The following is a 71,488-nucleotide window of genomic DNA, read 5'->3' as shown; positions in this document are numbered from 1 at the left end:
GGCGGATCCCCGGGGGGGGGGGGGGGGGGCTAGGGTGGCTGCAGCCCCCGAGAGCCTGATTTTACCTGTAAAACACTGTAGATAAAGCCTCAAATCACCATTAATTTCTAGCTCTAGCCCTTAATCTCTACTATTTAGCCACCCCCCACCCCCCCGAGGTGTTCATCCTGGTTCCGCCCCTGCCTAGAATGCCTTCTTTCGTTGTTACTGTAACAAGGCAAGCAACTTATGATTAATGGATCATTTTTCAACTATAAATCTTGCCTCTGCAACATAACTAAAATAAAACTCCTTACATGTTATTAAATAGATACTATCCTGTTTTCCAATCACTACTTCTTGCCGGTTGTGCTAGATTCAACTCTAGATTTATGAAAGGATGGCCATTTGTACTCAAACTGTCAGCAGCATTTTTGTAGGCTTCAAGGTAAATATGCAATTCCTGCACTATGTTTAATGTGTCTTCATTGTTGGCATTGTATAGCCCTATATTAATCTTTTAAATTCTTGCCATATTTAATTGTTGAAAATAAATATACTTTTAAACTGTTTCCATATTTAATTGTTGAAAATGAATCATTTGATTGTTGTGTAATTGTTGTAGCTATATTTTTATGAAGGCTCGTCTACCTTGCATATAAAGCTGAATTAATACAAGTTAAAAAGATAAAAAATATTGGATAATTCACAATTTTTATTATTCTCCTAAAGCAATTCGGTCTAGCATTGAACCACTTCCTTTTGCAGGAAAAAGATAAGGTCCTTTTTGTCAAGAAGAGATGACCATTGTAACGTCGACGGAGAGAGTTAGATTGGACCCAATTGAATATTTGAATCTATGATTTCCCAAGATTTCGTTTAACCTTTGAATCATTACAAATATAATTGTTATGAAATCTAGGGATAAAATCTATGGTGTAGGGCATCTAAATGGTGCAATCACTACCTAAGTACCTCTTGTACTTCTAAGTACGTATTTTCTTCCCATGGTAAGAGCTGGCGTTGTAATAACTTTGCATTAGCAGCTATTACTACTGAATTTTATGCCTATGGAAATGCCATTTCAGAAACACTGCATATGTACTTTCTTCTGAAAAAAACACTTGCCCAGTTATTGGAGTCTTCCTATAGGTAATATAGTGTTCTGTATTAAGCTTTGTGATGCAAATATAGGTAGGCCTCATATGTTTCACTCTAAAATAATTGTGCTGCCTGGTACTTAAGTGGTTTCAATAACCTTTTTATGAACCAATTCTGTGATGGTTCTTGTATGTTTCTAATCAATATTATGTTTCAATCCTTCTCTGCTGTCTTCAAAGAAAATATAAGCATATGACTTCTCAGTTGTATGATGTTGGATTAGACTTTTATGCATTCAAAAAGAACAAAGACATATTCTCATGAAGTTTGGCTATTGGTCTCTGAAGTTGGAAATCCGTCGATACTTTACCCGGACATGTGTAGGAGCGATACATGGTTCTATAACTCTAGAACTCTGCAAGCTTTCTACATGAGACATCAGTTAGGAAAAATAGCAGATCTGAAATTTGAAGAGGTTTATTACTTGAAGGACCAAACTCTAACATTTTATTTCAGCTTTTCACTCTTCCTATTTTGAATATGGTTCTCTTGGCAGGTGGCAACAAATGGATCCTCAGTGGCCAGTGGCTACTGCAGGCAAATGTGACCATTATGATATAAGTTATGGTATCTAATGCATAGACAATATGGTTCTTCATTTTTTTTAAAAAAAAGAGCATGCCCTGACATTGTTGCATGGCAACCTCTCATCTTCTCCATTAGTGGTGTCAATTGACATTGGGTGACCAATCTAAACAACCATCTTGGTAGTAATTGTTTGACTAAACTGATTATGTGCAACGCTAAGAATATAGATAGGAGATTCAAATTGAAGCAACAACGAAATGTTCTAGGCACCAAGGGTACATGTCAATGCACCTATTGTCCTATCCCTGTCAGCATACATTTCAATGCAAGCCCCAAGATTTCTTTAGTCATAGAGAAGGCAGTGTTAGCAGTACACACTTTGAACCCATCAATTAGACATACTCTCTATCAGTGCAGTTCTAGGGCTTATGATTTTTGTTTCTCTATGTTGAGTGCGTATCAGATTACTTCCATGTGCATAGAAATATAAAAACCGAATGCTATTTTAGGAAGTCTGATTTTATTATTATAGTTAACACCATCCATAAAAGTTGAAATGCTTACACGATGTTTTTTAATTTGTCTCGGTGGTTTTCTGATCAGGTGTGAAGCAAAATATGGGTAAAGAAGAATGGGTGATGCTATCAATCGCCAGTTAAAGAAGATGCAGAGATACTTTCAGATTCTTAAGAATCTGACAGCCGACGTGAGAGGGTGGTAGGCTTCAAAATTAAAAATGCCAGTTGCAGACTAAAAATTAAGCTATTCCTGTATCTTACACTAATTTACAATTTGGAAGTTAAGAATTGATATTTTTCATGTGCCTTGTTCTTTGCTGTCATAAGAATTATGCAACTCTAGTATTGTACCTTGCACAGTTTTGCAGTGATTTCAATCCTTCTTTAAACATAGAGAGCTAAGGCGAAATCCAACATGTCCAGCAGTTCATTTGTCCATGTTCAGGTTAAGGGGCCACATTTCTTCTTATTCAGTGTCAATGCAACCCCTGCGCGCGCCAATCATTACTAGAATTGTCCAAAGATCTTGAGAACAGGAAAGAGGATACGTTGCGTGTGGTATGGATCCATCCGTGCATGCATAGGTTGTTATTTTCATGGTAAAATGGTACTACCGCGTTTCATTTTTTTTTTGGGAGTAATTAGGTCTTGCTGTTGTTGAATTGGTGACTATTACCATCTCAATTGGAAAATCCAGCAGGATTGTATAAATGTTTTCTGAATGTGACTCTGCTTGCTCTGTAACATAAAGTGTTCTAGAAAAAGAAAAAAGAAGAAGAATTTCATTGGGTGAACTTGGTATTGGAGTGAGACGCATAGGTGAAAAAATAAATCTGAGTGTTATTTTAATTAGGATTATACTGTGTTTCTCAGGAAAAAATGGTTCTAGAAGTACTGTACATGGCATCTCTTCTAGAATTATATTTTTGCAGTAGATCTTCACCCTTAGGGAGTAGTTTGTGACAGTCAGATAGAGATTGGAGAGGGATAGAAGGTGCAGTAGGTCTTCATCTCTTTTACATTCAATCTTTGGGGTCCCAGGGTGGAGCAAAATTCCACTGCGTGCCCATGTCACAGTAGCCCAAAGATTGGAGAGGGACAGAAGGTGCAGCAGCTTTGATAACTTTTCAGGTCCCTGACTCTGCCTACCAACGTAAATTTCCTCGAAACAGCCTCGTGTTTTGTCAGTATGTGTCGCGTAGCCACACTTACGATCGCAAGGTTTGATTTTTTTGGCACATTAAATGGTACGGCGCGCCGCATAAACTAAAGTTGGCTTAACAGATTTTTTTTTTAACAAGGGTAGGAGCATAAGATAAAATTTACCAAGACTGAAGCAAACTTTTCCTCTCTTTTTTATTTACATATGAAAATAAGAAAGAAATGCAAAGCACTGGTTTAATCGGGCAATAAACTATTTGTGGAGATGAAAAAGATGAAACTTTATTTCCTTTGTGAGATTATAAATGTTAACTATTGTTTGTTTTTGACGGGTTAAAGGTGAAGCCTTCGACCAAATCTCCAAAAGGAGTATGAATTGATTTTGTTACGTGAAAAATTGAAATGCAACCTACACGTTAATGTCCCCCAAAATAACAGGTGCTACAACTTGTTCAGCTGAGGTGGTGCAATGCAATGAGATGGATGTATTTTTTTTTTGCGCGGGAGATGGATGTATTTCAGTGTGTGCATAATGAAGGTTCTTCTTTGTTAAGGAAATCAGAAATATTGGCTTGTTTTTTCTGGAGAAGTGTAAACGAAGTTTGTCGGTCCAGTGATTCTAATGGGCCGTATAGGCCTTACTAAGCGTTCTTTCCAGTAAAGAAGTTAAAAGGCTCGGCCCATATCTATTCGTGCAAAATCGTGTAACGGGTTTGGAGAGTGGGCCTGGAACAATTGCATGACCCCAACCCAATCTACTAAATGCGTTTAATTTCTGAACCACCCTCTCTCTTTAATTTGCTTTCAAGAAAGAATGATTATGAGATCATACAAGACCGCTGAAACAGAAAAAGAAGATACATGGTTAAAGTGCCTAATCCATGCATTATTGTTTAGTGGATAAATTTAGGTTCCTCTAAAAAATAAAGTTAGTTGCTCCAAAAAATAGCAAAACAAAGGAAACATTTATCTCATAATATAAATAAAAACATCACATTATATACATGCAGATGTAGAATTCTGATTCTGCTTGAGAAGCTTGCGCTCGCTGTCGTGATTGAATTTTTTTTTATGCTTAACTTCCTAATCATGCATGTCTCATGTTTTTTTCCTCGAATACGAAGAAGCTGCTCCACGTAGGGATTTACGGAGGGAAAGGAACCATTTTTGACAGTGTTGGTCTCAAAGGGGTTCAGCACTAATAGATGTGTGAATGGAGAGCGATAACACTTGAAAACTCAGAAAAACAACGAGTTCTCCCCCTTACAATGGGGTAGAGCTCCCCTTTTATGGTGACCTGTGAGCCACTTTACATTCCGAAAATGTTCTTTCCCAGCTACTATATTCCTAGGATATACCATACATAAAAGTCATTGAGGTAATGTGTACAAATTGAATTCCTCTACATAGTCACGCTTCTCACGCCTTCGTGTAGTCACGCTTCTCACGCCTTCATGCAGTCATGCTTCTCACACCTTCATCCTCTCAACCTCGGAACTTCTCCTCCGCGCCAAATCAAGCTTCTAGCCTCGTATCTTCACCCTCGCGCCGGGTAAAACTTTCAACCTCGTGCCTTCACCCTCGGCCCAAGAAGGACGTCCAACCTCGTGGCACTTGGTTCGTTATGTTACTTTAAGAGCTGAGCTTGTAACCTCGCGATGTCTCCCTTCAAGTTTTGTTCCTGAGTAAAGAGTAGAAGAGGTTAAAGCCTGGTATTCGAGACTAACTTCGAACCAATCGAGGATTAGTTCAATTGGAGCTTAGTCATCAGCCAATAGTTGTTGTCTTCGAAATCCCAAAGTAGCAAAGAAGATGCGAGGTTAACCAGGTTTTGTTCGTTGGTCCAGAACTTGCGAGGTTAAGGAGTTTTTACCTATGAACGACGCTCGAGGTTGTTTAGTTTTTGGGCGATCCCCAACAATAGCCCCTCGTGGGCGAGGGTCGCCTCCAAGGGGCCTAACCCGCGACAAAGGATCGCTCTATTAAAAACGTCACCCTCGAGCATCAGAGGAGAGATGAGCTAACGGTTACTTTTTGCGCCTGACGTGTTGATTTTTGATTGGTTGTTGCTTTAGCTTCGGTTCAAGGTTCAAGGCGTCCGCTCACGCCCGCTAGCACTCCTATAAAAGGCGGGGGGTGCGGGTCGCTAGGGGTTACCCTCGCGTCTTGCTGTGAGTTTGCGCGTTGTTTGCTTAGTGCTTTAAGATTCGTGCTTCCTTGGCTGTTTTCATCGATTTTCATAGCTTCGAAGGTATTGTTCTTGTCCATATTTTTCATTCTTAGCTCTTGCTTTATTGTTTTGCTTTGATTTACTTTTTATGTTTTATTCAGCTGGCTCGTATTATGCAAACCGTGAGGTTGATGACTTCTGAAGAGCTAGCAGAACAAGCCAGGTTGCGTGGTGATGCTCCTGAGGGACAAGAGGCTCACGAGGTTGTGGTTACTTCCGATACTGATAGTGGAGAAGATCTTACAAACGTCGAGGCTGACCCATTAGAGCTAATGGCTAGCAAGGATGATTTCCCTCCGACCCTTCGTTTTGAGCAGTCTCTGGTTTCACAAAATACAATCGATTTTTATGTCAGCAAAGGATATTTTCCCGAGGGGATTGCTAGGCCTCCTAGTGATGAGCTTGTGCTGAAACCAGATATTGGTGAGGCTGTGGTGTTTAGGGATTTCTTTACCGCTGGTCTGCGGTTTCCTTGCTACAAAATGTTACCTCTGATCTTGGACAGATATAGTGCTAAGCTTCACCAGCTTACTCCTAACTCCTTCGTGGCACTTTCCAAGTTTTACTGGATTAAGCGCACATTCGGAGGTGCGATCGATGTTGATGGTTTTGCAAGGCTGTTTAAGCTTCATGTTCAGAACAAAAGAGTTGAATTTGAGGGTGAGGATGGTGCTTTTGAGGCGCAGTTTGGTTGTTGCACGTTTACGACCCGGAGGAAGAATGAGAGCAAGAAAATTTTCAGAGTTGAGCTCTTTGTGGCATAAAAGAATAGATGGGACAACGAGTGGCTCAGCTATTAGTTTTACATTAAGGTGGACACATCTGGGATTTCTGGCTATGGTCAGCCGTTCTACCCATTTTTTAGCTCGATGTCCCCTTTGAATGTTACAACTGCTCCTCCATTTCTAAGGACAAAGGCTTTCCGGGTTTGTGAGGATGCCTTTGTTTTTGCTTGCTCGTCTATTGCTGGGTGAGATTTAGTTGAGGAATTTTTAGCAGCGGACATTGGCCCCTTTCTGGCGGATGGGCACCATAGGAGATTGTGATGAAGGCAGTACCGTGGTACCCTAGGCCGGTCCCTTTTCCTATATTTGGATTGATCTTGCCGGAGGAAGTTAATGTCGGCGCTTTTGTTGACTAGATTGAAAGGTGGGCTATGGATATTCTTGGGCCTTGCCACTAGAGCGAACTTTTGTCTGCTCACAAGTTTGTTACGCACGGTCTCCGAGTGAACCGTGTTTTTTTAGAGATGGGCATACAGGTTGAACCTTGAGCCAAACCTTACAAACCCTCCAAGCGGATGCGCAAGGTTGGTGTGACCGGTTCTGTTGAGATCGATGGGAATGGAGGCAAAGGGAAGAAGAAGAAACCTGAGGATTCAGCCTCTTTGCTTGCGGTCGAGGTTAGCAAGAAGTCCAAGACCTCCAGCCTCGAGGTTCTTAAGAAGAAAATCCTACTTGGTTAGGGCTCCTCTGCTAACCGGCAGTTAAGTATTTTTGGCAAAAAATCGGGGTTGCCAAGAGTTCTGTGCCTACAGTGTGCGAGCCCGAGGTTAGGCCGGTTGCCATGAAGGCAAATCTCGAGGCTGCCGAAGCTCTTGCTGGGCTAAAATTGAAGAAAGCTGGCAAGAAAACTGGAGTTAGGATTGTTAGTGTCTTGGAAGATGATGATGACGACGAAGGGTTTCTGGACGAGGACTTGTCTTTGGCCTCTTCTTTGCGCTTATGGCTAAGGAAAGTTCTCCTCAAAAAGAGGCACACCTTGAGGCTGCTGTTGCTGCGAAGATGGCCAAACCTGACCCGGTGCCTGTTGAGATAGGTATCAAATTTTTGCCTAAATTAAGCCTTGTTGATTTTAATGGTGTCTCTATTAAATTTTTGATGGAATTGCAAAATACTGTTGGTGCAGCCGGAGAGGCGTATAGCGAGCCCTCAATGCTTCTGAGAGTAGACGCTTTACCCAAGGGCTACACTTTGCCTCAGCCCGTTGTCGACTACAACAAGGCTTTTGGCACCGATCTTAGGGAGAAATTGCTATCTGTTCATGTGCCTGGGTCAGTTTAGGATGATGATCCTTATAATCCGTTGCTCGTGTGGGGTTTTAGGGACTCACTCCGTGTTATCGATGAAATAGTGAAGGCAGCTTTGGGGAAAGCTAAAGCTGATACTTTTGATGAGGTTCCTGAGGAAGGCGAGGTTGCCAAAGGAAAAAAGATAAAGTTCCTTAGGTCCCTAGAAAGGCTAAGCTTTCTGTTCAAGATGATTCTCAAGGCAGTGTGTTTGACCCCGAGGGTTAGTATTTTGATTGTTTCTTACTTTGTTTGTTCTTTGCTTGCTTGCTTGCTTATATGATGCTTTTCGTTTTGACAGAGTATGAAGTCTCTGTGGTGTTTTGATCTTGATCATTTGGCAAGGATAATAGCTACCCTCGAATATAAGGTATTGTTTCTACGAGTAACGAGGTTTTGTTGGTTTGTCAAGTAGTTCTTTTCCTCGATTTTTTACTTATTTTGTGTCGTTCCTTCTTTTCCTGATGTAATTGCTGGAAAGGTTGCTATTGAGAGGCTTCAAGAGAAGGAGAAAGACACACTTAGCCACCGTACTTAGATTATGGAACTCAAGGCTGAGGTTGCGAGGCTAAAACAGGAAAACAGTGCTTTAAATGATCTCAAGACTTCGCTTTCTAAAGCCAATGCTGATTTGAAAAAGAATAAGGAATTGCTTGTGAAAACATGCAGCGACCTCATTCAGAGGGTGCAGAGTTTAGATAAAAATTCACAAGATAATCTTGATATTTTGGAGAAGTTGCGAAGTGCCATTGAGAAGGATTCAACGACTATCTCATCTTTGAAGAAAGTTTGTGCTAAAAAAGACAATGATCAATACACTTGGCAAGAGCCTCGAGGATCAAAAGGTTTTTATTGATGAAGCGGAACAAGCGCCGAAGACAAGATTTGCACAGATCCACAATGGATACAAGGTTGCTTTATTAGAGTTTGGTGCTGAGCCCCTTCCTTTCCCCTCTGATAAGGGTGCCAAGGAAATGTTCGATTGGATGGACCAGGAGTTTGAGTATTTGCCTGGGGTTATTACCGGAGCTAGCGACTATGCTGCCTCTTTTTGTTGCTAGGGCATGCTTAAACTGCTGGAGAATGAGGGCTGCTCCAATATTTTGAAGTTTGGGGCGCGCAGCTACCGGTTTCCCTTAGCCTTGGATCTTGACGATCAAGAAATGTCCAAGAACATAAAAGTTGTGAAGAAAAATTTCTTGAGACAATTCTGGGCAGCTTCTGGGTGGGATCATGCGAGGCAAGTTTCCCAAGATTGACTAGCGAAGGTTTGAGCTCTTGGCTCTTGCTTTAGGTTTGCATCGTTTGTAGTTGTTTTCTAACTGGTACTGCTTTGAGCAGGCCAAGGGAGAGGACTCAAGGAAAGAAGGTGAGGCCAGTGGCTCTAGGTAGCACGAGGCTCAAATTTGATTGATATAACATTTATGTCATGAAGTGAGACATTTGCTGGTTGTGATATTTGGTGGTTGTAAACATTTGTTGTACAGGATGCCTGTTCATTTTTGGCTAGCTGTTTGAACGTAGTTATGTACATGTTGTGTTTGTTGTGTTTTTCGTGCTTTCTGCTCGTGCGCTATCCCTTACGAATTCTTTTGCTTGGAGGTTTGTTTTATGGTTGGTTGCTGTGCTAGGTGCGTTTGCTGAGGCTTTGAGCTCTTTAGGCCTTTGAGCCGCAAGTTTTTGAGGTTCGAGTCTTGGTTAAGCGATAGAAACTCTTTTCGGATTTGTGTCAAAACTCATAGCAAAAAGGAATAAACATTGTTTTTCTTTTCAAAAATGTCAACCCTCCCTTATTCCTTTATGCGAGGGTTTGGTTTTGGTTACTAGAGACTTATGATGTTTGTTCGATCATTTGTTAGACTTGAGTGTTATTTCGATCTGTTGCCTTAGTGTATTTTTCACGCAAAGGGATGAAAAGCCTTTTTGGTAAAAAAAACATCACCCCCCTTTCATTCATTTGTGTGAAATATATTGGTTGGTGCCTTGTGATTAGAGGTTATACCAAGGTTTGTGTTTTCGGGTATTCTAAAGATAAGTCAACAAAAATTTGTTCTCGAGTTTTGTTGACTTTAGAAATTTAACGTAAAGTTGGGTTGAAATCGCAACTCTTGGTTGCTTCGACTATAAAGCTTAGAAATCTGCGAGGTTGGGTAGAATTTTTATAAAAACTGATCACATGAAACGTGTAAACCTGCGAGGTTGGATAGAGATTCTTCGTCACGTATGAGTGCGAGGTTCGAATGATGCAACTTGTTGTTGCTTTTGCCCTATGCTTGCACAGAAACACAAGTTTTTGTCGCACAGAAATGCGATGTTACGCAACTTGTTGTTGCTTTGCTGTGGATCTTGCGCAGAAACGCAAGTTTCCGTCGCACAAAAAATGTGATGTTTCACAACTTGTTGTTGCTTTGCTGTGGATCTTGCGCAGAAACACAAGTCCTAGCGCAGAAATGCAATAGCCTCTTTGAGGCTTGACAATCACAAGATATAGGAGGAATTGTATTCTATTAGAATGTAAAAGGTTTACATGGATCCACCTTGTTAAAAACCTTGCCTCCAATGTGAAGCCCCCCTAGCAAGGAAAAGAGTACGGTCTGTTGTTGGAAAAGTAAATACAATAAAGTAAGTTTTGTGCCCTCAACGTTATTTATAGATTCACAAGTTGAAGGTTTTTTTAGTGACTATGGGTAATATTTGCGCAAGTTGTCCACATTCTAGGAGTGTGGCAACTCTGCTCCAAGCTGATATGCGAGGTAAAAGGATCCTGGCCTATTGCTTCGAGTGACAACATATGGTCCATCCCATGTTTCTTGTAACTTCCCAAGGTTCTCCCAGATTTTTCTCTTTTTGATAACCAGGTCTCCCAATTTGATTTGTTTTTTGACTACCTTCTTATCCCTCCATTTTCTTGTTTCTTGTTGATACTTGTCAAGGTTCTCTGTTGCTTGTAGTATGTCAAGCTCTACCATGTCTTTATCAATCTTTTCATTGTCTGAGTTAGCCTCGATCTTTAGCACTCTCAAGCTTTCGTTCTTTATTTCCTCAGGCGTCATTGCCTTAGATCCATATAGGATCTGAAAAGGTTTGAAACCTGTTGCTCTTGATGCTGTGGTGTTGTGGGACCATATTACTCTTGGTAGCTCATCTATCCATTTTCCTTTCTTTTGATCGAACAATCATTTTTTGATGCTTGAAAAGACTATGCCATTAGCTCTTTCTACAGCTCCATTGGATTGGATGGCATACTGAGGCAAATTTTACCTTAGTTCCTGTGCTTGCACAGAACTCCTTGAAATCATTACAGTCGAATTGTTTGCCATTATCCACTATTAGTTCTCTAGGAACCCTGAATCTGCAGATGATGTTATGCCAAAAGAACTTTTGCACAGAGCTTAAGGTTATGTTTGCTAATGGCTTAGCCTCGATCCATTTGGTGAAATAGTCGACCACCACCGCTACGAACTTGCAGTTGCCTTGAGCGGTCCCACCAAGTCCATGCCCCATCTCTGCAGCTGCCAAGTTGGTGGTATAAGCTGTACTAGTAGTGAAGGTGCCTTTTGTTGATTGGATGTCTTTTGGAAAGCCTCGCAACTTCTTACCAAGCTTTCAAGCATCGAGGAGTGCGGTAGGCCAGTAGAAATATTGCCTTATGGCTTTTCCCACCAAGGCTTTAGTTCCGATGTGAGAACCACAAAAACCATTGTGGATTTCAGCTAGTAATTTTTTTCCATTCTCCAAGGTTATGCACCTTAGCGAAGGAGACAATATTTTGAATTCGTACAACTCTCCATCAACTATTGTGTAGCTCCTGACCCTTTGCTTCATTCTGCTTAGTTCAGTCTCATTATGAGGCTCGAAATGTCCCCTGAGATAGGCCATGATGGAATCCCTCCAGTCAAATCTGGTAATTGCATTTATAACCTTCGAGGTTGGCTCTTTTGTTGATAGTGAATGGATGGTTTCGTAGAACACATCAGGAGGTATAGGTTGATTTTATGCCGCTGCTTTCGCTAGTCTGTCTGCTTCATCATTTTTTGCCCTTGGGATGTGTTGTACGGTGGATCCCTTGAAATATTTCTCCATTGATCTTACCGCGCCCAAGTACTTCACGAGCTCTGGCTCTCTAGCCTTGCTATTTTTTCTCTATGTGCTCTTGAATTACTTTTGAGTCTGTTTTTACAACAAATACCTGTTGGCCCAGGCCCTCAATTTTCTTAGCCCCAAGAGCAATGCTTCATATTTAGTAGTGTTGTTGGTGGACCTTGCTTCGTTTGTGAAATCAAACCTTGCAGCGTATCTAATTTTGACGCCCGATGGTGAGGTGATTATAGCGGACACTCGAGCCCCCTTATCACACCAAGCCCCATCATAGTGTATGATCCATGGGACCTCAATCTTAGTTTGGCTAAAACATGGAGATGTCTAGTCTACTATGAAATCAGGCAGAACTTGAGATTTGATTGCACATCTTTTTTTGAAGTTCACCACGTACTCAGATAGCTCTGATGCCCATTTTGTTATTCTTCCCGAGGCTTTCCTATTTATGAAGAGGTCGTGAAGCAGCTGATTGGTGACCACTACTATTCTGTGACCCTCTAAATAATGCCTTAGCTTGCGTGCTGCCATGATTATAGCATAGATGACTTTTTCTAATTTCGAATAGAACATCTTTGAGCCTGAGAGTGCTTCTGATGCGAAATAAACTGGTGTTTGTTCTAACTTGCCCTTGTTCTCTTTCTCTTGCACCAGGATGGCACTAACTACTGAGTTCGAGGCTAGCAAGTATAGTAGCAAGGGGGACTTTGGCTCAGGCGGACAAAGTTTTGTAATGTTTGTTAGGTAGTCTTTTAGCTCCGCGAAAGCTTTGCTCTGCCGCTCTCACCATTCAAATTTCTTTGAGCTTCGCAACACCTGGAAAAAGGGCAAGCTTCATTCAGTAGCTTTTGGGATCAACCTGTTGAAAGCTGATATTCTTCCTGTTAACTTTTCCACATCTTTCACCGAGGTTGGCTCTTTCATGTCAACGAAGGCTAGAATTTTTTCCGGATTAGCCTCGATGCCTTTTGTTGAAACCAGGCATCCCAGTACCTTGCCTCGCTGAATTCCAAATACACATTTTTCTGGATTCAGCTTTAGGTTTATTGCTCTCATGTTGCCAAAGGTTTCTGCGAGGTCATGAATGTGATCCTCTCGCTTTTCACTTTTTATAACAATGTCATCTACGTAGGCTAGGATATTTCTTCGGAGTTGCTTGCACAGGACTATTGCTATCATTCTTGAAAAGGTTTGCCCTGCATTCTTGAGCTCCTCGGGCATTCTTACAAAGCAGTATGTTCCAAATGGAGTTATGAAACTTGTTTTTTCCTCATCTTTTTTTTCATTCAAACCTGGTGGTAACCTGAGAAAATGTCTAGTAGTGACAACATTTCACTGTTTGCAGCGTCATCTACCACTTTGTCAACCCTCTCTAGTGGGAAGTCATCTTTTGGACAGGCCTTGTTTAGATCAGTGAAGTCTATACACATCCTCCATTTGTCGTTCTTCTTCCTGACTGGGACTGTGTTTGCCAACCACTCGGGGTACATTACCTAGCGTATCATATTGGCATCAATTAGCCTTTGAACCTCTGATTTGACATCTTGTATCTTGTCCTCTGACATTTTCCGAAGTTTTTATTTTTTGGGTTTCATGCCTTTTTTTATTTCTAGCTTGTGTTCTATTATATCTCTGTCGACTCCCTACAGGTCACTAGCGGACCATGCAAAGATATCCTTATTTTTGTTTAGGAACTCTATTAGCTTTTTTTCTTTGTCGGGCTCGAGGTTAGTCCCAATTATTACAGCTCTGTCTAGAATGCAATCATCTAGCAGTACTCTTTTGGTTTCGCTATTGGCGCTTACTTTCACCTTTTCTTTGTCTCTTTTAGGCTCAACGTATGGTTTTTTCATTTCTAATTGCTCAGCCTTGACGAGGCTTGTTAAGTGGTGTAATTTTTCTGTTTTGGGGTTGCACCTTTTTCAATGTTCCTGGCTGTTTGTTGGTCACCAAAAATTGTAATGACTCCTTTCATGACTGGGATCTTCATATACAGAAATAGTTGCCTTATTACGACGTCAAATATGTTGATGAATCCCCTGCCAAAGATGGCGAAGTATGGATAGTATATCTCCACAACGTCGAACGTTATGTGTTCTGTTCTGGTGTTGTCTAAGTTTCCAAATGAGACCGGTAATGATATTTTTCCCAAGGCTCGAATTGGCTTTCACCCGAAGCCAAGCAGTGGCACTTCTACCGGCTGTAATAGATGAAGATCAATTTTCATTTCTCTAAAAGTGTTTGCAAAAATGATATCCGCTGAGCTTCCATTATCGACTAGCACCTTTCCAATTTTCCAGCCAGTCATGATAGCCTCGATCACCATCGCATCATTGTGCGAGGTTGTTTTGAGTTTAAAGTCTTCTTTCGTGAAAGAGATAGGCATGTGTGCCCACTCTGGCTTGGCTGGTGGCCCATCAGGGATGATAGAATGGACTTGTCTAAAGTAGTTTTACCTTTGCCTGTTGTTCTCAAACTCGAGAGGGGATCCACCTGCTATTGGCATGATCATGCCGTATGTGGGTAGGGCATTTGGATAGGTTTCTGGATTTTTGAGCTCTTGCGAGGATCAACCTGATATTGCATTATCATGCCATAGGTGGGTAAGGCTTTGGGGTTGTTATTTTGAGTATTGTTAGGCTTGGCTTTAGGTATTTGGTTGAATAGGTTTGGTGGAGGTAGTGGTATTTCGTGTAGAGGTTGGGAAGGTGCGAAGCTTGCAGCTTGCGAGGCTTGCTGACTTTGGGGTTGAAACTATGGTGAATGTTGCCACATCATGGCAGGTTGAAAGTTTGCAAGGTTGGTATTTGGGTTTATATGTGGATAAGCTTGGAAGTATGGCTGTTGTGGCCAAAAAGAGGTGTAGTGGATGGTTTTAGGTGCTACAACAACTCTTTTTTCTTCAGCTATTCTTTCGAAGGTCTTTTTATCTGAGCAAAAGTCGGTTGCATGATCTAATTGCTTGCCGTGAAAGGTGCAATAAAACATCCGAGGTTGATTGTTTTGGTTGTAGGGCCTCGGAGGTCCTGTGCCTCGGCCTCTCCCTCTTCCGCTATTACCGCCTCTCTGCCTATTGCCATAATTTGCTTGCTATTGTTGCTGAGGGTGTCTACCATGATTTTGGTTTTGTTGTTGTGAGGCTTGAGCACCCTCGATTGGTAGCACGTGTTGAGCTGGGTATGGCTGCTGGTGTTGTGCGAAATTGTATCTCGAGGCTTGCCAATTTTGGTCGTTTTGAACTTGCCTTTGGTAGTTTCTTTCCATCACTCTTTTTCTATGATCCTCATCTGATCTGCAATACCTTTCCAATTCGGCGAACAAAGCTTCCATAATTTTTGGCTTTTCTCTTGTTAGATGTGAAGATATTAGGCCTGGTGCTAGTCCTCTAATGCAGGCTGCTATGGCTACACTTTCATCCACATCTGGAGTTTGCGATTTTAGTTACACAAATCTTCTGACATAATTGGCCAGGGGCTCTTTATCTTTTTGGATGCAATGAAACAAGTCGCTCGGGTCTGATGTTGTTTGATGGAAGCCTTGGAAATTTTGTATTAGCTTAGTTTTGAAGTCTATCCAACTGTAAATTGACTGTGGTGGAAGTAGCGAGTACCAGTTCAGCGCTGCTCCTTTGCAGGCTATGATTAGGGACTTGGCTAAAACCACATCATCTCCTCCAGCAGATGCTACTGCAGCTTCGTAGCTCATGAGGAACTGGCGAGGGTCATTTTGCCCATTGAATTTTGGCAATGTGACCGCCTTGTAGGTTGTAGGCCATAGAGCCGTTTGCAAGCCCAAAGACAATGGAGAGTTTTTATCAACTGTTACGTAAACATTTGTCATTGCTAGGGTGTTGTGTCCAACGAGGTTGGGATTTGCATGTGGGATAGGTGTGTCGTTCATGACATGCTGCTATGTCGAAAGTGGTGGTTGTGGTGGCGTGTTTTGTAAGTATTGCAGCTCATCCAACTCTTCTTGCAATTCCGCTAATTGTTTTTTTGCTTGATTTAATTTTGCTATTTTGCTGGCCACTAGCTGTTATGCTTCCAATTCTTGAGAAAATCTTTCCTTTTTTCGGGCTTTTGAGATGCTTTAACACCGAGGCCAATTCTTTTTCTGCCTCCCCAAGTAGATTGTTTCTTGTGCTTGTTTCTAGTTGTGCTTTGTTCGAGATCTCCGCCTCGGCTCTTTTATTCTCACTTCTGGCCTCGATTCTTTTTAGTTTCTCTAGGGTGTCTGTGTTGTCTTGATCAATGGGAACAAGCCCTCTCTCTTGCTCTCTTTCACCCTCGGTGGTTTCCTACGGTGTGGTCTTCTTCTTCTTTGGTTGTGGCATCATGGGCTATTTTATAGTTAAGAACATGGTGGGCGATGTTGGTCCCAAAGTGGTTCGGCACTAATAGATGTGTGAATGGAGACCGATAACACTTGAAAGCTCAGAAAAACATTGAGTTCTCCCCCTTACAACGGGGTAGGGCTCCCCTTTTATAGTGACTTGTGAACCACTTTACATTCTGAAAATGTCCTTTCTGAGCTACGATATTCCTAGGATATGCTGTACATAAAGGTCATTGGGGTAACGTGTACAAATTAAATTCCTCTACATAGTCACGCTTCTCACGCCTTTGTGTAGTCACGCTTCTCACGCCTTCATGTAGTCATACTTCTCACGTCTTCATCCTCTCAACCTTAGGTCTTCTCCTCCGCGCCAGATCAAGCTTCTAGCCTCGTATCATCACCCTCATGCCGGGTAAAACCTTCAACCTCGTGCCTTCACTCTCGGCCCAAGAAGGACGTCCAACCTCGTGGCACTTGGTCTGTTATGTTACTTTAAGAGCTTGTAACCTCGCGATGTCTCCCTTCAGATTCCGTTCCTGAGTAAAGAGTAGAAGAGGAGGGTTAGTTCAATTGGAGCTTAGTCATCAGCTAATAGTTGTTGGCTTCAAAATCCCAAAGTAGCAAAGAAGATGCGAGGTTAACCAGGTTTTTTTTGTTGGTTCAGAACTTGGGAGGTTAAGGAGTTTTTACCTACGAACGGTGCTCGCAGTTGTTTAGTTTTTAGGCGATCCCCAACAGACAGACACAACATTGATCTTCCATTGCGATGCCACTCTTAGAAATAGACTGTTAAGATGTTTCACTTCCACTGCGATCTAGAGCTCCGGTTCGAACTTGTTATTGGGAAATTCTCGCACGCGTACATACGAGCTTACGAGGGTAACGACGTTGGCCTATAGCGTTGGAGCCTTGTAGATCGACCCCCCAGCAAGAAAGAAGTATCGGAAGCAGACACCAGTTGTCCTTTCCCTTTTGCTTCACATGCACAATCTGAGTCGGTGAGTCCTGCGTGCTAAGGTCAGTTTCAGTGCACAGTTTAATTACACAGTTATCAGGACTGTAAACTAGTAATTGAACCAAATGAGTGTCATAGGGATGAAACTCCTCTCTCATCTGATGAAACTCCCTCTTTTTTAATGATCCTGTCAAGTCAGTAATTTTGCTGATGTGGTATAGAAATTAATACCTATAAAACTTTCTATGAAACTTCCATTACTAATCTGGCATCAACATAGCAGCCATGAATCCATCCAATCTGTTGCGTTTGACCTGACATAGCACACATCAACCGACAACCAATTAATTTCAGTGGTGGTGAAAGGAGGTTTTGCATTTGCTAGAAACGACATATATGTCTCCAAGGCTCGTTGATCGACACCAGCAGGTGAGGTCAACCCACGAATGCAAACACGACACCTAAAAGCAGCCAGCATCACGAGAAGTCACGCAACAAAAGTCCTGACTCCTGAGACACCAGCGGTATGATGATCTGCACGGCCGCCACCCCGTGTTTCCTAGTCATCTTTTGTTACACGTGAACGTTTTGAACTTGCCATTTTGTAAAAAAGATATTGAGGTAATCTCCAAGCATCTGTACCACCAGCATAGCTACTCAAAAACAAAAATTTAAATTCTACTAGTAGGCATGTGATGTGATGTGATGTGATGTGATGTGATGTGATTCGCTTACAACTAACAACCCCGGCCACCATCTATCACACCAGAGATAATCTGGGTTTATTTAGTTTCAGTAATGTGGCATTTAGCCGACAGGCAGATCTGGACGCCCATCATCGGCATGGACAGTGCATCATTGACATAACACAAAAGTAGCACACCAGTTAGCTACCGGATATAGGTTAAATTAATTATGAATCAAGAAATTGATCGCCAGCCACTAGGAAAACGATTTTTTGGTATATAATAAGTTCTTAGCAGCCGGACAATGATAAGTGGTTGTTGAACGAGAGGAAGATAAAGACAGCATCGATCAGAATGGGGAATCCTTTGTATTGCTCGAGAGTATGTACCTAGTAGGAGCATTCGTTCCACACCAGTAGCTTTTTCCACCTACAAGATATGGAATTTTCTTTGCGTGCCAGAACTGAAAATGTTAGAAATTAGAAAGATGGTTGCTCCGTAGAAAGAGAAAGAAATTCGCGGATATTTTTTGCTTGACACGAAATTCAATCTTTTGCGTACGTCAATGATCGAAAATATCGTGAACCGGATGTTTTGGCTGTACTCGTGTTGCACAGTTGCATTATTGTTTGTCCTCTACCCAACTATAGCCGCCTCACCTCCGTCACCATCTGATCCGTTTATAATTCACTCACCGAACGTCCCTGCCCCAGCTGTGAATTATGCCAAGTGCGCTCTTGGACGACGGCTAAACAGCAGCCAGAGGGGGGGAAAATCTGCACAGGTTGTTTGGCCTTATCCATGGTGGAGGGCTGGAGCCTGGAGGCTACCGATGCTTCCGTCCAATTGGACAGCGATTCCCTCTAACCTGGGAAGTGGGCAGTGGGGAGTGGAGTCGGTATCAAATCAGTGACCCCAATAATTTAGAGCCTTTTGCTACCTTTTCCCTTCACCGAGACCCAAAAGGATGTCTCTGTTGCAAGTGAAACCCCCAGCTAGACTCTACATAAACACAACAAACGCTTAATGTTTTGCTAAGGATTTCTTCGTATCATAGCAGACCTTTGTGCAGAAAAATAATAATTCTAGCAGCAGTCAGTCAAAGTTTCATATGTATTCTTTAGGTACCCGAAGTTTGTGTGGATGTTTCATGCTAGTTGGCCATAGGATTGCTACTTCTCTTACTTCAGATGTTGTAACTGTAATAGATAGTTAAGGTACTAATACCTCACCTCATAGGATGTAATAGATGCTAATTAATAACAGAACACTTGAAGAAAGTATGGCAGCTAGTAAGGGAAATAACTAGCGAAGAAAAACTCACTTGCCACATATTTCTCACTAAGCATGTTTAGTTTTGAACCTAATAATAAAAGATCAAAGTTTGTTGGCCAATAATAAAATTTGATAAATTAAATACGTAGACCATAAAACAAATATATAATGACTGCTTTCTCATTTTATGTTTGTAACAACGTAGTTTTTGAACTGATCTATACACCTTTCTATGTTCATATGCTCGAGTGTTGTTATCTTATTATTTAGAGGAAAAGACAACAGTAATTCTTTGTGAAGTTACCATGAAACTAGCACATCTAGCTGTACATTGTTGTGCATATAGGTTCACTTCAATGTAACGCCAAAAGTGGGAGCTATTAATAATGACCACACAATAATGTACACCTCAGTCTGCAGGTTTTTTGGCTTTTCTCAAACAGCGTGCATGTGATCAAATTATATTCAACTATATAAATTTGCAAAAATTAGGCCAGAACAAATCCCCATATGCTTAATTCATTTTGTGCAAACATTGTACCCAATTACCAAAATGAGTGCTCTGCATGGTACATTTTCAATAACATCAGCAGTGTAAACACTACTGGAGAACTGACCTTCCATCTATCACCTTTTGTCCCGGTTAATATTTAGCCCGTGACTAAAGTGGTTTTAGTCCCGGGTCAAAAAATGAGGCACCGAAAGGACACCGACAGGAGGGGCTTTAGTCCTGGTTGAAAAGATCTTATAGCGATGTTCCCTCTTTTGTCCCGGTTGAAAATTCCAATCGGAACTAAAGACCCCCCTTTTGTCCCGGTTGGTAATTCTCACTGGGAATAAATTTTTTTATTTCTGGTTGGAATTACCAACCGGGATAAAATAGAATCTTTAGTCCCAGTTGGTAGCTCCAACGGGGACAAAACGCCCTCCCACGCGCACCCCCCTCTCTCCACATTAACTTCTCTCTCTCCTTCTCCTTATCTTCCACCGGCGCCTCCCCTCGTGCACGGTCGCCCCCTTCTCCTCTCCCTCTCCTCCTTCTTCTCCTTCCCCTCCCCTCCCTCCCTTCCTCTCCCGGCCCCTCCCCCTCTGCTCCCCTCCCCTTCCCCCTCTGCTCGCCCCTCACTGGCAGTGAGGACCAGCAGCGGGGCGAGGGCGGGCAGGCCGGCGGCAGGTCGAGCGGGAGCGGCGAAGCGGGCACGTGGGCGGTCGGGCGGAGCGGGAGTGCGGGTGGCCAAGAGCAAGGCAGGTGAGCGGCCGTGGCGCAGGTGGGCGGAGTGGGCGCGGGCCAAGCAGTGGCGGTCGACGGGCGGGCAGAGTGGAGCGGCACCGAGGCGGAGGCCGGTGGCGGTGGCGGGGCGGAGGCGGAGCGAGGCCAAAGATGGGCGGCGGGTGGCAAGCGGCAGACGGGCGGCGGAGGGCGGGCGGAAGCCGCCCGGTGCTTTTTTTTAATTATTTTTTTCAAAAATTTTTACCCTACCAACCGGGACTAAAGACCTCTCTTTGTCTCGAAAAATTTATCCCGGATGATTTTTAGAGGAAGTTGGCCTCTACAAGGTTTCCGGTAGTGAAAGGAATGAAAGAAAAGAAAATAGTAACCGTTTCTTGCGGTAGAAAAGAATAGATATCGTATTATAGAAGTACTTTACGTATTAACATGGTTTTACATATGATGTTGAATTGAAAAAGAAATTTCAAATTCCTTTGTGTAGAAATCATGTTTCAAAGAACTGTGTATCCAGATCTAACAAGAGCACCTAAAAGGGGAAACCACATTAAAATGCAAGTCGAGGCTCCATAAGTCCGGTTAATTGATTCATTCAAAGCATTTCTAGATATCTGTAACCAAACCTTATGAAGAAGAATGTGCCGTCTATTAATGCAAGTACTCGTGGGGATAGCTATAAAAACTGGAAAGGAAGAAGCCATCTCTTTCGGTAGACAAGAAGTCAAAAAGAAAAATTAAAAGTGTCAGGAATAATTAACAAATCCATTTAACAATTTACTTAAAGACAGACAATTCATGGAACTTTACTAAAAAAATGATTGTTGGGCTGCTAGCTTTTATATAATCTAACTAAAATTAACATATGTTCCCAGGGAACGAACTATCATTCTCCTAGTGAATGTGTGCTTAATTTGTTTACCTGAAATACAACATTTTTATGTATTTTGTTTACCTGTAAAATACCATTTTTAAATCTCAGTTACTTCCAGATGATTTCAACATATGTACATATAAAATCTATGAAACTAATATATGTTTCTGGACAATGTATAACCATCATATGGATTATGAGGACAAAAATCCGACATTGGTCAATTGCATGTCAAATTTCAATAACACGTGTCTTGGGTCCAGAATTAAAAAGTCAGTATCATATATGCCTAATGCTAATAGGAATTAAATTGTTTTGACAAATTAACTTAAGATCCAGTCACCACACAATAGGAAAATTTCTAGGAGATCACCCAAAGAGCAGTGTGGAGATTTTCTATGTTTTTTCCAGGATTCCAAGGATGGATGCCCGTACCCATGCTATCCGTGCTGCAACAAACCAAGCTCTCACAACCCATCAAAAAAATGAGTTCACTAATGTTAATATACTCAATGTGTTGAGTAAGAAACTAAGAATAATTCAGATCCAGTTAATGGCATATTTCACGTAGGTTATCAAAAATCCAAATATATTTATGCGAAAACAGGTGGATGCCCAAACACGTGCTGCTGATATATACTAAAATAAAAAAAACAAAATCATAGCCCTATCATATGCTCCTCTCAATATGTTGATGTAAATCCCCAATCTAGAATCGGGGACGTGCCAAACTACTTCATAGTGTTCACCTCAAACCCGAAAAGAAGCCATCTCTTTCAGTTTGCATAAAAGTCAGAAGTGAAAAGGTCATGAGTAAATAGCAGAGTAAGGAATTCATCGTAGCTATATCAGATTAAATAGGTACAACTTTACTTCAATGGCAGCAAATTCACGCAACAAGTGTACTGTTGCAGCCAGTTATATCATCCACATAACAGAAATTGATTTGCCAGGCAGCTAATTCTAGTAATTATGTAATGTAAATATTTTTTGAGGAAAATGTAATTGTGAAATATAACTGGAACATCGATATCAGAATATAAAATAGAAAGATCATTTTCTCTCTCTCTTAAAGTTCCGAATTTGAGGTGGAATGATAGATAGATATATCATCGTTCATGGATTTATATATAGAAAAGAACAAACCAGAGCATTCTTTAGCAAATAAAGATTGTTTGCCATATTAAAAGGTAGCGAAAAATTATTTGTTTTATTGAGTGCTTTATAATATGAACCATTCGATCAACTCACAATATCAAGTTCACGTTTACGATCAAGCTACAGTAGAAGGTCCAGGGTACCTTCTTATATATACTCCCTCCGTTCCAAATTATAGGTCGTTTTGACTTTTCTAGATACATAGATATTATAATGTATCTAGACATAGGGTATATCTAAGTGCATAACAAAGTCTATGAATCTAATAAAGTCAAAACGACCTATAATTTGGAACAGAGGGAGTAGTTCTTAACTACCAATTCTGTAGGTACTTCGCCAGGCGAAATTAAGCTCTGCCAAATTCCATACCGGAATAATCCTTATAAAATTACTAATCACACTATACAATATATGGTTCGCCATGTTAGTCATTTTATATTTGAATTCTCGTCATGTTAGTCATAGTTTATTTGAACAACTCCTCCTGTACGTGGAGTCGTATACTCGATCGTACCCCTGTCTCCTCAAATCAAATTGATCTAGTTTGACTTGTGTTTCTAGAAGGCCTCGTGCAGCTGTGCTGGTAGTACATATCAGCACGAGCGTTATCTCCGCGACGCAATTAATATAATTACAAACAAACCCCATGCAAAAGTTGTCCACGAGTTCGTAGCCCGCAAAAGTTTCTTCCGCGAACGGAGGAGGAGGGGGCAACGCGCCGTCGTCAGGCTCTACGTCATCATCCCCTTCCTCCCACCTCTATATAACGTGGCCGTCTCTTTCCTTCCTCCCCCGGCCCCAATCCGACGCGACACGAGCGCACCAGTCCACGACGAGGCATAACGACCTGCCACCGATCCTCCTCCTGCCAGCTTTGTAGTGGGAGGAGGCAAGCTAGACCGCAAGAGGAATCCAGTGAATTGTAGTTCTTGCCGCCGGCGTTGTCGGCGGCGGCGGCGGCGCCATGGACGACGCCGGGGAGATACACGCGCTGGGAAGCCTGCGGCGGGAGGGGTCGGTGTGGTCGGCGGCGAGCGACAACGTGTTCTCGCTGTCGTCGCGCGGGGATGGCGGCGCGGCGGACGACGAGGAGGCGCTCCGGTGGGCGGCGCTGGAGAAGCTGCCCACCTACGACCGGGCCCGGACGGCCGTGCTCGCCATGCCCGAGGGCGAGCTCCGGGAGGTGAACGTGCAGAAGCTGGGCCCGCAGGAGCGCCACGCCCTGCTGCAGCGGCTCGCCTGGGTCGGCGACGACCACCAGCGCTTCCTCTCCAAGTTCAAGGACCGCGTCGACCGGTGAGACGCCAACCATTGCCTTGCCGCCGCCATCTTCTTCGTCTCCCACAGTGCCAGCCATGCGCCGCCATGGAATCTGATCGATTAGTCAAATTAAAATAGGGCCAGATAGTGTAGATAAATTCTTTCCTTCTTCGAATCTTTGAACTCTCTGTTTTTTTTTTGCTCTGTGCTGCAGAGTTGGGATTGAACTGCCCAAGATCGAAGTGCGCTACCGGAACCTGAACGTTGAGGCAGATGCGTATGTCGGCAGCAGGGGCCTGCCAACCATCTTCAACACCTATGCCAATGTGCTCGAGGTATGTTCCACTTCGAGGACTAATTTGCCTCCTCTACCTCTTTGAACTTGAGTAAAATTTTGCAGGAAAAAAAGAGAGAATATAGCTTATGCGCCAAAATACTAGTCAAATTTGTCAATTGGATTCAGATAATGAAGTAGTATAATTCAGACAAACCGATCATTGTGAACAGGCAAAGCAACATTTATAATACACCATGTTTGTGTATTTGGGCACATCTATATATGCGCTTAGAAGATAGATGGTAGGAAGCATGTCACATCAAACAGAGGAACCTCATTGGAGCGAGTCCTACCACATGCTGTCCTACTGCACGCGCTATATCCAGTCAGTGTCAGTCTTTGCGAGTAATCACAATACTGAAGAATTTGGCCAAGCAACCACAAAACTGAATGTAGGCTGACCGGTTTCAGGTCAACATACCAATTTGGCTTGTCAAATTTTCCTTTTTTTTTTCTTTTACTCAAGGAATATCCGTGAAACAATGTGCTGAAATCATAGCATGTAGTTTGAAACACGGAACATCCTGTTTAGTCAGAGCAGATTTAACATAACGAAATTCGACCTGGTTCCATTGCATCTCATTTACGCCATTGTGATGACATGATATGCCCTTGTGCTACCCTCTTTTATGTGGCCTGACATGTTGGTAACCATCGCCAAACAGGGCATCGCCAATGCTCTTCACTTAACACCAAGTAGGAAGCAGAAAATATCCATTCTTCACAATGTCAGTGGCATCATCAAGCCACACAGGTAACTTCCGTCATATTAACGATCGCCAAATCATCTGCATGGAAATTTTTGTCTTATCCCTGCTAATTTCAGAATGACCTTGCTATTGGGTCCTCCTGGTGCGGGGAAAACATCGCTGCTTTTAGCCTTGGCTGGAACACTTCCTTCAAGTCTTAAGGTACTTGCTTCGAGTTTGCATTGTACTCTGTACATCATGAATATACCTTGGGAGTACTGATATAATGATACACTGCAATCACAAAAGGTAACAGGGAATATAACTTACAATGGGCATACAATGGACGAGTTTGAGGCCCGGAGATCAGCTGCATATGTCAGCCAACATGATCTGCACATGGGGGAATTGACGGTCCGTGAGACAGTCAATTTCTCTGCAAAATGCCAAGGAATTGGTCATCGCTATGGTAAGACTTAACATCTCAAAACAGACGGACAATATAAAACTCCTCTCAGCAGCATATCATATTGAATTACTAACATTAGATTACAAAAATGTTCAGATTTGCTAGTGGAATTGTCAAGGAGAGAAAAGGAAGCAAGTATCGTCCCAGATCCAGAAACGGATATCTACATGAAGGTTTGATGCAAATCTTATATCAGCTTTTAGCTGGCTCTGGCTGTTCTTTATCACCTGCGAACATTAAAATCACAAGTTTGAGGCATCATCATTTTACTTATGTAGGCTGCTGCCACAGGAGAGCAAAAGGCTGACGTGGTCACCAATCACATACTGAAGGTGCAACCAACTAGAGTGCCGACAAATTTATCTCACAAGTTCTCAAAGATTTCAGAATATTCAAAAGCAATGCATTACTAATATTTGTTTTACATTTCAACAATTTATAGGTCTTGGGATTGGATATCTGTGCTGACACGATCGTTGGAAACAATATGCTTAGAGGCATATCTGGAGGCCAAAAGAAGCGGGTAACTACAGGTAATGTACCTTGGGAATAAGTATGGGACGCTTACATATTACTCCTTTATGATATAACTCATCTACAACTGAAATTGGTCCTGCAGCTGAGATGCTTGTCACTCCAGGACGAGCCCTTTTCATGGATGAGATATCAACGGGGCTCGACAGCTCAACAACCTTTCAGATTGTGAACTCTATCCGGCAAACCATTCATATTGTTGGCGGAACAGCAGTTATTGCTTTGCTACAACCTGCACCAGAGACATATGAACTGTTTGATGATATAATTCTCCTCTCAGATGGCCAGGTTGTCTACAATGGCCCTCGTGAACATGTGCTCGAGTTCTTTGAATCGGTTGGCTTCAAATGCCCGCAGCGGAAAGGTGTAGCTGACTTCTTGCAAGAAGTAAGTTTTGTACTTTCATTACAGTTCTGTATCAAGCATTTTCTACCAGGGAATTTTATATAAAAACGATCTTCAAGTACCTTAAGAAGTATATATTTCTGTATATGTAACCTAGGATCATATTTTCTGTAATACTGAACTTTTTTGGGGGACTGTAATGCACAAATTTGATGAGCAACAATTGAAATGTGGTAGGTTACATCAAGGAAAGATCAGAGACAATACTGGAAACATGATGATGAGACCTACCGATATGTTCCTGTGAAGGAGTTTGCAGAAGCATTTCAATCTTTCCACATTGGTGAGGCTATACGAAATGAATTGGCAGTCCCATTTGACAAGAGCACGAGCCATCCTGCTGCACTGAAAACATCAAAATATGGTGCCAGCATGAAAGAACTACTTAAAGCAAATATCGACAGAGAGATATTGTTAATGAAAAGGAACTCCTTTGTGTACATATTCAAGGCAGTTCAGGTGATTCTGAAACACTGACAATTTTCAATTCAAATTATATCAGCCGCACCTTAAACAATCTTCAAAACAAGTTGAACAATAACCTTGTTTTTACTCAGTAAAACATTAACCAAATAATGGCTCTTTTTTGTTGCTTTACCTATTCTTCAGTTAACACTCATGGCGATCATTGCAATGACCGTCTTCCTCCGAACCAATATGCATCGTGACTCAATAACAGATGGAAGGATATACATGGGTGCTCTGTTCTTTGGGATCCTGATGATCATGTTCAATGGATTGGCAGAAGTTGGCCTGACTATTGCAAAGCTCCCAGTTTTCTTCAAGCAAAGGGATCTTCTCTTCTATCCTGCATGGACGTACTCTTTGCCGTCATGGATCATTAAGACCCCCCTCTCCTTGCTCAATGTAACAATTTGGGTCTTCATAACATACTATGTCATTGGATTCGATCCCAATGTAGAAAGGTAATGAAATCAAAATTTCTATACTAGATCAGCATGTTATGTGTGTATTAAGTAGCTAACTAAATTTTAAAAAACATGATGCTGCAGACTTTTTAGACAGTTCCTGCTCCTCTTACTAATGAATGAGGCATCATCTGGATTGTTCCGTTTCATTGCTGGGATGGCAAGGCATCAGGTTGTTGCAAGCACCCTTGGTTCATTTGGCATTCTGATTTTTATGCTCTTGGGTGGATTCCTACTGGCAAGAGGTATGCAAAGGTAGCTAACTCAAAATATAGTGTTAACATGTACAAAAATTTGGCTTAAATTGCCTAATTTCAGTTGTTAGTTCTGCATCTGATGTGGCAATGGTACTTATATAAGAAATCACGAATTAAACTATTCCTTTGATAACAGAGAATGTGAAGAAATGGTGGATATGGGGATACTGGATATCACCCCTGATGTATGCACAAAATGCCATATCAGTAAATGAATTCCTGGGTGACAGCTGGAATAAGGTAAGAATATATTTTCAGAAAAGTATAACCTTCACATGTCTGGCTAATCGATAAAGCTTATTGATACTTCTATGTAACAGATACTCCCTGGTTCCACAGAACCACTTGGAAAACTAGTTCTGGAATCTCGTGGACTTTTTCCTGAGGCAAAATGGTACTGGATTGGTGTGGGCGCCTTGATTGGATATGTGCTCCTATTCAATACCCTCTATACTGTCTGCCTCACATTCCTCAAGCGTGAGTAAAAATTTATCTTGCATTTAAAAGGGCATTTGTGTATGGCAAACAAAGCTTAAATTCAAATCTTACAAATTATGTTCCCTGCAGCATTTGATAGCAATCGGCCAACAATTTCTGAGGAGACATTAAAGATAAAACAAGCGAATCTAACTGGTGAAGTTTTAGAAGCATCATCAAGAGGAAGGGTTGCCAGCAATACAGTAACAACTCAAAGTATTTACAGTTTCATCTTCACCAAATAACATGACAATAGAATATATTTTTGTGCAATTTTATGATAACCATGCATATGTGATATGTTTATCAGGTACTGTGGATGAGAACAACGATGAAGCAACTTCCAACCATGCAACAGTAAATTCTAGTCCAGTCAACAAAGGAATGGTCCTTCCTTTTGTACCTCTCTCCATCACATTTGAAGATATAAGATACAGTGTAGACATGCCAGAGGTATTTACTTTTTAAGGAAATTATTATAGAAATAAAATATTCTTGCAGATTCCGTTGTATTCTCATACCATCTAGAGCAAAACCTTCATTTATAATAATTAAATTATCCAATAAACATGTAGGAAATCAGAGCACAAGGTGTCACAGAGACCCGGTTGGAACTATTGAAGGGTATAAGTGGTTCATTTAGGCCAGGTGTGCTTACTGCTCTGATGGGGGTCAGTGGTGCTGGCAAGACAACACTGATGGATGTATTGGCCGGGAGGAAGACCAGTGGATACATTGAGGGAAATATTACCATATCAGGTTACCCAAAGAAGCAAGAAACTTTTGCTCGTGTATCAGGATATTGTGAGCAGAATGACATTCATTCACCAAATGTTACCGTCTACGAGTCCCTTGCATTCTCTGCATGGCTCAGATTACCTGCTGATGTTGATTCATCAACAAGAAAGGTTTGATAAAGAACCAAGACATCACCTCTTTTCAATAATATAAAATACACATGCATATTAAAAAAAGTATGTGAAACATGATTAGAATGTGAAGAGTAATTTTGCTGGTTGGTCTAAAATGTTATGTAGTGATATAAATGGAATCTTGACAATACTAGAATTTGAGTTCATAGAAAAGTTTGAGATAGATATATGATGCAACATGCATGTCATTTTTACAGTTTATCAAGTAATACTTGCTAGTCCCACTATGTACTATGACACATGAACCTGGTTTGCTCTGTGCAGATGTTTATTGATGAGGTTATGGAGCTTGTGGAGCTTTTACCCTTAAAAGATGCATTGGTGGGATTGCCTGGTGTGAGCGGATTATCAACAGAACAAAGGAAGAGGCTAACAATAGCAGTCGAGCTAGTTGCTAACCCTTCTATCATCTTCATGGATGAACCGACATCTGGACTTGATGCACGAGCAGCAGCCATTGTCATGAGGGCAATAAGGAATACAGTGGACACAGGAAGAACGGTCGTTTGTACCATTCACCAACCAAGCATTGATATCTTTGAATCCTTTGATGAGGTGAAGAAAACTATACTAAACATATTTTCCTTTTCTAGAATGCAGAAGAGTAAAACAGCACACTGGCTGTTTGCATTTATTCTATACCTTTAACACGTAATGGGCAATGGCTCTGTGCACTTTTGCAGCTCTTCCTTATGAAACGTGGAGGTGAAGAGATCTATGTAGGTCCATTAGGACAGCATTCATGCGAGCTAATAAAGTATTTTGAGGTGAGCAAAGAGCAAATGAACTATTTTATATTTCCACCAATTTATGGTTTTGCACTAAACCAACATGTTATCTAATTGGTTTGCATTGATTATACCAAGGCTATCGAAGGTGTCAGCAATATAAAAGATGGCTACAACCCTTCAACATGGATGCTGGAAGTGACAAGTACAATGCAAGAACAAATAACTGGTGTCAACTTCAGTGATGTGTACAAGAATTCAGAATTATATAGGTATGTGCATGTGCGTTATGGTTCATAGTTTATATCTTATTGACGGCTATAGAAGTACAGACCTATCTGTTCAGACTCTGAATCTCGAATTTGAAAAAAAGGTAGAAACTATAAATGGATTCTTCATTGTTTTTAAAGATTGTTAGAAGAGTGCAGATCCTTAAACTGCAAAGTAAAAGGCCTTTTTCAAGAGTATGGATTTTACTTCTTAGAGCCATATGCACCCCATGTTGACACCACTAAGGTTTTAGGGTACCGGGTCCACATTCCCTATTGTTGAATATTTGTGTTTTCCCTAGTTTGAAACAGAATGTGCAAAAATAATTCTAAAACTAGACATCCCCTTTCAAAAGCTTCAGAGTACTAATCTGTAACACTATCTTTTGTAATTGATAATTTCAATTCCACAAAAGGATAATACACTGTCAACCAATGTTTCAGTTCTGCAATGATATTGTAATTTTGTTGCGTTTCAGGAGGAACAAAACTTTAATAAAGGAGCTAAGCACACCTCCTGAAGGTTCAAGTGATCTATCCTTTCCAACAGAATACTCGCAGACCTTCATCACACAGTGTTTTGCTTGCCTGTGGAAGCAAAGCATGTCATATTGGAGAAATCCTCCATATACTGCTGTCAAGTACTTCTATACAACAGTGATTGCCCTGTTGTTTGGAACAATGTTCTGGGGTGTAGGGAGAAAAAGGTAATGCTAATAACCAAAAGGAAGCAGAAATATTTGAATGTCAAATTTTCTAGTTTTACAGAGGCTACCTCTAGTCCCCATTTATCACAAACTTGCAGTTCACTGGAGATATTCTACTCTTGCAGGGATAATCAACAGGACTTGTTCAATGCCATGGGTTCCATGTATGCCTCGGTCATTTTCATGGGAGTACAGAATTCAGGTTCAGTTCAGCCAGTTGTATCAGTTGAGCGGACAGTCTTTTACAGGGAAAGGGCAGCTCACATGTACTCACCTTTGCCATATGCCTTGGGACAGGTAAAGTTCATTGCAATTCACTACATCCAACAACCACTTCAAAATCTATGCCAAAAAAATGAAGAGTCAAGCAGAGATAACAATCAGATGCAAGAATGTATACATTCTTCTTCGATAACAATCAGTAAAATTCCTACAAAGTAAAAATTAAGTAGAAAGAAACACAGGAACAACCAATCCTTCTAACTTGTACCTCAATTTTCAGGTTGCAATAGAACTTCCATATATCTTTGTTCAGTCCTTAATATATGGTGTGCTAGTGTATGCTATGATTGGGTTTGAATGGACAGCTGCCAAGTTCTTTTGGTACCTGTTCTTCATGTACTTCACTCTAGCGTACTACACATTTTATGGCATGATGATGGTGGGCCTGACTCCAAACTACAACGTCTCCTCCGTTGCATCCACGGCGTTTTATGCCATTTGGAACCTTTTCTCAGGATTTTTAATACCAAGAACGGTAAGAATTAGTGACTCTTTCAGAGGTCTAGTACTTTTACTTCTAACCAAACTGCGCTCCTACTTTTCATTATATACTAACCCACCTCTGCTAAATGACAACTTCCGCTACAGAGAATTCCAGTATGGTGGAGGTGGTTCTACTGGATTTGCCCCATCGCATGGACTCTCAACGGTCTAGTCACTTCGCAGTTTGGAGATGTAACCATGGAATTTACTAATGGGGTGCGTATATCTGACTTTGTTGAAGACTACTTTGGGTACCATCACGACTTCTTGTGGGCAGTCGCCGTAGTGGTGGTCGCATTTCCTGTGCTCTTTGCCTTGCTTTTCGGGCTCTCGCTCAAGATATTCAACTTCCAGAAGAGGTAACTAGTGAAGACAACTTGATTTATCACAAGGCCCAAATTAAATAGCACAGACACTGCAAAAGCAGGGATTTGTAATTGTTAGTGTGTAAATAGCATAATTATTAATCAGAACTCGAGATCGAGAATCATTGTACAGCACTAGAGCTGATAGAGAGAATATTGTGCTTGTTGGTGTTAAATCAATCAACAACGCCTAACACCTACAATGTTATACCCAGTTCAGATTTTGCAAGTTTTGTGTCAATTGGGTTTGTCGGCGTAGGCTGTTGTCGTTCCAGACACTCCAAAGATGCTATAAATAGTGGAGTACTACAATATCAACTATGCGTTTCCTCACCGCGAAAAAGAATCTGGACTGTCTTGCTCAAGATGAACTAAAACAGGGTAGTACGGACAGTTAGATTTCCAGATGTCCATCGCTCGAAAATAATCGGTGCAACCGAAATCCAGTCACCAATTTAGCAAAGCTACGAGCTCATCTTGACCAGCCAACGGGTAGATGTCAGAACGTAACAGCAACATATCGCGCCCACCATTTCTCCGTCGTTACCACCGAGGAACTAGCAAGCTATAGGTATCGAGAAGACCAAAAAGACACGCCCCGGACTAGCGCGCAAAAGGAAAGCCGGATGGAGGAGGAGAGCGCAAACTGACCTTAGCGCACCAGCAGCAGGGGCCTTGCGGCGATCCACGCCACGGAGCCCCCCTGGCCGATGAGCTGTTCGACGAAATGCGCAGGAGCTGTTGCCTGTTGATCCGTTGGAGTTGGACGAACTTAGCCCCCAACCAACCAGGCCAGCACAATAATGGGCTAACGGCCCATGGCGTTTGGACTTTGGATACGTTGTGCTCTGCACTCTGCAGCAGCCACAAGCCCACAAGTAGTACTGCGCCCTTTAATCACTTACACAGGAACCAAACGAGGAAATAAAGTTGTTGTTAAAAGCAAGAAATACTATTGGTATTCACCTTACCTATATATATATATGAAGCAGATGAAGTATTGAGAAGATGCATCCCAAGAGAAGAAAGGGAAGCAGTACTTCGAAAATGTCATTCATCATAAAACGGAGGACATTATGGACATTTCAGAACTCAAGCAAAAGTTTGGGCAAGTGGATTTTATTGACTAGAGATGCATGAAGATGTAAAGAGATTTGTTGCTACTCGCTCGAAATGCCAAAGAACATGAAATATTTCAGCTAGAAATTCTATGCCGCTGAACTACAATCTGCAAGTAGATTTATTTAACGTTTGGGGTATATTTCATGGGACCATTTTTAAATTCATATGGATTTGAGCACCCTTGGTCATGGTTGATTACGTATCTAAATGGGTAGAAGCTATTACATGTCGGAAGGTGTCAACAGGAGAATCAATTCACATGATCAAGACTATAATATTTCCCAGGTACGGAGTGACAAGAATCTTGATCAGGATCACATTTCACAGGAAAAGATTTTGGCAAATGTCTATCAAAATTAGGGATTGAACATAAGTATCTACAACCTATCATCCTTAAATAAATGGACAAGCAGAAACTTCTAATAAACAGCTAAAAGATATCTCGAAGAAGACGGTAATCAAAGGAGGAAGGATTGGTCAAATAAGCTAGATGGAGCATTATGGGCATACAGGACGGCTCACAAAATGCCTATAGGAATGACCCCATATCAATTCGTCTATGGAAAAACATGCCACCTTCCCATTAAACTGGAACATAAAGCTTATTGGGCTATAAAGGAGATGAATCTTGATGTTGATGCTGCAAGAGTAAAAAGAAGAATTCAGATCAACGAATTAGAAGAGACGAGGCTTAAAGCTTACCACAATGCAAGCATTTATAAGGAAAGAATAAAGAGGTGGTTCGATAAAAAGCTTCACAAGAAAGAATTCAAAGAAAAAGACAAAGTGTTACTGTTCAACTCTAGGTTCAAACTCTTCGGTAAAGGAAAATTGATGAGCAAATGGGACGGACCATACATGGTTCATTCTGTATCACCTACCGAAGTGATAACGATTATGGACGTCAAAGAAGATCAATATGTTGTGAATGGACAACGACTAAAGGTATTCTTGGAACATGACGTCATGCCTATTAATTATGTTAACGTTTACACCATAGAGGAAGAACAGCCACGTCAAGCCTGACGACACTAAAACAGGTACCTTGTACTTACTCTATCTTAAATTCTATTATTTCTTTCGAATTTTTGTGTGGGACTCAAAAAATTAGATATATTTTTAGACGTACGCGCTGCCACGAAAAAGCAGAGGGCAGAGAGGCCAAAAACCTCAGCCTGGGAGGTTTTCACCTCCGAATCGGTTCCCCCTTTCCCATCTTTGGTAATGACAGAATATGGAAGTGAATTTGTGTAGGAAGGGGCGAGGAAGTTTCTGAAAATGTGTAGATCCTTGGTCAAGACTTCAGGAGTATATAATGAGGTCAATTGGAGCTTGTGTTTTGCATCTACAAAGCAATTCAGATCCACCAAACCAGAAAAAAAGTGCACTGGCGAGGTCCAGGAGCTCGGGGGATGAGAGGAGGCAGTAACCGATGCTAGAGGAGGCTAGGCTGATCGGCCTGACCTCCCCAGGCCGATCGGCACCACCCTCTCCCTTGGCCGCCGCCTTCGCCCTTCACATGGAAGTTAAGAGGTGCGAGTTGGGTCCCAAAACTCTACCAAGGACAGCTCATAACGCTCGTATTAGCGTTGGAGGCAAGGCGCTGTTTGAAAAGCTCGCGGATCGCAAGTTCATCATCCTCTCAAGTGATGACGAAGCACCAAAGAAGAAGAAGGAGGCTGTCGTCGCTCCCATAAGGCATTCAACAAGGCTCCTCAGGATCAAGCGCAAAAGCTATATGGAGAAGACGCCCGAGTACTCGCCGGCTAACTATGGAGGTGATAGCGATTGGGAGGAGGATAGGAGCCCCGGATCGTGGGGTGCTATAGGCCACGATGACGAAGAAGATGCCAACACATACTGAGATTGGGTTGATGAGATGAAGAAAAGTTAGGAGGAAGAGAAACGCTGTCAAGACAAGGGCAAAGAGAAGGATTTAGAAGACGACGGGCCAGAACCGGAGGAGCATGATCATACATGTTGCACCACTTGTAGGAAGAACATCCACTACTTCTTCGACGCCGTCGACAACATCATGCAAGCCTTGCAAGCTCTGGATCAAAGAGTAGAAGATCATGATCGCTGTTAGGAGGATGACTTCAAGTTCTTGCAAAGGAATGTGAGGAAGCTCTTCGGGATGTGCGGCAATATGAGGAAGAACAGAGCTAATGGCGAAGGAAGCAGTAACCGTCCCATGCGCAAGTAGTGCAGGCAACATCAATAGTGCGTTTATGAGAGTCTCTCCTTTTGTACTTCATTCAGTTACGATAAGGACGTCGTAGAATTTAAGCGTGGGGGGAGGGGGGAGATTGTTGCTCGTAAGGAGTTTTTGAATCTAGTTTGGTCGAGTCGAGTCATGTGAGAGTCTAAATTAGTGTTTTTTTATTTCAATCAAAAGTAGATAAAGTAGTAGTCTTCTTAAGTTTCTGGGAAGACTTAGGCCTAGATCACTACTTTAGCGTCTTTGTGAGAAGAAGCATAAAATCGAGGATCGTGCGAGTGTTTTTAATATCTACCTTTGGTTGCTTGTCTTTTATTTTATCCTTACAACTTTGCATGATGAGCATTATCTTGAATTCTAAATCTTAATTGTGGATTTTAGAAATTGATTTGTTTATGCAATACCCATGCTTTATGATGAACAAGTATTTCAGTTTTGATTATGCTTTATGAGTAAGGCTTGAATTGGAGGTAATTTAAAATTTTATTGCTTATCTAAAATATCTGCAAAAATAAGCTTGATCAAGTTCTTTAACCAGGTTGAGAGTTATTATTTATCCTACCCAATACCTAAATAGATTTATTCGTACCACCATAACAGAAGAGCTATGTTTCTATGTGCTGGTCCTTTTATCCATCAAAGTATCGATACGAATTGTTGGTTCGAGATGGACGGTTAAGATGCGTCCACAGCCATAGGAGAAGAGCTATGTTTCTGGGTGTTGCTTCGTTTATCTATCAAAGTATCGATACTTGGAGATGGACGGTTAAGATGCGTCGGGCCTTACTAGAAAATAGCCCAAGCTAAATGTTTGGGTCATTTAATCAAATCATTAACTATTTTTATTGCTTATTTAGGCTTAAAATTGAACTGCGTGTACCCTATAAAGATTCAAAAAGAATTAGAAAATTTATATTTAGACTCATATGTTTTGGTAATAAAGATATATGAAGAATTCAATTGTTTGTTACTATTAATCTTCAAATTACCATAGGATAATTGTAATAATATCTAAATTTGTTCAAAACATTCTGCAAATTGGCATGGAAACATATTGTTGACGCCAGATTTTGACACGTATGAAATCAGCGTCAGGAAAGGAAGAAGTCAGGAGATGCGGCAAGACACAGAGGTCACGATTGGAAATCGGCCGATTGGTGCTACAGTCGAGGATCGGCCGATTGCCCTTTGAGGATGGAACTCCGCCTCGTCCGACCCCTGAGTCCTGGGGTCGGATGCGCCTGACCCTCCGAGGGAGGAACTCCGCCTCGTCCGACCCCTGAGTCCTGGGGTCGGATGCGCCCGACCCTCCGAGGGAGGAACTCCGCCTCGCCCAACCTTAGATCTTAGGGTCGGAGTATTCAGAGCCCCTGACACGTGGGTCGTAATCGGCTGTCCCTTGCCGATGGAGTTGGTAGAAATCGGCCGATTAGGAGGCTGGAGCAATTGGGCCGGTATGGGCTTAAAATGGATTATGAAGATAAAGAGAGAGTCAGCCCATGAGAGCATGATGATCAACTCCAGTACGAATCGTACTTGTAAATATTCGTTTTTCGTTTAAAATTAGAGATAGAATTCTAGTCGGTTAAGAAGTCGCTTGTAACAGGCTATAAATAGCCACCTTCATAGATCTGTAATCATCATCAAATCAATACAACAAACTACTATTTCGTCGTACTTACTTTTGAGCAGGCGACTTCGCCAATACTTTTCTTCTTTCTCACGAGTTCGTACGGGTTGGCGGGGCTGCATCAACTTGACCTCCGGCCGATCCTGTAAGTTCCGTTTACCGAGTAATATCTAAGCTTTAACTTCGGGCGCATCGCTGTCGTTTCGTTTAGATTTATTCACTAGTTATCGATATTCACTAGAATCTTAGGTTTTGCCTGTCGTTCTAGTTTTATCACCAGTTATCCAGTTAGGAATTGGAACTTTTGGCTTTCTTGTGCTTTGATATTCAATCTATTATTTTACGCATAGCCGATTCAGATCTATTCCTAGCGTTGTTACTGTAGCGTTGTTTAGATCACTCCAGTAGTCTTCTTTTTTAACGCTGCCCGGTAATCGGCTGCATTATAGCCGATTTCTTTATTACAGCAAATCGGCCGATTCGCTGATAAGCTATCTCGAGATCGGAACCTTAGCCGATCGCAACCTCTTGGATCTGACACGTTTCTTTCCTTGCCAATCAACAGGTCAGATTGGCTGGCACGCCGCGTGAACTGCACCAGGGCGATCACCCGAACAGGAGCTAAGCAGATTCTCCCGGGTCGTGTGTCCGACGCTGGGAATTCGACCAGCCGATTTCTAGCGCCAACACATATTTTAAGTCTCTAATCTTGTAATAAAAAAATCATATGGTTTTAACAAAAGAGACTATAGATTGTTCACAAATGAGTACATCTTTCACATAACAAAATTTGCATACCTCATAACATTTTCAAACTCGTATGCACCTTAAATTTGGACACAACTTTATTTTTTCCTTAATATGAGAAAATATGAAGTTACATTTGCAGTTGTTATGAAAAAAAGTCTTTCTATTTTCTACTTAGGTTAAAGAAAACAAGGCAGATGAAAAACATAAAAAATAAGCAATTAACATTCAAACAAACATCATTATATGAAGGAGCGTGATTTTAGAAAAAAAAAACAGAAAAAAACCATCAAAATTTGGAGTTACGATGAGGGAGAAATACATGTTATAAGTTTTAATTCCAGATTAAAAAAAAGGAAAAGATGTTCTTCGTCTCGATCCATGTGGTGCAACGAAATTAACCCAACCAGTCGCACGTGGATCTCTCTCGGACGCCATCCGTGGCAATGCGCCTCGGGCAATCATTAGGTGCCACGTAGCAACGTCCTAAACACATATGTGTTTGGGAGGAGGGGGCTAAATTTTAGCTCCCGTCACATCGAATGTTTGAACACTAATTAGGAGTAAACTGAAATGCGAATCTTTGCAGGTGTGCATGTGTATCTCGGTGGTAAGGCATGCCTCTGTGGCCTGAAAGATCTCCGGTTCGGTGTTAACAAAGCAGCCGCTCATGTGTACGGTGCTCAGGTGTGAAGGTGCGGCAAGCCCACAGGGAGGAGCGTCACGGCCTTGCCGTCGACAAGCCCACAGGGAGGAGCGATGCAAGGACTCTGGCCACCTGCGCGAGGTGGAGCGTCACGGGCTCACGGCCTTGCGGGAGCCCAGCTGTTGACACCTCGTTTTTGTGGAGGCGCGTCACAGGAGCCTTGCCGCCGACGGCGCGACTGTGTGTCTGTGTCCATCTCCCATCTGAAATTGTAGATTGAATTTGCTCCTAATTTTATTTAGAATTCAATCGGATATGCTTGTCGCGCATAGTTTAATATATATATTTACTTGCTTAATTGTTCTTTAAATTAGTGATAGTTTGATTTTGTTTTTTAATCCCACGCTTGGATGTTGGGCAGCGACGAGGGAGGACGTGAGGTTTCACGTTTGGTTCTAGGTGCCGCACTTTTTTTATCCACATGCCCCAAAATATTTGTTTTTTTAATATATAAAACTAATAGTTTCACAAACACACAAGTGCAAGTAAGGTATGCTATGCACCTCCATGAGGTACTCGGCTATGGGGACTCGTGGTCGTCACAAATACGAGGTGTTGATAGCGCACCGTTTCGTGACGATTTGAGCGGTTGTTCTATGACGCTCGTTTTACTTTCGTCATAATTTTGTAGTGGCTGAGGTATGCCGCCTATGATCTATGACGAACCTTAGATTTTCGTCATAGATATGGTCTATTCAATGACGAAATTTTAAAACATCACGCGCAAAACGTCATGGATGCTACTGTTTCTACTAGTGTTTGTTGTCATCTGCGCATGGTGTTTTCGTCCTTCTAGCCTCTTCCAATCGGGCTATTGCGAGTTGAGTGGCACAATATGTTATGTGGCGTGAGTTGTTGATCCCACAATCCAACCACCCGAAGTTTGTTGCTTGAGTGGAGTGGTATGGTTGCGTTGATGTCCCAATTCAACTGGTGAGTTTAGTTATTTTTTAGTCTTCTTTTTTTTCTAGATTATGGTCTCTTAGGGGCTGCAGTTTTGTATTTTTTACTATATCAACATAAACTCGCACTATGCGGCTTGTTCAAACAAAACTTTATAAATTCGTATACGTGGCAAACTTAGGTCGCGTGGGAAATAAAAAAGGACCAGGTGGGCCGAACTACTCTTCGGAGGAGCAATCTGGGGAACAATCAAACAAATGTGAGGCCAATAATTCTGTCCGTCCAAGCGGCCCCTAACATTCAATTTTTGGGCCATCTACAATACACATTACTATTCATCTAGCATGAATCCGAGTTTGGGCCATCACGCCTCAGCTTGGCCGCTGCTTGGTCGGGTACTCGGGTTGTTCTGAACAAATTTTGTACAAAAGTTAGTTGAACCTTTTTTTCTGGAAAAAAATATTGTGAACAAGTTTTCTCAAAGAAGTTGAATGGCATAGAATTATATGTATAAGTTTTTCTAAAAAGTTTCTAAATATAAAACTTTTCTCTCAGGAAGTTCAAACGACATCATTGTGAATTTTTTGCTCAAAATTAGAAAAGTTATACATAAAAGGTATGTGAGAGGTAGTTGTCGTCATAAGTTGTCTAGAGAAATTAGACGTAAAAGCTGTGTGAAGAAATTGTAATTCTTTAAAAATAGAAATTTATGGAAAAGATTAATTTCAAAAAAAGTAGCTGGGCTACCTGGGATAAAACGGCACGGCTGTCTTGGTGAGCTCTCTCACTTGCCAGTTTTCGTCATCAATAATCCTCTTCTTCTATGCATTAATTCATGAATATAATCTGACCTATATTGGAGCAAATGTGTTCTTGCTCTAACATAATACAGTGAGAGCCAAGGCTAGCTTGAATATAAATGGGGGGCAGAGAAGAGAGAAGATGAGATGAAGAAAGAGGAGAGGAGAATGTTGAATTTTTTTTAGATAATGGACATGAATCCGGCCTCTATTACTGTGGATATACATAGCCAAGAGTGACAATTGTTTTTAGACTAAGTCTCAAAACTGAGGAACACATGCCCAATAAGAAAGAAAAAAAGAAGAATAAAAAAATTAGAAAGACTAAGATTCAAACTTTGGGAGACGTTGAATAACAGGAAAAAGGTGAAATGAATAGAATGCATGTAGACTCCTGTCCGAGGAGCCCATTTTTCGTAGAGAGGATCGTCAATCATAAATTTGTATTAGGATGTTCCTGACATATATAACCTAGATCTGATCATGGGCCACCCGACCCAACAAACCCAACCCGACCCACCCGAAAAAAACCTGACTGATCCGACCCGGTCAATATGTTGGGTGGGCGGGGGCCGATATTTACGACCCGATCTAAACCACGGATCGTGCACGGACCAAAATTTTTGACCAAAAAACAAAAAAATCCAACCCAACCTGAAAATTACAAATAAAAATCCGAACCCAACCCAACCCGACTCGACCATGTGACAGGTCAGGCACGGGCTAAAAAATCTGACCTGATGGTCGGCACGGGTCGGGTGCGGGCCAACTTTTTTTACTCGAAACCTGAAAGAACCCAACCCAACCCGACAAATGATCAGGTCTAATATAACCCGTATACATATAGAGATGGATGTCTACTAATAGGTTATGGAGATCTTCGCAAACCATGGTTGGATGTCTGCTAATAGGCTTTGTGCTTAGTCTTGGCATCATGAGTTTGTTTTATGCTTTTCTGCTTTTTGTTAGCAACTTTTTAGTGGTTGAGAATTGTAATAATGGATAGTTGAGTGCACAACTCATACAGAGGCTAGAATAATAAATTCCTTGATTAAAAAAATATACATATAGCAGTTAGCCGTATATCATTGTAGCTTGTGCCTAGTTCTATATTCAACACGGGGGATTGTTGGGAGTACAAAATCCCCAATAACATATTTTGTTCTTTCGAAACAAGACATCATGAGGTTTATTTTGTAAATACTGTGAAAAAAAGGTTAACAACAATGAAAAAGTTCATCGTGCGTTTAGGTTGAGGGAAAACTGAACAGATGCAGGGAGGCTGGACGACACTACGATGGCCACCGATTTGCCTGGCGATTAGCTGTACCCTCCGGAGGGGGGTGCCGCACTACCGGCGTGGCGTTTCCCTGACGTAGTGACAAGCAACGTCTAGATCGGGCAACGTGCTCTACACGATTCTCTAAATATAGATGATATTTGACAAAGGCATTTTCTTCAATTATGCAGCATTTTTTTTACTCCCGTTTACTCACTTTCATGGAGGAGGCATATATATAAACAATGTCTAATTATTAGCGGTTTCGCCCACTTTCATGGAGGTGATGCTGCTTACACCTTCACAAAATATGTAGATACTCAAACATGAGGTTATTTGAATTATCCACAAAATTAAACCAGATGTGTTTGTTCCAGAAACTTCAGCCAACAAAGACAGGCACCGCGCAAAATGGGAAACTGTGGGTCCAGACATGAATTATGCAGTTGATGCGTTCCTAGTGACTTAAATGGCTTGATTTTGACGTCTCAACAAACGAAATGGATCAAAGATAACCTGCTGCTTCAGTAAGTAATCCCGCTATGCAAGACAGCTGAAAAGGTGATCATCAGGAAGCTAAGAATGCCTCTCTCTGTCAATGCTTGTTTGCTTAGCAATTAAGGGACGAAATTGAGCACACCAAACTGAATTAATTATACAAAAACAAAATTGCCCTATTTTATGTGTCTATTTTATTTGGCAAAATGAACTGTAAGTTATAATTTGTTTTCTAAAAATTTTGATTTTAAAAAGAAATAACGTGTTGTACTCCGAAGTCTGAACAGGCCAACAATATGAATGTTTAAATTAGACTAAAATCAAACAAATATACTTCACAAAATAAGTTGTTCTCTATATATAACACAAGCATTTGAACAAATTATAAAATAACAAAATAAACAACCTTAACTATTATGGCAATCGACTGGCCTACCGACACACTCTCTACAACAGAGGAAGCAGAAGAACGAGCAAGGACAGAGGGAGCAGAACCCCGACCGTGATCCTCGACCTCCCATCCATGGCCGGGGAGGACGCCGACGAAGTCGTCGCCGTGATCGGGTTGGTGTGCTGGTAGTACCACGGGAACCACGGCAGGACCGGGTTCGGCGGCGGCGGGGTCGGCCCAGACGGGAACCCACCGTACGGTGGGGAGAAACCGGGCATCACCCCCGGAGGTGTCAGCTGGTAGCTCCCCGGCGGAGGCGGCGGGTAGCTGCCGCCGAAGCCGCCGCCGGCTCCTGTTGACGGTTGCGGTGGCGGGTAGCTGTTAATGGCTCCTCCGGAGGTTGGCGGCGGCAGGCATGGGTACGGGCAGTCCGGCGTGTCCGCCGACGCCGTGCTGGTGCTGAGCACGGCGATCAGGCCGATGAGGACGGTGGGCAGGAAGGCTCTAGACATGGCTGTGTGCATATGAGAGAGAGAGAGAGAGAGAGAGAGAGAGAGAGAGAGAGAGTGCCTGAACTTGATGGAAGGTACGCGGCGGTGGTTACACCCGTGGCCTTTGCTTATTCGCACATTTGGCGATGATCGCTGAATTAAAGGAACGGGTGTGTTGAACATCAATGAAGCAATCATTCACTCGCAATCAGAGAGATCAAGACACAGTGAAAATTTGTGGTGCGTGCCAAATCAAGGGCCTATGAATACTTTAATTTGATGGTAGCTAGGGACAAAAATTCAATCAACGATTCTCTCGTACGTCCAAATATACCCTCTACATGCTTTATTGCGCTAGTTTTTAGCTAGCCATCCATACTCCTAGCTAAGCTCTGGCATCAGTAGTAGTAAATCGACTCATGATCAGCTCCACGCAATTGGAGACCACAGCATAAAACTTACTTCCTTTCTTACTTGTGCACCTCGTTTCTCCTCAAACCAGAGCAACATACTTCTTTCTTCCTTTCTTTATACAGTACGAATCGGATAAAAAACATGAGTCTTCTTTAATTTCTCTCTTCTATGAATTGCCCTCCTCCCTAATGATGATTCGATTCATCAGCTCTACGTTGGCTCATGCACCGGCACTTGGAGAAACCCTAACCCAATCTTATCCGGTCGTCCGACTAATCATGATTAATCGGGGAGTGCCATTACCTGGCACTGATAAGGAGTAGCGACTAGGTCTGAGCGACTAGAAAGGGTGTATCATAGTAGTCGAAATTGTTGGCCCATGTGACCTAACTATGGTTGTAGTTAGTGGGTTTAGACATTTAGTACCACCTTGGAAGTATAAAGGGTGAGGACCAACTTATAATCCTTTTGTTCTAAACGTAACACCTTTAGGTTAATAACCTTTTTATACGAAATGAGAACGAAAGTGTAAGAGAGGTGGTATAAGTATGCGGGACTATTTTGGAGCTGGACATGATAGTGTTAGTGTGGTTCCTGTCTACTTGCACTATGTTCATAAAAAATAGAGAAATCTTCTTAAACTAACAAAAACATTACCCCTACACATTCTCCTCACCACCATGTATACTATTTCCTTTTGCGCTTATCATTTCTTCCCTTACTATCCTTGTGGATATTCCGTTCTCCCTATATTTATTGGCTTCACCACACTTTGGTAAAAAGTTAAAGTTTTTATGCCATGGGTAGTAACAATAGGAAATATACAAAAAAGCTGGCGTATAGACTCAATAATGACGTGCCGACTGGCAACAGGCGGAGAAGTAGCAGTGTGAGCTCGGAGGATGCTGTTGTCGGAACTTACTAGGCAGACTGCAAATTATATATTTCCAATAAAACATTCAGGACTACAGAAAAATATTTTTTTAGCGTGTACCTTTATTTCTTATATAAAATGATTTATATGGTGCAGTTTATAATCTTGTAGTAACAACTGTACGAGGCACCTAGAAGGAAACTTGGATCCCATCAGCCATGGACTGATAGAGGTTGCATCAACTGCCGTTACTAGTTCTATCATCACCAAAGGTATGAGGATCAATTCCATTTTGGAAGTGGAGTTCTTATTGCACCTGTCCATTCTTTTTATGAGATTACTGATTAGTTCGTTAACTCCGAAATTGTGTCAGAGACAGAGACGTCGTTCTGAGTTAACTTGGAAACAAAAGAAAAAGAAATGAGTAGTGCGCAGGCCATTGAGGTGTGGTCAAGCCGTCCAGCCATACCCGTGAGCGATCTTCCTCCAATTCTTTCTACTTTTGTTTCCAACAATTGTGTGCCCATGTGATTTCCAACCACATGGCTTTCCCGAGAAGCATTTGGACGTATTTACTCATGATGGTTGATGTAGCATGCACAACCTGATTTTTGTATGCAAAGAGCGTATTGAATAACTAATCTCTAACTAAATACTATCTTCAGGAAGCATTCTGGAGTCTTCCCAGGAACCTTTGTTTTGGACTATCCAACGGCATTATGTTTGAAGCATGTACTCCCTTCATCTAAAATATATGAGAAATTTTAGAGTGTTTGGAAAAATAAGAGCCGTCCATCCGGAAAAATTGAATGGTAGAAACAAAAGAAGTACCATGAAGTACCAAAAGAGAAGTGCCAAGAAATACTAATTTGGTGGAACCAAGTAAAAAATAGTGAGAAATTACTATGATGCCCTTTTAATTATGATTCTGTGATTATCCTAAGCCAAACAATTTTAAATTTGATCAAATTTATAGGGGAGAGTATTAATATCCACTCCATCAAAGAAATAAATTATTAGAGTTTATTTTATAATGGATCTACTTATGCTCATTTGATATCATTAAAACATTGTTGTTCTTTTCTGTAAAAGTTTTCAAATATAGAATAGTTTGACTTAGGAAAAACTCAAAATCCCTTGTATTTTAAGGTGGAGGGAGCACAATATATTATTATCTATTTTCAGCACAAACCCCCAAGCAGAAACATTCAAATTTCTTATAAAAACAGTGGAGTAGCATTGTAATTGTTCTCATCTTAAAATTTATTTTGTACTCGTTTTTTCTGTAAATATTTCCATACTGTTAGACGATGGGTGTCTTAGCCTCAAGGCGACAACCCACCAAAAAGTCAAAAAACCATCACAAATTAAAGTTGGAACGACAGGTATATGCCATCAAAGTCATCTTAGGACTGTTGCTATTGTGTACTCAAAATTGACCGTCCATACAACAATTGGCAAATACAAGCGCCTTGTTATCTCCCCCATCGCTGATGGCGATGCATCCTATACAAAACTACCCTTGTTATCTCCCCCATCTAGCAATCTTTCTTTTACAGGGACCACTTCAAATTATGTCACTTTCTGAGCTCCAGAAACCAGCTAAATGTACTCCCTCCGTTCCAAATTATAGGTCGTTTTGACTTTATTAGATTCATAGACTTTGTTATGTACTTAGATATACCCTATGTCTAGATACATAATAATATCTATGTATCTAGAAAAGTCAAAACGGCCTATAATTTGGAAGGGAGTACTAGAATAGCTGCCCTGCCTGAATCTCCTGCCTATAAATAGTGGCGTTGTTCTTCCATCGTGTTTCAACCACAGGGTAAACCAAAGCTACCTAGTTAACCCTTTTATATCAATCAGAGCCTAGAAGAAAAAAAACAGTTACACAGCACAGGAATAAGGTAACAAGAGACCACCATGGAGGGCACTTCAAAAGATGATCAGTTCATCGCAGATGAATGCAAGGATCAAAACATGAAAGATGGCGCGCCTTTAAAAGAAAGTGGAAGCAACGACGACTATGAGGCTCTCATGGCGGCCCTGAATGCAAACAGGGAGTGGCTGCAAGCGAAGGTATCCATCAACAACGCGCTCGTCACGGAGGGCAACTCACAGTCGTCGCAGCCCAGGGAATGCGAGGGACAGAAGGCCATAGACGGCGAGCAAATGCCGCTGGTCCTGACCCCCTCGACGGCAGACAAAGATCCCGGAGGGCGGGGAGACGCCGTTCGTGCGGAGCTTCCGGGTGACGGAGCGGGCGATGGAGGAGTTCCCGGAGATGGTGGAGGTGCTGGACGCCAAGGGGCTCCGGTACACGCTGACGGCGCTGACCAAGAATGACAACAAGTCCATGAGGGGGCGAGGGTGGGAGGACGCATTCCGTACCTTGGATAAGGCAGAGGCAGAGAAGAGATATCAAACACGTCGACTTGATGCCTGTTTTTTCAATCACACTCTCTAAGTCTCTATGCCACTTGGGAAAATCTTAGGTATGTTTATGCTGGCATTGTTCCCTAGAATGCCACCTAAACAAAGCAAAGGGCAAGAGAAGAGTCCGATGTTGACAAATAATTTACTTAAGCACGTAAGCAACAAGAAATTGGTCCTCAAGACAACTCAACAATAATCCCTCGCATAAGTTCATGAATTTTGATTCATGATTATTTTAAGGACTTGTCTCTCCGTACTGTGACGCTGCTATTGGCTACCATCTCTGGTCAGTGAACATCGACATATTTCCCAGTTAACAACACGTTTCTCCTACAAAAGGTAGGTCACTTGCACAAGGAGCAAAAAAGCAGAAACCTACCTTAAGAAACAAAGAGATGAATCAAGATGCATTTGTCGTGCAGAGCCAAATCGCTGGGCATGGACCTGGAGTGGCTCCGGGACGGCAGCGTCAAGGCTCAAGACGATCCTAGCTGGGACCACACATGCTGACACGAGTTTTCCCGGGCCGCAGGGGCCGGAGGATGTGGTTCAACACGGTGGTTGGGAGGCACGGGAAGGAGGTGAGCTGCCACGGCGGTAGATGGCGGCAAGAGATCCCGACAAACTTTGTTCAGCGGATCGGAGAGATCATCGAGGAGGAGAGGTTTTCAGTTCCAGTGGTGCAGAGGCGACGACATCCTCATCCTCGATAACCTCGCCTCCCCATGCTCCAAGCGCAGCGGCCGTCATTGCCGCCCAGGAGGATCCTCGTCGCGACGTGCAAGTGATGAGGACGTCTCCGTAGATTGAGATTCTTACTGCGACGCAATTACTATAGGTTTCATTGCTGTGTCTTCTTGCTTTTCAGTCCCCTCCACTCACCATATATGGCATTATCTTATATAGATTTATCTATATTATGAAAACTATGAATCAAGATGTATCGGTGCCATTTCTTAAGGTAGGAGATACGGTAACCGACAAAAAATAAGTAAGCACAATATGATCCTTTTGACCATTTTACCGCATCTATTCCTGTTCTTTCGTAACAAGGTAAAAATGCACATATTACCGCAAATTCAACCATGGCACTGCCAAAAAAATATTTATATTTTTGGCTAGATCGGCTGAATCCAAATTTCACGATATTATTGGTTTTCTCCAAATCATCATGCAAAATGTGGTTCCTCTCAAGAGGAATAAAATAAATAGCACAACTAAGTGGAAAGATAACTAATGAAACTTATTGACCATTCATCAGAGGTTATAAAAGGTGCCACAACATTAAGAGTCTTTTATTGGGGACAGATGTATTGCATGGGAAGCAAAACAATACATATACATAGGGGAATTATTACCAACTTAAAATCAAAATAGACTCCGAAATAAAAAAAAACTTGGGACACATGGACCCTCATTTTATTTGTTTTCCGGTGTTACTTTGTCCTCTTTTGATGTCTTCATTTAGCTAGTTGCTCTTCATTCTCTCCATGAATAGGCTGAGATTCCTCTTGGCAACACACATTGCCTCACCAACCGTGATTGTTTCTCTCATTTTATTGACCATTTGCTGTAAATGCCTTCCTTCATTGCCTTTTATGACTCTTTCAATGCAATCTTTCACATCGCTGCTGTCACTGCTAACCAGCAGAATTCCAATCTCCAACATGTTAACCATGTATGCACAGTTGACGAAATGGTCTGAATTGATCGGGTAGCATATCATGCGAACCCCATGCCGTACAGCTTCCAATGCCGAGTTCCAGCCACAGTGCGTGATATAGCACCCCACTGCCTCGTGCTTCAGAATGTCATCCTGCGGTGCCCACGAGACAATCTTGCCACGGCCGGCTACCTTCTCCATGTACCCGTCAGGGAGGCCTGCTCTCCATGATGGGTGGTTCTTGAGAGCCCACAAGAATGGTTGGCCAGAGGCCTCCAAACCATGTGCGAATCCACTTATTTTCTCAGGTTCCATAGGTGCAGCCCAGCTTCCGAATGAAACGTAGATCACCGAACCAACACTGTGCTGGTCTAACCAGTCAATGCAAGTCTGGTCAGTCTGCCACACTGCAGTAGCCTTCGTCGAGTCGTCATTGAGTAATACCGGCCCGATGGGGAGGATTTCCTGACCCTGTGGTGGATCATACTTGTCAGAGTCGCCACCTTCACTGGGGATAGAGTTGACAAGGATGTAGCTGAGGCTTTTCGCACGATTCGCTATCTGTAACCAGAAGGCTAGTCTTGATTTCTGGGATACTGCGCTATTGCTGATGAGCCATGGAAGATCTTGGAATCTAAGGTTTAACTTAGCCGGCAATATGTCGAGATCTGCAATGTTCTGGTCTTTGTTGCAATTGAAATCTGTTTGCAAGGAAAATCTGTTAGCATATATGAAAATACAGAAAACTATACATAGGCTGAGGCAGTTAAAACCCAACATCACCGTCGTCAAATACCATTATACATATATATAAAGATATATATATATATATATATATCCCAAGACAAGAAGTGGCATGGACTTTTGGTATTTTTGATCTACTGAATAAAGCAAAAAAGGTTTGTTTATCCATACCAGAATGTAGTTAGCGTTTTTTATGTACAGAACTCTAAATTCAGGCTGACTGCGCGCTGACATACTGTTTCAACAAAGGGAATCAGGATGGATGCCTGAAGAGAGGTGCACGAGGCAAATATTCATGGGAACAGAAGGGACATAAAAAGAATTACATCATCGCGCAATATGAACTGAAGGCATACCCGATTCAGAAATGAGACCCTTGTCCATAAGCTCCGGGATTGCCGCCACGGTGCGATAGCTTGCCAGCATCGCCGGCCAAAACCCAACAACCGGCAGGCCGCACCGCGCGGCCACCGGTATCGCCCACGACGCCAGGAGGTCGATAACCAGGCACGAGACGCGGCCGGCCCTTGTGCCGTGCGGCGCCATCAGCATGGCCTCCAGTTGGGCCGGCATGTAGTGCTCCAAGGAATGCAGGAAGCTCGGAGGTCCCGGGGGCTGATCGCCGTCGTCCTGGACGCCGCTGGGTATGGAGACAAAGGCCACCCCCGGGACAGAGTGCTGGCCCATGTGGCGGTGGATGAAGTCAGGCACGGCGACGGTGGCCGAGATGTCCCCGCGGTCCACGAGGATGCGCGCCAGGCGCAGCATCGGGATGACGTGGCCTTGCCCTGGGAATGGCACAAAAATGATGGTGCGCCGCGCGAGCTCGGTGGCCATGCCGCTGTTCGACAGAGGCCGTCCTAAGTTACTCACGCTATTGTGATCCGAGTGGTTTCTCAACTGGATTCAATCGAGAGCGGTACTGTATTTATTGACACAAAACGTGAACTTGATTTGTACCCCTTCGTTCCAAATTTTGCAAGGGGTTTTGGCTTTTCCAAATACGTATCTAGACACACGTTATGTTTAGATACATATGTATCTTAAAAAGAAATCCAAAATCCCATAAAATTTTGAACAGAAAGAGTATGTCCCATTCTTCCTTCTTAAATTAATATGATCCATCCAGCTAAAGTTTAGCTAGCTAATAAATTTTTATAGCTGATGGTATTTGGATCCACAGCTAATTGTTGGTTGTTAAGAATAATTGACCATAATATCCTTCCAGGTCCTTTATTACTCGAAATTTAGGGGCAATATAGTCTTTTTACCCACGTAGCTGGGTTCAACTAGCTAGCTAGATAGTTGTTGGTTTCCCATTAGTTGTAGCGTATTAGCTCCTCAATTAGCTGATCTGTTTGGGTCCATACCTGCTAATATGATGGTGTGCCACACGAGCTCGACGGTCATGCTGCTGTTGGACAGAGGCGCCCATCCTAAGTTACACACATTACTATGTGGGTGGTTTCTCAATAGGCGCAATTGAGGGGCGGTAATGCAAACCATGGACTTGGTTTGTATGCTCCATGTTCCTTCCTTTCTAGCAGGGGTGGGTCCAGCCTATATCAAGGGTATTCAATTGAGTATCCATTTATTTTTTGCCAAACAATTTGCATGTGTGTAGAACACTTTGAAGTTATGACCTCAAACCTATGAATTTATGGATATAATGCTCAACTCTGAGTTATACATTCTATTTGTTATACAATTAGTATTTTGTGATGCTATAACCAATTATGAATGTTAAATCTAGACTTTGGCGGTAATTTCTTTTTCACCATTTGAAATTTTAAATACCCACCCTACAAATCCTCGGCCCCTCCCCCTGCTTCCTAGACAAATATGTCTGGCCATACCTTTAAATTAATAAAATAAAAATATCAGCAGGATACTATTATATCTCTAGTCTATCTCCACGACAGGTAGCTAGAGATCATTTGGAGATGTTATTGCATTAAATACCATTATTACCTGTATAGGAAACGGGATCAACAAAATCATCTCATGAGTGTACTTCATATTCTACTACAGTATTTATTTAGAGGACGTGAAAATGATTCCTTTAGCTAAAAAGAGATAGTTTCTCCTCTATTATGTACTCAACATCGAGTCTAGCTCCAATATAGACATATAGAGATATTCTTGGTTATTGTATTAACTATCAATAGCTGTATGCCTGTATAGGAAATGGGATCAGCAAGTTCATCTCATGAGTGCACTCCTTCATATTATATTTATTTTAGAGGTCATGAAACTTATTTCTAAAAATTATTCATCTAGCTAATTAAAAAGAGATAGCCTATTGCCATGTTTGCAGACTCGCTGGATATCCTTGAGATATTGTTATAAAACATGATAGCAGAAATTGGCTACAGGATCCTATCAGATATACACTGTTGGTGTTTTATATTGGCAAGCCCGTCACGGAAGTACCCGGGGTGGAGTTTTGGTTGGTGGGGTGTCGTCGGAATCAGGAACTTGATGGTCATGTAGGGACGCGATTTAGATAGGTTCGGCCTGCTAGATCGCGTAATACCCTACGTCCTATGTGTCGTTTGCTCGTGTTGTATTGAACTTGTTTGGAGGGGGTCCCTGCCCGCCCTTATATAGTCCGGGGAGTAGGGTTACAGGGTAGCCTTTTACAAAGTCCTAGTCAGTTACGACTACAGAGTCCTACTCTAACTCGGCAGAGTAGTTTCCTTGCCCATCCGACTAGTCCTTCAAGGAGTCCATGTAGGCTATGTTGCCCTGTAGTGTAGTCTCCACGTCCGTAAGTGATTTGAGTACGTCCCTTTGAGTAGGTCCACACAGGTCTTCAGGTAGGCTTGGGGATGTATGGCCGACAAGCCCCGAGTACTTTGTAGTCAAATAAAGCAGTCTCGAGTACTCTGCAGATGTCGCCCGACTAGTCTCTTGGTGCTCGTCGAGTACTCATGTCGCGGTTTAATCTTTCGAGTACCCGAGTACTATCATGCGGCTAGAAGGTACTCTCAGCATCATTTGCTTTTGCTTCAAGTAGTCTTGAAATCTTTATATGGAAGTGCGATGAAAATCGCACTCCATATGGAGTAGCCCCCGAGTCTTAGGTTGAATCGAAGAATTAGGCTGAGGGTCAAATTTGTAACTTCTCTATCTTTCTTTGGTCTTTGAAAAAAATCGGGCGTGGAGCACGCAGCCCTTGAGCACTTGATTGACTACTTCCAGACGATGAAGGGGTCAACCATGGTCAACATGACCGTTGGACTTCAATACCGTGAGAAATCCCATCAGAATCTGTCTGTTGCAATATTACCAGCCGTTTTCCCAAAATCTTGAGGCCGTTTATATCTGTTGCGTTGTCATAAAAGATAAGGTAAAAAACCCTACTGGTTATGCCTCCAACCATTCGCATCTATAAGTCTCCCATCTTAGAACCCTAGCGCGACGCTTGCTCTGCCGCTGCCGCCATTAGCCAAATCCGGCGAACTTGTGCATCAGTATAGTTCCCCCCTTTTCCTCGTATGCATTCGTAGCTTATGCGCATCAAGAAGATGGGGAAGAAGGTCGACAAGTCCAAGGGGAAGGCCGTAGAGGAGTCAAAGAAGGGATCAAAAAAGGGGAAGGAGCCACAACTTCCTCCACCTAAATATGGGCCAACCGATCAGACTGCTCCGCCCAATCCGGGTTCTGCCTGGAAGATGTCGAAGATGAAGAAAGCAGCGATCCAAGATTTGGTGGATGCTAAGTTGCCGCAGGAGGAGAAAATCGTGAATTGGAGGTCTGTGTATGCCAACGCTTGGCAATTTGAGACCCATCCGAAGGAGATGGTCATGTGGGCCCACATTATGGAGAGGGGACTGTCGGGCATGCACCCCAGGCCCATGAGTAGACCTTGGACGGCCCACTAAGGGACGTACTAGGATATGATCAAGACAAGGGGATAGGCGTATCCTACTCGGACTAGTCAAGTATGTGTATGGAAAACTACTCGGGCCATACCGAGTAGAACTCTGTAATAGTACTCGACTAGGACTCGGACTTGTAACCCTGTCCTCCCATGCATATAAGGGTCAGGACCCCCCGTCAAACAAGAACAACTCCAGTTCATCCAAGATCAATACAAACAAACACACAGGACGTAGGGTATTACGCGATCTAGCGGCCTGAACCTGTCTAAATCGTGTTCCCTGCGTCACCATTGATTCCTTGATTCTCGACGATCCTTACCGCATAAAAGACCACCTAGGGTACCCCTAGGCGGGTTGCCGGTCTAAAACACTGACAGCTGGCGCGCCAGGTAGGGGGACTCGTCGAGTTTCTCAGCGCGAACTCAATGGCAACGGTCATCATCAAGCCCGCCTTTGCCATCGAAGTGGGCACAACCTTCGTTTTTGGATCCTAGCTCTGCATCGCCGACGGTGCTGGATCATTCCGGCGCCAGATTGTCAACGCCCAGGAGAAGAAATCGGAGGATTTAGTCAGGAAACATCAAGATTTCAAAACCAACAACCTCGAGTTCGACTTCGAGTCGGACTCGACTTCGGTTCGGACTAGTCGGTCCCAGTCACTTCCCAAACCGACTTCGACTCCAAAATGGTTTCCAAACGGACTCCACAATGCAGCCGAAGCCCACCAGAGTTTCCTTACTCGAATTCAACTCGAACTCGGGAACGACGAAGACGATGACTCCGACTCGGTCTATCTCCCAGAGATACCATTATCTGGTCTAGCCCAAGGACTGGTAATAACTTCAACATCACAAGGCAGATTCGTACATTGGCAAGGTTTGAGACCATCTCTCCTTGCCCGTGACCACGAGTCATGCCTTGTTGCCCATATAGACAACCTCCCGTACCAGGAAGGTGTCCCACTCACTTCCAACCGCGAGGAAAGTTCCAGAGACATTGCAACATCAAGCTTCGGAAGCTACTACCCAGACAGGGAAGTCTTTGTCATTACTCAAAATAACAACCCGGGTACTAGCCAGAACAGAACCCCCAGGCGATTAGCACAACTCGACAACATCTCAGAAGACGAGTCTACAACTGATGCACCACAAAATGAAACCTCCGATCAAAGGAACCAAAGAAGGATGCGCAATGCTACTCGAGCCGAGCGACGGCAGTCGATGGCTACAAATATTCCCATCGCAAACCTTGAAAGAGCTTTCGACGCGGTTCAGGCTCAGGAACATACCACTCCACTTGCAGCAATCGCTTCTATCAATCTTTTAACAACGTTAATGCCTCAAGATAGGGACAATGAAGCCACAGCTCAGCTCATGCAGCGCGACAACGGACTAATCACACAACTCGCGGAGCAAGCTTACAAGCTAGTCGACAAAGAATCACCAATCCCATCTGTTCCTCGCATCGCAGCTCATCAAGAAGGCAGCAGAGGTGCTGCAGCCAACAATAACGATGCTCCAAGAGACGACAATGCAGTCGTCAACCAGCCTCGGCAACACAGCCAAGGCCCAAGCAAACACAATGCCCCAACACGCCATAAGGATGTTGGAGAGGCCAGCTGCACCAACTCGGTCAAAAGTATTCGCCCTACTCGGAAGAACCACGAAGTGTCAAACTTCAGTGATCTACGAGAAATACTCAACGGTCGGCGCGAGCGAGAAGTCGACCACTACAACCACTTTCCTGTTGGAGGTATGCCCTAGAGGCAATCATAGAGATGATGATATTCCATTTGTATCCATGATTTGTATATTGTGTTCATTGAATATCCATTAAAGGCTACTTGAATTGATTTGCAATTATGTGAATTGTATGTGAAACTCTTTACTTGTATGGTTATTCTAAAGTTGTCCCTAGTCGGAGTTCATGTGAGGACACACATGAATATTAGACTAGCACATGTATTAGTTGATGACTATGTTTCACAAGTCATGGACAAGGAGATGTTGAACTAATAATGTGGACACATGTGGAGACATGTGCTGGGACTGACCCAACACGAGAAGTAGTTCTCTCTTTAAACAACATATACGCTTTGTCCTTAGACCTGAGATTGTCGCATGTATTCTAGATGTGGATCGACCTACTTAGGGGCTATCAAACGCTACGCTGTAACAGGGTAGTTATAAAGGTAGCTTTCGGGTTTGTCAAGAAGCATGCTATGAGACATGGTCAATCAAGATGGGATTTGCCCCTCTCTGATTGAGAGTGATATCTCTGGGCCCCTCGAGTGATCGGATCCAAAAATGCATGGCCATGCTACGTACGGTTAAGAGTTAACCTACAAAGGGATTCCGAATCACAGGATCGAGAAAGAGCGGTCGGCTTGAAGCTAGACCAAATATCGTGAGGCAAAGGGAATAGCATGTATATTATGTTGTGATGGTTCGTCTGATATGATCTTCGTGTGCGTATAGGAGTTAAGGGGCTGGAAGCCTAAATTCGGATATGATCCGAGTTGGATTAGGTTTAGAAGTACTAATGGGCCTTGGACCCAGAGGCCCGTCAGGAACCTCTATAAATAGAGGGGTGGGGGCGCCCTAGGGTTTACACCTTTTGGCAAAACACACCTGCCGCGCCTCCCACGCCCTCGCCTGTTGCAACTCGCGGATCTAGCAGTCCGGCTTGCGACGCTTCCTCCCTGCACGTGTGGATACCTTGGAGGTGTTGTGCCTGCAGCACTTGGACGAGCCACGACGAGCCGACGACGAGCCGCGACACCGGAGGCGATCTTGCTGCACGTGGACGAGCTGCTGAGGAGCTGCTGGATGTGACGAGATCGACTACGTACGACTACGTTGATCGACTACGTACGACTACGTGATCGTCTTCACTGCATCGACGCACATCTACATCTTCCGCACCAGTAGTGCGTCGAGTGGTAATCCCGTGATCCTTATACGGCAGTTCTTCCTGGTTATATGCGGTAGAAATTTTGATTTGCGCTAGTGTAGCCTACCTCGTATCCCTACAGTGGTATCAAGAGCCGTAGCTGCTTAGTTTTGGATTCGGGATGTGTGCATATGGAGATACGCGAGTTTTCCGTTTGATTTATGTCCTGGTTTCGTGCCCTTGCTGCAATGGTAGTGTAACGACATACTCCTACCGGTCGGTTTCCGCCATCGGAGTTAAGTGATACACGTAATTCCAGTTGTAGTGAGCAAAGATCAATGTGATTGGTTGAATCGAAATCCAGGTTCATACGCCAGGCGCATGAGATGTGCAATAGTAGATGGGATCTACTACCGGGGTCGGAATTTTGCCGTGTGCATGTGCTTCGGTAAAACAGCCGTAACTTTTCGGTACGATCTCGGATCGAGGCGAATTGTATATGAAAATTGATCTACAGAAAAAGTTACACGTGATTACGACGACTTTGTCGGTTTTGGCGAAATTAGATTTCCCAAATTCGGCCTCTAAGATGGAGTTTCGGGCCTCTGAAGTTTGGAACGTTAGAACGCCTAACTCTGTTTTGCAGGATGTATGTATCTTGTGATCAGTATGGCCCCTTTGTGTATGTGATGCATGTGTGTAACTCATTCGTGACCTGCGTGTCGCGCGTATGGCAACACGGCAGGAGCCATAAGTGTTGTCACCTTAATGTATTTAATGGTCTGCGTACCAATCTGTGATGATCCAAGCAACTATGTAATCTTCATTACTAGCTTCCTTACTAGCTATTAGGCGTAATAGCATGTTCTAGTTCTTGGAGGACTCATCACCAGAAGGATGGCGCACATGGAACATGGAGATGGAGATCACCATGGTGAACAGATTCTATGGAGATGGAGATCGCCATATGAAAATGGGCCATACTGTGTCACAACTGTGTGAATGCTATTCTGTTTATGTTTTACTTTCTGCATGCTGTGATGTTAGAAGTAGAACGATCCCTCACAAAGTTTAAGTTAGTATGCCCTCCCAACTAAAACTTGCAGCGTCCCATGTCTTGTACAATTAGTGGTGGGTCTATGAAATTAGGGTGCCACTAGTTTTCCTTGACTAGACGGGTTTGTGTCGGACACTTACACGCATAAGGGTTGGTTTGCTTAACAAGGTTATCTTAACGGTTAAGGACCTTGGGGCATAAAGGTTGGGTGCCGAGACATAGAGATGTCACCCAACAACAGGAGTCATATGTGATATGATTAGCAAAAGTTGCTTACCGATCTACCTCGTTTGCTAGCGGTGATGCTAAAGCTCACTAGTAGACTTGTTAGTTGTGGATCCTGAATCATTAAGTTTCAATAGAGGGATATTGAATTTAGTGGGAGTAGATTCTGTTAAAATAGTTTAATATGATTTACTCTATCATGGATACATTTGTCTTAGTGTATTTTGCATTACTTTGTTGTAGATTAAATGGCACCTAGCAGCACTACACCGTTTGCTTTGCGTTCGGTCCTTGAGAAGGACAAGTTGAATGGAACAAATTACTCGGATTGGATCCGTAACCTGAGAATTGTTCTCAGGGCTGAGAAAAAGGAAGATGTTCTAGACAACCCACTACCAGAAGAACCTGCTGATGATGCACCCGCTGCTGCTAAGAATGCTTACAAGAAAGCATGTGATGCTAACCTCGAAGTAAGCTACCTTATGCTTGCTTGCATGGAACCTGAGCTGCAGATGCAGTTTGAAACAAACCATGAGGCGCACGATATGATCGTGGCGCTTAGAGACATGTTCCAAACACAGGCCAGGACTGAAAGGTTCAATGTGTCTAAGGTCTTTGTTGAGAGCAAGCTAGCAGAAGGCGCAGCAGTAGGACCACACGTAATCAAGATGGTTGGTTACACTCAACGGTTGGAGAAGCTGGGCTTCCCACTAGGCCAAGAGTTGGCCACTGATTTCATTCTTTCGTCTCTTCCGCCTAGCTATGGGAACTTCATCTCGAACTACCATATGCATGGGACGGAGAAGGGTTTGAATGAGGTGTGTGGCATGCTTAAAACAGCAGAGGCTGACATCAAGAAAAGCGCTAGTACTAGCCATGTGATGGCTATACAGAACAAGCCTAGCTTTAAGAAGAAGGGCAATTCTTGGAAGAAGAAGGGCAAGGCTGGAACATCCAAGCCAAACCCACCGCCCAAGGTTAAAGCTGGACCTGGACCTGCTCCAGACAAAGAGTGCTTTTACTGTCATGAACTTGGTCACTGGAAGAGAAACTGCAAGCAGTACCTAGCTTCCTTGAAGAATGGCGGAAGTAAGAGTACTTCTACCTCAGGTACGCTTGTTGTTAATGTTATAGACAACATATTTCTCGCTGATACAATTATTAATTCTTGGATATTTGATACCGGATCGGTTGCTCATATTTGCAATTCGATGCAGGGAATGATAAGAAGTAGAAGCGTGGAAAGAGGAGAAGTTGATTTCCGCGTGGGCAATAATGCAAGAGTTGCTGCGTTGACCGTCGGGATGATGCAACTCTACCTCCCGTCAGGATTTATTATGGAGTTGAATAATTGTTATTTCGTTCCTAGTTTAAGTCGAAACATTTTGTCTCCTTCATGCTTGATGAAGGATGGTTATTCATTTGCGAGTGAAAACAATGGTTGTGTGATCTCTAAGAATAATATGTTTATGGCTTTTGCACCCATTGTGAATGGATTATTTGTTTTAAATCTTGATGGTTCACCTGTCTGTAATGTAAGTGCTAAAAGGCCTCGGCCTAATGATTTGAGTCCTACCTACTTGTGGCATTGTCGTTTGGGTCATATAAGTGAAAAGCGCATGAAGAAGCTCCATTCTGATGGACTTGTAACTTCGTTTGATTTTGAATCATACGAGACATGTGAGGCTTGCTTGCTAGGCAAGATGACCAAGACGCCTTTCACAGGATTTCCTGAGAGAGCAGTAGACTTGTTGGAACTCGTACATAGTGATGTATGCGGACCAATGAGCACGACGGCTAGAGGAGGATTCCAATACTTCATAACTTTCACTGATGATTTTAGTAGATATGGCTATGTCTACTTGATGAGGCACAAGTCTGAAACCTTTGAAAAGTTCAAGGAATTTCAGAATGAAGTTGAAAATCAGCATGGCAAGAAAATTAAGGCCTTACGATCTGATCGTGGAGGCGAGTATTTGAGCCACGAGTTTAGCAATCATCTAAAGAGTTGCGGAATTGTTCCACAACTTACGCCGCCTGGAACACCTCAGAGAAACGGTGTATCCGAGCGAAGTAATCAAACTTTGTTAGACATGGTTCGATCAATGATGAGCCAGTCGGACCTACCGTTGTCATTTTGGGGATACGCTCTAGAAACAACAGCTTTCACACTTAATAGGGTACCATCTAAATCCGTAGTTAAGACACCATATGAGATATGGACTGGAAAGGTTCCTAGTTTGTCTTTTCTAAAGATTTGGGGATGTGAAGTCTTCGTCAAGCGACTTCAGTCGCACAAGATCACATCCAAGTCAGATAAGTGCATTTTCGTGGGATATCCAAAGGAAACTTTGGGATATTATTTCTACAACCGATCAGAAGGCAAAGTGTTTGTCGCTCGGAACGGGGTTTTCCTAGAGAAAGAGTTTCTCAAAGGAGAAAAGAGTGGAAAGACAGTGCATCTTGAAGAAGTTCAAGATGAGCCGATCGGGCAAGAACCAATGAGTGATGCTAATGTAGCAGAACAAGTTGAGATACCCATGGCAAGAGAAGCACCGCCACAACCACGAAGGTCAGCAAGGCTCCGCGAAATGCGGGAAATATTATTGTTGGACAATGATGAGCCTGCGACATATGCAGAAGCAATGATGGACCCAGACTCCGAAAAATGGCAGAGTGCCATGCAATCCGAAATAGAGTCCATGGGAGACAATCAAGTTTGGAACTTGGTTGACCCGCCTGATGGTGTTAAAGCCATAGAGTGCAAGTGGATCTATAAGAAGAAAAAGGACATGGATGGAAATGTTCACATCTATAAAGCACGACTTGTCGCAAAAGGTTTTCGACAAGTTCAAGGAGTTGACTACGACGAGACCTTCTCGCCCGTAGTGATGCTTAAGTCCATTCGGATTATTCTAGCTATAGCTGCATATTTCGACTATGAGATATGGCAGATGGATGTCAAGACAGCTTTCCTGAATGGAAACCTAGCTGAGGACGTGTATATGATACAACCCGAGGGTTTTGTCGATCCGAAAAATGCTGGAAGGGTATGCAACCTTCAGAGATCCATTTATGGATTGAAGCAAGCATCTAGGAGTTGGAACATTCGTTTTGATGAAGTGGTCAAAGGGTTTGACTTCACCAAGAACGAAGAAGAGTCTTGTGTTTACAAGAAGGTTAGTGGGAGCTTTGTAGTATTTCTAATCTTATATGTGGATGACATATTACTGATTGGAAATAACATTTCTATGCTTGAGTCCGTAAAGACTTCACTGAAAAATAGTTTTTCGATGAAGGACTTAGGGGAAGCGGCATATATTCTGGGCATTAAGATCTATAGAGATAGATCGAGAAGGCTTATAGGTTTAAGCCAAGATACTTACATTGACAAAGTGTTGAAGCGGTTAAGCATGGAAGAGGCAAAGAAAGGGTTCTTGCCTATGTCACATGGCATACATCTCAGCAAAACTCAGTGTCCTTCGACTGCTGATGAGCGGGATCACATGAGTAGAGTGCCATATGCCTCGGCTATTGGACCTATCATGTATGCAATGATAAGTACTCGCCCAGATGTTTTATATGCGCTAAGTATGACAAGCAGACACCAATCTGATCCAGGTGAGAGTCACTGTACAGCGGTGAAAAACATTCTTAAGTACTTGAGAAGGACTAAAGATATGTTCCTCGTCTATGGAGGTGAGGAGGAGCTCGTTGTAACAGGTTACACCGATGCTAGTTTCCAAACCGACAGAGATGATTCAAAGTCACAATCAGGATTTGTGTTCACACTGAATGGTGGTGCTGTTAGTTGGAAGAGTTCCAAGCAGAAGACGGTGGCCGATTCTACGACAGAAGCCGAGTACATCGCGGCTTCGGAAGCCGCGAAGGAAGGTGTTTGGATAAGGAATTTCCTCTTTGAGCTTGGTGTGTTCCCGAATGCGTCCAGCCCATTGAATCTCTACTGTGATAATAATGGGGCAATTGCGCAAGCAAAGGAGCCAAGGAACCACCAGAAGAACAAACACGTAATGCGGCGATTTCATCTCATTCGAGACTTCGTTAACCGAGGTGAGATCAAGATATGCAAAATACACACGGATCTGAACATTTCTGATCCGTTGACAAAACCACTCCCGCAGGCTAAGCATGATGCGCATGTAAGAGCTATGGGTACTAGGTACCTTCTAGATTGACTCTAGTGCAAGTGGGAGACTGTTGGAGGTATGCCCTAGAGGCAATCATAGAGATGATGATATTCCATTTGTATCCATGATTTGTATATTGTGTTCATTGAATATCCATTAAAGGCTACTTGAATTGATTTGCAATTATGTGAATTGTATGTGAAACTCTTTACTTGTATGGTTATTCTAAAGTTGTCCCTAGTCGGAGTTCATGTGAGGACACACATGAATATTAGACTAACACATGTATTAGTTGATGACTATGTTTCACAAGTCATGGACATGGAGATGTTGAACTAATAATGTGGACACATGTGGAGACATGTGCTGGGACTGACCCAACACGAGAAGTAGTTCTCTCTTTAAACAACATATACGCTTTGTCCTTAGACCTGAGATTGTCGCATGTATTCTAGATGTGGATCGACCTACTTAGGGGCTATCAAACGCTACGCCGTAACAGGGTAGTTATAAAGGTAGCTTTCAGGTTTGTCAAGAAGCATGCTATGAGACATGGTCAATCAAGATGGGATTTGCCCCTCTCTGATTGAGAGTGATATCTCTGGGCCCCTCGAGTGATCGGATCCGAAAATGCATGGCCATGCTACGTACGGTTAAGAGTTAACCTACAGAGGGATGCTACGTACGGTTAAGAGTTAACCTACAGAGGGATTCCGAATCACAGGATCGAGAAAGAGTGGTCGGCTTGAAGCTAGACCAAATATCGTGAGGCAAAGGGAATAGCATGTATATTATGTTGTGATGGTTCGTCTGATATGATCTTCGTGTGTGTATAGGAGTTGGCACGTCTTGCTAGAGGCCGTTACCGACTATTGGGCCGAATAGGAGTACTCGGGCCATGTCTATACGTATCCGAACCCATAGGGTCACACACTTAAGGGGCTGGAAGCCTAAATTCGGATCTGATCCGAGTTGGATTAGGTTTAGAAGTACTAATGGGCCTCAGACCCAGAGGCCCGTCAGGAACCTCTATAAATAGAGGGGTGGGGGCGCCCTAGGGTTTACACCTTTTGGCAAAACACACCTGCCGCGCCTCCCACGCCCTCGCCTGTTGCAACTCGCGGATCTAGCAGTCCGGCTTGCGACGCTTCCTCCGTGCACGTGTGGATACCTTGGAGGTGTTGCGCCTGCAGCACTTGGATGAGCTATCGACGAGCCGCCGACGAGCCACGACGAGCCGACGACGAGCCGCGGCACCGGAGGCGATCTTGCTGCACGTGGACGAGCTGCTGAGGAGCTGCTGGACGTGACGAGATCGACTACGTACGACTACGTGATCGTCTTCACTGCATCGACGCACATCTACATCTTCCGCACCAGTAGTGCGTCGAGTGGTAATCCCATGATCCTTATATGGCAGTTCTTCCTGGTTATACACGGTAGAAATTTTGATTTGCGCTAGTGTAGCCTACCTCGTATCCCTACATTTCCTGCTTTCACAAATCGGGTAATGAAGACAAGACTACCCGAGAAGTTCAAGCCAACAGGGATCAGCAAGTATGATGGCAAGCAAGACCCTACTCAATGGCTATGATGTTACTCTTTGGCAGTCCAAGCAGCCGGGGGCAATAACGACACCAAAGTCATCCACTTTCCCATCTGCATGGAACCTGCACCATTGACATGGCTCGAGTCACTCAAGCCCAAATCAATCGACTCTTGGGCAGATTTGACAAAGGCTTTCACCAACAATTATGCCAGCTCTATGGCTCGACCAGGCAACAAGATCGACTTAAGTCAAATTAAGCAAAAAGAAGGCGAAACCTTACGCGACTATTTGTGACGATTCTTCGAAAAGAAGGCAACCATAGTTGACATTTCAGAAGCAGACGTCATCGAGTGCTTCCAGAACGGACTCTACGATCAACGAACATACCAAGACTTCGGTCGACGACGACCAGCTAATGTCAAAGACCTTAAAGTTATGGTACAACAGTGGGCAGATGAAGAGGACAAAGAGCGAGAACGGTTCGGCTCCCATCGCAACCATGGACGCGACAACAACAACAACAATGACCAGGACAAAACTCGACATAATGACACTTGAAACAACTTTTCGAGTAATCACAACCACAAAAGGAAGCCCGACAACACTGTTGCTGCCATGACCAACTCCGGGAAAAAGGGATCCCGCAAAAACGATGAAGGTCCGACCTTCACCGAACTACTCAAAAAGCAGTGCCCATGGCACCCGACTAGCAAACACTCGGCAATAGACTGTTACAGCATGCGCCGAGTAATTCAAGACTTACCCGCACCACCACCCCCTGAAGATTACACCAAGAAAAAGGATAAGGGCAAGAACAAAGTCCACAACGATGACGAAGAAGAAGGCGACTTCCAGACCGCCTCTAAGACAGTCAACGTCATCTTTGGCGGAATCCCAGGCACCGCATCCAAGCGAGCCAGCAAACTCGTACTCAAGGAGATCATGGCCATCGAACCAACAGATCCAACACCGCTAAAGTGGTCAGAAGTGCCCATATCCTTCAGCAGAAAGGATCAATGGACCAAGTTCTCAGAACCAGGACGGTTCCCTCTAGTACTTGACCCCGTGGTGGCAGGATCGAAGCTAACAAAAGTATTCATCGACGGTGGAAGTGGACTCAACGTCATTTTCGCTAAAACATTGAGGAAGATGTGCCTCGACGTAATCGAAATGCTCACTCCAACAGATTCACCTTTCTACGGCATCGTACCTGGAAATGCAGCTATACCACTAGGACAAGTCATCCTCCCAGTCACATTTGGAACTAAGGAACACTACCATACAGAGTACATCAGATTTGAAGTCACCGACTTCGAGACATCTTACCACGCCATACTCGGAAGGCCAGCACTCGCCAAGTTCATGACCATACCACATTATGTTTACTTGGTACTCAAAATGCCAGGCCCTAAGGGAGAACTAATGCTACGGGGAGATCTACGGCGATCTTACGAATGCGACGCCGAAGCCGTCGAGATCGCCGCGACTTCTCAAGCACCTAGCCCTATGCAACAAGTCTTCACCGCTTCAAAGAAACTTCATCCCACTGAACTCGAGATCCCAGAAAACAAGTCGGGGTCCACAAAAGTAAAGCCTGCAAGCTAGAAAGACTTCAAAGCAGTCGATCTCCACACAGGCGACCCTTCCAAGACAACCCTGATCGGAACAGGGCTAGATCCTAAATAGGAATCCGTGCTCGTCAGTTTCCTTCAGGATAACCACGACATCTTCGCTTGGAAACCAGCTGACATGCCTGGTGTGCCCAAGGAGCTGATCGAGCACTCTCTGAACGTTGATCCCAAAGCTACTCCAAAATGGTAGTGGCTTCGCAGATTCGCTCAAGATAGACGAGAAGCAATCAAAAAAGAGTTAGCCAAGCTACTTGCAGCAGGGTTCATCAAAGAAGTCTTTCACCCTGACTGGCTAGCCAACCCCGTACTCGTTCGCAAAAAGAACAACAAGTAGAGAATGTGCGTCGACTACACCGACGTCAACAAGCAATGTCCAAAAGACCCTTTCGGACTACCCAGGATCGACCAAGTGGTCGACTTCACTGCTGGGTGCGCTTTACTATGTTTTCTCGATTGCTACTCAGGCTATCATCAGATAAGCCTCAAGGAAGAACATCAAGCTAAAACAGCTTTCATCACACCATTCGGAGCTTTCTGCTATAAAATAATGTCCTTCGAACTAAAAAACGCAGAGGCAACCTATCAACGAGCTATACAGATGTGCTTCGAAAAGCAACTCCACCGCAATGTCGAAGCTTATGTCGATGACGTAGTCGTCAAAACAAGAAACCAGGAGGAACTCATCGCCGATCTAGAGGAAACTTTCTCTGGTCTACGAGCTTTCCGATGGAAACTCAATCCTACTAAGTGCATCTTCGGAGTACCTTCTGGCAAGTTACTCGGGTTCATCATTAGCCATCGCGGCATTGAGGCCAACCTGGAGAAAATTTCTGCCATCACAAACATGCAAGCACCAGCTAGCATCAAGGATGTGCAGAAACTCACAGGCTGCATGGCCGCTCTCAATCGGTTCATCTCGAGACTTGGAGAACGGGGACTACCCTTCTTCAAGCTTCTCAAACGCCAGGACAAGTTCAAATGGACAGAAGAGGCATACAAGGCTCTGACGCAACTCTAAGACTTTCTGTCAAAGCCTCCTGTACTCACTACTCCATCTCCAAATGAAGACTTGCTCCTATACATATCAGCTACTACTCATGTCGTCAGCATGGCAATAGTAGTTGAACGGTCTGAACCAGGCCACGCTTACAAGGTCCAAAGATATGTTTACTCGGACTCCAAAACTCGGTACTCACCGATACAAAAACTTCCGAAAACTGCGCCATTATTTCCAAGAACACAACATCACAGTCATTTCTGACTTCCCACTCGGCGAAATTCTCCATAACAGAGACGCCACGGGTAGAATCTCCGAATGGGCAGTTGAACTCGGAGCTCTAACCTTGGACTTCAAACCAAGAACAACCATCAAATCCCAAGCTCTGGTCGACTTCGTGGCTGAATGGACAGAAAATCAAGTACCAACACCAGTCGAGCGGCCAGAACATTGGGTAATGTATTTCAACGGATCCCTCAAACTCGAAGGGGCCGGTGCAGGCGTACTCCTCATCTCCCCAAAGGGAGACCAGCTCAAATATGTACTGCAAATCTTCTGGGAGGCATCAAACAACGAAGCCGAGTATGAAGCACTACTAGACGGCCTTCGCCTTGCAATCTCCCTCGGGATTAAAAGACTACTGGTGTACGGCGATTCACTAGTCGTTATAAACCAAGTCAATGACGAGTGGGACCGAAACAAGGATAATATGGACGCTTATTGCAAAGAAGTCCACAAACTGGAAAACAAGTTCTCAGGCCTGGAATTTCATCACATCATTCGCGACAACAACGTAGCCGCCGACATCTTATCCAAAATGGGCTCAACTCGTGCAGAGGTTCCAGCAGGAATCTTCGTACACGACCTGCACAAACCGTCCATACCTGAACAAGTTACACCTCCAGTAGTCCAGACTACTGATGTTACTCGAGAAATCATGATGACAGAAGTCGACTGTAGGACACCCTTCATCGACTATATCAAGGATCACAAGCTACCCTCTGACAAAAATCAAGCTGAACAAATCTCCTGGCGAATAAAAAATTACGTTCTAGTCGGAGACAAGCTCTACAGGAAAAGTGCATCATCACGGGTACTCATGAAGTGTGTTACCCGTGAAGATGGCCAAGAAATCTTAGAAGAAATTCACAAGGGAATCTGCGGCAACCACGCATCTTCACGAACAATAGTGGGCAAGGCTTTCAGAGCATGTTTCTACTAGCCAATGGCTTTGGCTGATGCTAAACAGCTAGTTCGGAAGTGCAAAGTTTGTCAATTCTTTACTAAACAGTAGCATGTACCGGCCTACAAGCTAGTCACAATACCTCCAACATGGCCGTTTGCCTGCTGGGGGCTCGACATGATAGGGCCATTGCCAACTGCGCCAGGAGGATTCAACCGAGTACTCGTGGCAATCGACAAGTTCACCAAGTGGATCAAGGTCAAACCAGTCACTTGCCCTAAGGCAGATCGAGTCCTCGACTTCTTGGACGACATCGTACACCATTACAGTTTTCCAAACAGGATCATCACCGACCTAGGGTCAAACTTCAACAATCACAACTTTTGGGAATACTGTAAGAACAGCGGAATTGACGTTCGCTATGTCTCGGTTGCTCACCCGCGAGCCAATGGACAAGTCGAGCGTGCCAATGGCATGATACTCGAAGCTCTCAAGAAACGACTACATGACGTCGGCAACACCAAAGGAGGCAAATGGCTCAAGGAATTACCCAATGCTATATGGGGGCTACGAACCCAACCATGCAAGACTACTGGGCTCTCGCCCTATTTCCTCATGTATGGCTCAGAAGCTATATTACCCGCCGATATCATGTGACAATCTCCCTCAGTTGGACAATACAATGAAGAACTGGCAGAAGAAACAAGGCGAACAGATCTAGACAGTCTAGAAGAAGCAAGATGCGCAGCACTAGTGCAATCTGCCAGATACCTTGATGGGTTAAGATGTTACCATGACCGCAACATCAAAGAACGATCTTTCAACTTGGGCGACATGGTCCTCAAACGAATCCAAGACACGTCAGGGTTGCATAAACTCAATTCGCCATGGGAGGGTCCTTACATCGTATCAAAGGTTACGGGACCCGAATCTTACCGACTACAAGAACTCTCAGGAGAACAAGTACCAAACTCTTGGAATATAGAACACCTTTGTCGCTACTACCCGTAGCAGCACCTGAGTAATTGCTTCAAAGCAAAAACTTATGTCAACTACTCAAGCCAATAGCTCGGCTACCGACTTCAAGATACACTATTCTTGACACAAGACTACCAATTCAACAGGCATTCCAGCTATGGTACAAAGCCTCAGCGGTAGAGTAATTCTTTACTCAAACCCGAAGATACATCAACAAGTTACATACGAGTAAAGGTACTCGAAATACAAAAGGACTACAAGCAACTGCCTACTGGCAGGCTACATTTAAGCCTCAGGCTTTTACAATATCACAAGGCCACTCAGGTCTGTCGACTACAATGGGTGGGACCTACACGCAAGGAAGCTGCACAAAATGCAGCCATATCCAGGTCCTCTACCCAAGGCAACGCCAGGTACTCCTGCACCGCCGCTGCCTTGACAACGGCAATGATGAATCCCGCGCGCCACGCCAAGAGGGAACCAAGGCTGCTCTTTTGCTAGCCTTGCCGAACCAACCCACCCTACGGCTACACCTCCACCTCTAAGTGAGCGGGATAAATACTGCGGCACTAATCACCCATCACCCGTGAGTTCCAGTGCGTACTCCACTGGATCACGAGCTGCAAGATGAGGCGTGCGATGAAACCTCCTATGAGGATTCTTCTAGCATCGCGGCTATCCCTACGAGCGCTAGAGTCTGTGGAGGGAAGGTGGTCTCAATCTACGAGGAATCTTCTAGCACCGGTGTACTCCTTGACAGCTCTCTACACTCAAACAACAGCAGCCCAATGCAATCCATCGCTATTCAAAGTCTGATCCAGGTCACCCTCCATGGCGGCCTATTTATAGCCAAGCGCCACAACTACCAACCACCCAAGAGTAACTATGCGCCCGTGATCAATGAGCCTGACGACCTCTGACTCTACCCACGTGAAAGCATTCACGCTACAAAGGACAAAAGAGTACAGTACACCCGTGCACCCCCAAAAAAGTAGAGTACTTGACAGACACTGTGACTACTCAAAACTCAAAACAACTCCAGCCAAGCATGGCCTGCGCTCAAAACGCATCATTGTCTTGGGGGCTTGGATGAGTCCGACCCTCTACTCAGGGGGCGGGTGATACAAAGCCTTACGGCAAGGGGTCGGGCGAAGCGGAGTTCCATCCACCAAGGGTCGGCCGTGTCTGACCACGCGACCTTGGGTCGGGCAAGACAGAATGAACTACTCCTCGCCCGTGCCGTGTCAAGACAACTAGTTCAAGCAACAAAAGAATGGACAAGCATTCATCTTAGACAAAGTATCGTTCTGTGTACTCGGACGCTTACAAGAGTACATAAAAGTTCAAGGCTCCTCTGGAGATACAAATTCAGACATCTTTGTAACGGCTTCGGATGAAAATCCTTCACGTCAATCTTAATCCGAGTCCCTGATCACCTGTCTCAGCTTTTCCAAAGCCTAAGTGTTCAACCTCCAGATCTTTCGACCCTTCGATCTGACCCCTCGCCGTGTTGTCCCCGTTCCGACCCCGCCGACCCCCAATCCACCGTCGGATCTTTCTAAGCCATCCCACAGCGTCACCCTTCAGTTCGAACCGTGGACCACCGAGACTAACCGGTGGGCCCACGAGATCTTTTCTCCAGATCTCCCGCGACAGGCGCACTCGAGTTGCATGCCCGCTTCAGAGTTCCCCAGCCGCGTGGCTCAACTCCTCCGACGTATGCCGCTCCGCCTCGTCGCCGGCCCGCGACCGGATGGATTCTCGTGCCCCCTTCCCCAATCACAACGGAAGCTCCTCTGCCACCCTTTCTGCAGCACCTCGCCGCCCGCGCCCATCATCACATCGCCAGATCCCGGCCGCAGAGCCCGATGCCGCCCGTCTTTTCCGTCACCTCGCCACAGTCGCGCTGCCCCGGTCTTCGCTACGCGACGATTCCTCCTCCGCCAACCCAGACCGCGGCAGCGACAGCTCCTTTTCCCGCCCTGTCAGAAGCCGCCCTGACAATCTGTTGCTCCGCGCTCGCCCGTGCGACCGCAGCCGCCTGTCTTCTCACCTGTGCGCCCTCGTTCCTAGCACCGTTTTCCCGGTCACTTCCATCAGATCCACCGCACGACGACGCCCACCTCCGCCAAATCTCAACCACCGGCAAAACCCGCGCCTGTGCCGCCCTGATGTCAGTGCCCAATGACCGCCGACGTCATCCCCGAAGTCCTGCTCCACCGCCCTCGTCGCTCAATCGCCGCCCGGGCAGAGCACTCCATCGTTTCTTCCCCGGCATTCGCGCCGCCTCCCCCTGATCACTTCCGCGCAGCTATAAAATGGGATGCAGAAGTTCCGCCGGAGTTCCCCTTTGCCTTCGCTGCCATCTCTCTTGCTCCCTGTCCGAGCTCACAGCACCACCACCTAAGTCTGAGGAACTCTCCTCTCTGCTCAAGCACTACCTTTTCCCCACCCGCCAGCCACTGCTTTCAGTGCCGCCCAAGAGCTTGCTTGTGATCCACAAGAAGCACCGCCGCCGCCGGAACACCGCCGGACATCCTTGCCGCTGTCCCAAGCCCCTTCGTCCTTTCGCCCAAGCCTTCTTTGTAAGACGAAGGTAGGCTGCCGACCCTTGTTCGCCTCGTCCGACCCCTCCTATCCACCCGACCCTGGTTCCGTCTCGCCCGACCCTGTCTGTTCCGCCGACCCTTCTCCGCCTTGCCCGAGGGCTCGGCTGTACCTTTTTCTTTGAACCGAGGGTGTATGTGTAAAATCTGGGGACTTTTCAGCATTTAGTCTGAGGACCCCTAGCACATCTATTCCTCTAGATTAAGGGTCAAATCATAAGTTCCTTCCCTCGACCCTTACCTCTTGATCTCCATCAACTCCATTGAACCTTCCCACCCTCCTGTAACTTGTCGCAAGTTTCTGGGCTCAAACTTGCAAGTGTTGCTGTTGAAATAACCGTCTATGCTAACCGATGCATTGCATTCGTGTAGAGCTGCGTCTCGCCAACGGCTACTACGAGCTGCACCCGGCGCCAGAAGATGACGGTGTAGCTGAGCTCCTTCTTCCCGAAGCCGAAGCTGCCCAAGAAGACGCGCAGTTCCCTCCCTCCTTGCTCGAAGGCAAGCCCCGGATGCATGAATCCCCCTATGATTTACCAGACTTGCGCATGCCTTCTTTAACATGCTTGTGCATTTATGTATAGGAGTTGTTTGGAACCCTAGATGCATAACTTAGCTCCCTTGATCTGAACACTAGTTGTTGGACCGAGTAGATGCTTGCTTAAATAGGAAACGGTAAAAGCCGAGTGATTCCCTGTCACTCGCGAGTTGTAGGAATTTGATGTTTTCCCTTCTGTTACAACTATAAGGACGATGGACGGGGCAGGGTTTGGGTAACTCTTTGGTGGTCAGTTGATCGCCCCGTCTGTCTTTGAACTTGTTAAGGCCCGACAGTGGTGGTGTTCGTGATCAAGTGTTTGAAAGTACTAATCTCATACCTAATACCTAGTATGGGATGGGGAAGCCTAGTACCTGATTGAACTAGGGCGTGGCTTATACCCCTGCTGTCCCTGGAACGAGGTTCTCATGGTGCATCATGTGGGTGCAAGTGCGGTCACAGTACGACAGAGGCTGGGACTGTGGAGCATTGCATGCCAAGGGAAGTTTGGACCTGACACGCGCCTGGGAATTGATGGGGATGGCCGACACAGGAAGCGGCCCTTGTGGTGCGTAGATGTCGTGAGATTAGGTTCGCCATGCATGGTTAAGAAACTCGAATCGATTCGTCTGCATCTCACAGTTTGAGACTGCTTGATCGCTATGTCACCCTGAGTAAATGAGGAATCTAATGATGACATGGTTTTGTTGATGATGTATATACCTTTTGGTTGGTTCTATGCTTGCTTAGAATAGGTGGCAAACTTAGACCGGATAATGAGCTTAGAACCGGAGCTAAAACTTGAAAGTAGGGATACACCTAGCGCTTTTGGCAAACAAACCCCTCAGCCAAAAAGCCTTGCATGTCTAGAAGAGGTAGTTTAGAGCGTTTCCTGTCGGCTGATTGAGCTCCAAGGACGAGCCATGATTGTCCTTGCTTGGACCGCCGTGGATGCCCAAGGGCACCTCCAGGCCGCCAGAAGAGACATGGTGGGCCAAACATATCAGCTCATCCAGCGAGGTGTTCAGATCCATGACATGCAGGACAGAATCTCTGAGCTCGAGGGAGAAGTAGCCGACTTGGTGGACGGCATGATCGAGCTATCGGAGGAAAAGATGGAAGTGGAAATGGAGCTGGTGGTTGCCAATGCTCATCTGGACGAGCATCACGCCGAGCTCGATGACATGCATGCCCTTCAGATGCAGCTGGAAGCTCAAGAGGACCCTGAGGAGGTTGAGGAAGCGTCCAACATGGACATTGAAGAGGACGACGCCCCTTCTCCTACTCATAGTGTTCCTTTGTAGATGGAGAGTTGCAGGGAACCCATTCTTTTGTTGTACTCCTCGGCAGCCTAAATTTTGGAAAGTCCTGTAATAGGTTAGCCTTGAGACGAGTACTCCTTGTGTTTAGAACACCTCTGTAAAAAGATCCCAATGCAATTCAAACCTAAGTCTGACCTTTGACTCTTTGCAAAATGTTGGAATGTTAAACTATGTGAGTT

At 43.8% G+C, this 71,488-nt stretch overlaps 3 protein-coding genes, 1 long non-coding RNA gene and 1 pseudogene across 6 annotated transcripts; 2 read left to right on the top strand and 3 right to left on the bottom strand.

Annotated features, from left to right (window-relative positions):
- The first annotated feature begins 23,037 nt into the window (after positions 1-23,037).
- Positions 23,038-31,612, top strand: LOC101762093 (ABC transporter G family member 53). The gene is made up of 24 exons (XM_004956554.3): positions 23,038-23,544; positions 23,723-23,843; positions 24,511-24,599; positions 24,672-24,756; positions 24,844-25,003; positions 25,100-25,176; positions 25,282-25,335; positions 25,446-25,536; positions 25,623-25,924; positions 26,120-26,401; positions 26,552-26,868; positions 26,956-27,116; positions 27,265-27,368; positions 27,449-27,605; positions 27,696-27,821; positions 27,916-28,058; positions 28,181-28,513; positions 28,802-29,092; positions 29,221-29,304; positions 29,404-29,537; positions 30,014-30,241; positions 30,367-30,538; positions 30,744-30,998; positions 31,112-31,612. The coding sequence occupies exons 1-24, from the start codon at positions 23,213-23,215 to the stop codon at positions 31,367-31,369; spliced, it is 4,356 nt and encodes a 1,451-aa protein (XP_004956611.1). The 5' UTR covers positions 23,038-23,212; the 3' UTR covers positions 31,370-31,612.
- On the bottom strand, positions 24,642-32,113 carry LOC105913903. Of its 3 annotated transcripts, none has more exons than XR_001163413.2 (8): positions 32,023-32,113; positions 30,310-30,583; positions 30,049-30,122; positions 26,541-26,750; positions 26,174-26,287; positions 25,546-25,769; positions 24,865-24,970; positions 24,642-24,783 (listed from the first exon to the last, which is right to left on the bottom strand). It is a non-coding gene; the product is annotated as an uncharacterized LOC105913903 (long non-coding RNA). The 3 variants fall into 3 exon arrangements; XR_002676447.1 differs by having other exon boundaries at positions 25,572-25,769; XR_002676446.1 differs by lacking the exon at positions 32,023-32,113 and adding an exon at positions 30,732-30,869.
- Positions 32,114-41,563: 9,450 nt separating this feature from the next.
- On the bottom strand, positions 41,564-42,302 carry LOC101761422 (wiskott-Aldrich syndrome protein homolog). Its single transcript, XM_004956553.3, has one exon. The coding sequence runs from the start codon at positions 42,190-42,192 to the stop codon at positions 41,725-41,727; it is 468 nt and encodes a 155-aa protein (XP_004956610.1). The 5' UTR covers positions 42,193-42,302; the 3' UTR covers positions 41,564-41,724.
- A 3,074-nt stretch (positions 42,303-45,376) lies between these two features.
- LOC101756035 lies at positions 45,377-46,677 on the top strand (annotated as a pseudogene).
- A 680-nt stretch (positions 46,678-47,357) lies between these two features.
- LOC101755634 (UDP-glycosyltransferase 82A1) lies at positions 47,358-49,133 on the bottom strand. Its single transcript, XM_004959327.1, has 2 exons — positions 48,642-49,133; positions 47,358-48,230 (listed from the first exon to the last, which is right to left on the bottom strand). The coding sequence occupies exons 1-2, from the start codon at positions 49,131-49,133 to the stop codon at positions 47,358-47,360; spliced, it is 1,365 nt and encodes a 454-aa protein (XP_004959384.1).
- Between the last annotated feature and the right edge of the window lie 22,355 nt (positions 49,134-71,488).

This window comes from Setaria italica, chromosome II (genome assembly GCF_000263155.2).
Source record: "Setaria italica strain Yugu1 chromosome II, Setaria_italica_v2.0, whole genome shotgun sequence".
Classification (NCBI taxonomy): Eukaryota; Viridiplantae; Streptophyta; class Magnoliopsida; order Poales; family Poaceae; genus Setaria; species Setaria italica.
Note: the sequence above shows the minus strand (reverse complement) of the source record. Positions and strands in the feature narration are given on the sequence as shown.

What these genes read in the sequence shown, in the direction of transcription:
- LOC101755634 (XM_004959327.1), bottom strand. Translation starts at nt 49,133, where the DNA reads ATGGCCACCGAGCTCGCGCGGCGCACCATCATTTTTGTGCCATTCCCA. An exon ending in CTGAATCGGGTATGCCTTCA is followed by an intron (nt 48,231 to 48,641) that starts GTTCATATTGCG and finishes AACAAAGACCAG; the next exon opens with AACATTGCAGATCTCGACAT.
- LOC101762093 (XM_004956554.3), top strand. Translation starts at nt 23,213, where the DNA reads ATGGACGACGCCGGGGAGATACACGCGCTGGGAAGCCTGCGGCGGGAG. An exon ending in ACATATTCAAGGCAGTTCAG is followed by an intron (nt 26,402 to 26,551) that starts GTGATTCTGAAA and finishes CCTATTCTTCAG; the next exon opens with TTAACACTCATGGCGATCAT. An exon ending in AAGAATTCAGAATTATATAG is followed by an intron (nt 29,538 to 30,013) that starts GTATGTGCATGT and finishes GTTGCGTTTCAG; the next exon opens with GAGGAACAAAACTTTAATAA.
- LOC101761422 (XM_004956553.3), bottom strand. Translation starts at nt 42,192, where the DNA reads ATGCACACAGCCATGTCTAGAGCCTTCCTGCCCACCGTCCTCATCGGC.